Source organism: Chiloscyllium punctatum, chromosome 6 (genome assembly GCF_047496795.1).
Source record: "Chiloscyllium punctatum isolate Juve2018m chromosome 6, sChiPun1.3, whole genome shotgun sequence".
Lineage (NCBI taxonomy): Eukaryota > Metazoa > Chordata > Chondrichthyes > Orectolobiformes > Hemiscylliidae > Chiloscyllium > Chiloscyllium punctatum.
This window is the reverse complement of record NC_092744.1, coordinates 85817061-85889149: the sequence shown is the minus strand read 5'-3', so window position 1 is coordinate 85889149 and position 72089 is coordinate 85817061. Positions and strand designations below refer to the sequence as shown.

At 43.3% G+C, this 72089-nt stretch overlaps 1 protein-coding gene across 4 annotated transcripts; it reads right to left on the bottom strand.

The window, feature by feature from the left end:
* Positions 1–35433: 35433 nt before the first annotated feature.
* LOC140479180 (lactosylceramide 4-alpha-galactosyltransferase-like) lies at positions 35434–70722 on the bottom strand. Of its 4 annotated transcripts, none has more exons than XM_072573191.1 (4): positions 70430–70722; positions 52084–52475; positions 48357–48865; positions 35434–42759 (listed from the first exon to the last, which is right to left on the bottom strand). In XM_072573191.1, exons 3-4 carry the CDS (start codon positions 48837–48839, stop codon positions 42169–42171), a joined length of 1074 nt encoding a protein of 357 aa, XP_072429292.1. In that variant the 5' UTR covers positions 48840–48865; positions 52084–52475; positions 70430–70722; the 3' UTR covers positions 35434–42168. The 4 variants fall into 4 exon arrangements, with proteins under 4 accessions (XP_072429292.1, XP_072429291.1, XP_072429294.1 ...); XM_072573190.1 differs by lacking the exon at positions 70430–70722 and adding an exon at positions 54924–54960; XM_072573193.1 differs by lacking the exon at positions 52084–52475.
* Between the last annotated feature and the right edge of the window lie 1367 nt (positions 70723–72089).

Below are 72089 nucleotides of genomic sequence, written 5' to 3'. Positions count from 1 at the left end.
TCACTTTGACGGGGCCAACACATCCATCCTAAGACAAGCCGAACAGAGACACGCACGAGAACTCCTAGAAGCATGGCATTCCAACCGGAACTCTATCAACAAACACATTGAGTTAGACCCCATTTACCACCCCTTGAGAAAAAGAACAGGAGATGACATCACCAACCCAAGGAAACCCAAACATATAAATAGAAAGCAAGAATCTTGAACAATACTTCATCCGGAGCCCCACTGTAGATATTATCTGGTAGGGTGACAAGATGTCTGGAATTGAACCTTCCAGCTCAGTGAATAAACCTACATCCTGACTAATGTCTCTCGCCTACACATCCCTGAATAGTATGGGTAATTTAGCATGCCCAATTCACCCAACTTGCATGCCTTTGGATTGTGGAAGGAAACCTGAGCACCCGGAGGAAACCCACACAGACACGGGGAGAATGTACAAACTTCACATAGTCAGTCGCCCAAGTTGGGAATCGAACCCGGGTCCCTGGTGGTGTGAGGTAGGGCCACCCTAGGTTACTGTAACAATTGTAAAAGCGGGAAATATTGAGCAAGCAGGACCGGCAAAATTTGTGAAGGGAGAAACCAAGATCCCTGGACAGGAAGATACTCCTTCTGTGAATTGGGACCATGAAGAAGTCCGTGATAAATCATCTGGGAGATTGAAACTTATGATGACCAATTACCTGGCTTCTGGAATCCTCCACAAAACTTCCCAACAGATTTGGAGATTTCACAGTTCTGGCATAGTTCTGGCTCAATTAGCTAGGTAGTTATCCAGGAAATATTAAAGGGGGTTAATACCTGCTCTAAATCCTAGTTAATTATAAGACTGAGCCTTGCCCTTTTTCTTGCCTTACTGTTGACTACACACTCAATCATTCATGGCATTAAAACCCCCCACTACCAACTGACCCACAACTGCCAGGAGCACCTGAGATAGCATTCTACCCCCAAACCCCTCAGACTCCTGTGGGCTGGAACGCATCCCCTCTAACTACACTCTTACCTCTCTCCATTTCCCAACCCAGACTCCCACACTGGAAATCCCCAAAACCAGCACATATCAGTGACCCAACTTCCCACAATATCAACCACTGTCCCTGCATCTACCCCAACTATCATCTGGCAACATAACTGCCTGCACGCTCCTATCCTCACAGTCACTACGACCTGACCCAACTGCAGCAAACCATCCTCAGGCCCTCGTCATTTGCCCAATTGTCACAATGTGCAGGTCATCGGAAAATTTGGAGCATGGTGAACTGTGAGGAGGACAGTGTAAAATGATAAAGAAACATTGACAGAGTAGGTGAACAGGTGGCTAATGACGTTCAGTGTGGAGATCTGAGAGATGAAACAATTTGGGAGGACAAAAATGGAGAGACAGGGTAAAATAAAGAGTACCATGGAATCCCTACAGTGGTGAAGCAGGCTATTCGGCATATCAAATCCACACCAACTGTCCCACCCAGACCCAAACCCCTCCCACCATAAATTTCCCATGGCTAACCCACCAACCCGTATACCATGGATAATTCAACATGGCCACTCCACCTAACCTGCATATCTTTGGACTGTGGGAGGAAACTGGAGCACTGGAGGGAAACCCACACAGACATGAGGAGTCATTCCACACAGACAATCTCCCAACGGTGGAATCAAACCCAGGTCCCTGGCACTGTGAAGCAGGAGTGCTAACCACTGAGCCACATGCAATCTAAATAAGGGTGCAGATTGGGTGTATATGTGCATAATTCATTGAAATTGGCAAGACAGATTGGAAGTGCAGTTAATAAGGCATGTAATGTCCTGGACCTAATTAACAGGGGCATAAGGTGCCAGAACAAAGAGGTTTTGTTAAACTTGTACAAAGCATGTGTTTGGCCTTGACTGGAGTATTGCATTCTTTTCTGAAAACCACATTTCAGGAAGTATCTGAGAATACTGGAGAGAGTGCAGAAGAGATTTGCTTCTAGAGATGAGGAAGTTTGGGTATAAAGATAAATTGGGAAGTTGAGAGTATTTTCTTTGGAGGCCATTTAGAAATGTGATCAAGGTATTCAAAATCATGAGAGATCAAATTAGATAATGAATTACATAATAGCACCAAGAACCAGAGAATTCAACTTTTAATTAATTGACAAAGGAAGTGAAGGGTTTAAGAAAAAACAACATCTCATGTAGTGAGTGCTTCAGGTTCTGGGATGCACTGCCTGAGAGTGTAGTAAAGTTTAGTTTAATCTAAAAAGGGAGTCATACTGTTATTTGAAATGGAGCAGTGTGCAGGGTTATGAGGAGAAGTCAAGAGACTGGCACCAAATGCATTGCTCACTTGGAGAACTAGCAGAGACACAATGGGCAGAATAGATCTCTTCTGTGCTGCTACGATAATGATCTGTAATATATCACGTTCATGAATTTAATTCTATTGTAAAGGAAAATAGATTTTAATTGTCAGTCCTGTGGAGGTGATTATTTTAAACAAGGCCAGAAAGTCATTTTGAACTTTGAGTTCAAACAATTTCCACAAAAGTATGTGAATTAAGTTAAATGACTCAGATATTCCAGAACAGCTATTTGCTGGATGTCTGCAAAGCTAGACCATTGGTCTGAAATAACTATGCTAAACTTCAATAAGGGTAATTACAAAGGAAAGAGGACATAGCTGGCTGGGGTGGACTGGGAATGGAGTTCAGCAGCAAAGATCATTGAGGGACAATTACAAACATTCAAGACATTAGTTCTTGACTCACAGTCAACATATGTCCCAATGAGGAAGAAGGATTCTAAAAAGGTTCTAAAAATCATGGTTAACCAAGGAAATTAAGGATAACCTCAAATTGAAAGAAAAACCATTCAATGTGACAATAATTAAAGGTAAGATAGTGGATTGGGAAAGTTTTATAAAACCAACAAAAGAAAGACAGAGAAGATAAACTTTGAGGATAAACTTGCTAGTAATATCAAGATAAGCATTTGTATAAATATAAACTAAATATATACAAAGAAAGAGAGAAGCCAAAGTGAATAGAGACCCCATAGAGAATAAGACTGGGGAAGTAATAATGGGGAAACAGGAAGTGGCAAAGGAGTTAAACAAATGTGCAAGATGATGAGAGGCATAGATAGAGTGGTTAGCCAGAGACTATCATGAGAGATATAATTTATGGTGATTGGAGGACGGTTTAGGGGAGATGTCAGAGGTAGATTCTTTACTCAGAGAGTAGGGGTGCATGGAATGCACTGCTGGCAGTGGTAGTAGAGTCAGATGCATTAGAGACATTTAACTGACTCTTGGATAGGCACATAGAAGATAGTACTATGGAGGATATGTAGGTTAGTCTGATCTTAGAGTAGAATAAAAGGTCAGCACAACATCAAGGGCCAAAGGGGTGTATTGTGCTGCAATGTTCTACATTCTATGTGCTACGTTAAATACTTTATATTAGCCTTCTGAAGACACTAAAGGCATTCTGAAATATTAAATATTCAGAGGATAAAAGGAGGGGATGAAATAAATACAATAACCATCAGTGGAGAAAAAGTACAAAGGAAATTAATGGGGATAAAGTGCGATAAATCCACTGGACCTACTGGCATGCATCTTAGGATATTAAAGGCAGTAACTGTAGAGATAGTGGATACACCCATTTCAATCTTCCAAGAATCTTCGGGTTCTAGAAAAGTCGCAGAGGATTGGAAAACTGCCAATGTTACACCATTATTTAAAAAAGGATGGAGACAAATACAAGTAGTTTATAGACCAGTCAGATTTCTGTTATTGGAAAATTGTCGGCGTCTACTCTAAAGGATGTAATAGCCGAGTGTTTAGAAATCAAAGTCAGCATGGCTTACCTTTGAAGAAGTAAGAATCAGGAAAGACAAAGTAGAAGCAACGGATGCATTATATTTGGATTTTAAGAAGGCATTTGAAAAGGTACCACATTTTAGGCAACTTAATAAGACAAGAGCCCTTTGTGTTGAAGACAGCACGTTAACATGGATAGAGGATTGGCTAACTAAAAGAAGTTGGGATGAAGAGGAATTTTCAGGATAGCAACCTGTCATTAATGGCGTTGCACAGGGATCATTGCAGGGGTCACAATTACTTACAATATATATTAATAAGGAAAGTGAGTAGAGGCAGATTCATAGATGACAGAAATATGTGTGAAGGCAAGTAGTGAGGATGGCATGAAGAGGTTGCAGAGCGGGTTAAACAGGTTAAGTGAGTGGGTGAAAACTTGGCAGATGGAGTACAAATTTGGAAAATAAAATATTATATACTTTGCAGACCAGACTGAACCCTCTTCAAATATACCAAGGAGATAGCTGAGACCCTAACTTTTATCATGTTTAAAGGCCAGTCCATGTTTCAGATGTAATTTGATTGGTCAATCTACTTGGCTTTAAGCAAAACACACATTATTCTTACCCCCAGTTAAAATACAAACCGAAGAAAGAAGAATTGGTGTAAATCTGTTGGAAAACTTAACAGAATAATAGATTATTTGACTACTAAATGACCAATATCGTAACATCCCATAAATAAACTTTGGCAAAGGCAAAGTCAGTAAAACAGATTGTCTCAAATGCAATTCTGGCAGACAAAGAGAAGCTAAGGTTTTAGTTGTAACAGAGGGAGAGAGAGAGAGACAGATATGTTCTAGAGCCACCTTTAAAACTCAACAACTGGAGAAACCTAAACTAAAACATTGGTTCTGTGCAAGCCTGACTCCACCCATTCAGGCTGCTTCTATTGTTCCAACATAGAAAAAAATGCTTGAAGCGCTGTTTACATTATTGGCTTGCAATAGACTACTTGGCATCTCTGTCTCACCTCTCTACACAAAAATAACAGAATACACCTCTTGAAGCCGAGGTATTATCACACCGGCAGAATAGAAAAGCTTTATATTGATTATTGGAGAAAAACTGCAGAAACCTTCACAATTTGGAAGTCCTTGTCCGTGAATCAAGGTTAATGGGTAAGAGGGGAAGCAAATGAAATGATGGCCTTTAGTTCAAAGGAAAAAAGCATAAAAGAAGGGAGGTGTTGCTTAAACTGTTTAGGGTACTAGTCAAGCGACAGTTGGAATACTGGAAACAGTTTTAAGGCCATAAGACATAGGAGCAGAAATTAGGTCATTCAGCCATCTCATCTGCTCATGGTTGATAAGTTCCTCAACCCCATTCTCCCACTTTCTCCCTGTAACCATTGATCCCCCTGATACTCACAAACCTACCTATCTCAGTCTTAAACTTACTCAATGACCTGGCCTTCACAGCCTTCTATAGCAATTAATTCCATCGATTCACCACTCTCTGTCTGAAGAGATTTCTCCTTATCGCCATTCTAAAAGGTCTTCCCTTTACTCTAAGACTATTCCCTTGGATCCTAGTCTCTCCTACCATTGGAAACATCTTCCCAACATCTACTCTGTTCAGTATTCTGTATATTTCAATTAGATCCCACACCCCCACCCCCCATCCTTCTAAACTCCATCAATTATAAACACAGAGTCTTCAAAAGTTCTCCGTATGTTCAACTTCTCACTCCTGTGAACCTCCTCTGAAGCTGCTCCAGGGCCAGTACATCCTTCCTGAAATATGAGGCCCAAAACCGCACACAACACTCCAAATGTAGCCTGACCAGAGCCTTAGAGGTACATTCCCGATTTTATATTCAAAGCCTATCAAAATAAATGCCATTATTGCATTTGTCTTCCTAACTACTAACCCCCCCTACAAGTTTACCTTGAGAGAATCCTGGACTAGGACTCCCAGAAGCACTTCAGGCTTCTGAATTTTCTCCCCATTTAGAAAATAGTCCATTCCTCTAATCTTCCTACCAAAGTGCAAGACCTCACACTTTCCCACAATGTACTCCATCTGCCTCTTTTTTGCCCACTCTCCTAACCTGTCCAAATCCTTCTGCAGCCTCCCCACCACCTCCCCACTTCCTATGCCTCTACCTATCTTTGTATCATCTGCAAAAAAGTTGATTAGGGATAGTCAATACAGTTTTTTGAAGGAAAGGTTGTGCTTCACAAACTTCATTGAGTTCTTTGAGAAGATGACCAAACAGGTGGATGAGGGTAAAGTGACTGATGTGGTGTATATGGATTTCAATAAGGTTCCCCACGGTAGGCTATTGCACAAAATATGGAGGCATGGGACTCAGAGTGATTTAGCGGTTTGGATCAGAAATTGGCTAGCTGAAAGAAGACAGAGGGTGGTGGTTGATGGGAAATGTTCATCCTGGAGTTCTGTTGCTAGTGGTGTATCACAAGGATCTGTTTTGGGTCCACTGCTATTTGTCATATTGATAAATGACCTGGATGAGGGTGTAGAAGGAAGGGCAAGTAAATTTGTGAATGACACTAAGGTCGGTAGAGTTGTGGATAAGTGCCAAAGGATGTTGTGCGTTACAGAGGGACATACGTAAGCTGCAGAGCTGGGCTCAGAGGTGGCAAATGGAGTTTAATGTGGAAAAGTGTGAGGTGAAACACTTTGGAAAGAACAACAGGAATAAAGAGTACTGGGCTAATGGTAAGATTCTTGGTAGTGTAGATGAACAGACAGACCTTGGTGTCCATATACATAGATCCCTGAAAGTTGCCACCCAGGTTGGTAGGGCTGTTAAGAAGGCATATGGTGTGTTAGCTTTTATTAGAGGGATTGAGTTTTGGAGCCATGAGGTCATGCTGCAGCTGTACAAAACTCTGGTGTGGCCGCACTTGGAGTATTGTGTACAGTTCTGGTCACTGCATTATAGGAAGAATGTGGAAGCTTTGGAAAAGGTTTAAAGGAGATTTACTAGGATAGAACATAGAACATAGAATAATACAGCGCAGAATAGGCCCTTTAGCCCTTGATGTTGCGCCAACCTATGAACTATTCTCAGCTCATCCCCCTATACTATCCCAAAATCATCCATGTGCTTATCTAAGGGTTGTTTAAACCTCCCTAACATGGCTGAGTTGACTACATTAGCAGGTAGAGTATTCCACACCCTTACCACTCTGCGTAAAGAACCTACTTCTGACCTCTGTCTTAAATCTATCACCCCTCAATTTGTAGTTATGCCCCCTTGTACAAGCTGACGTCATCATCCTAGGAAAAAGACTTGCACTACCTACCCTATCTAATCCTCTGATCCTCTTGTATGTCTCTATCAAATCCCCTCTTACCCTTCTTCTTTCCAATGAGAACAGACCCAAGTCTCTCAGCCTTTCCTCATAAGACCTTCTCTCCAAACCAGGCAACATCCTGGTAAATCTCCTCTGTACCTTTTCCAATGCTTCCACATCCTTCCCGAAATATGCGGACCAGACCTGTACTTAATATTCCAAGTGTGGCCGCACCACCATTTTGTATAGTTGCAGCATGATATTGGGGCTCTGGAACTCAATCCCTCTACGAATGAAACCTAACATACCGTGTGCCTTCTTAACAGTACTATCCACCTGGGTGACAACTTTCAGGAATCTATGTACATGGACTCCATGATCCCTCTACACTACCAAGAATCTGTCCATTGACCTAGTACTCTGCCTTCCTGTTATTCTTCCCAAAGTGCATCACCTCACAGTTAGCTGCATTGAACTCCATTTTCCACCTCTCAGCCCAATTCTGCATTTTGTCCAAGTCCCCCTGCAACCTGTAACATTCTTCCAAACTGTCCACTACTCCACCAACTTTAGTGTCGTCTGCAAATTTACTAATCCATTCACCTATGCCTGCATCTAAGTCATTTATAAAAATGACAAACAGCAGTCCATACAGATCCTTGTGGCACACCACTAATAACCGGACTCCAGGCTGAATATATTCCATCAACCACCACTCACTGCTTTCTTTCAGAAAGCCAGTCTCTAATCCAATGTTGCTTGGTGTGGAGGGAAGGTCTATGAGGAAAGGCTGAGGGACTTGAGGTTGTTTTCATTAGAGAGAAGAAGGTTGAGAGGTGACTTAATTGAGACATAGAAGATAATTGGAGGGTTAGATAGGGCGGACAGTGAGAGCCTTTTTCCTTGGATGGTGATGGCTAGCATGAGGGGACATAGCTTTAAGTTGAGGGGTGATAGATATAGGATAGATTTCAGAAGTAGTTTCTTTACTCAGGGTGTCGTAGGGGCCTGGAACGGCCAGCCTGCAACAGTAGTAGACTCGCCAACTTTAAGGGCATTTAAATGGTCATTGGATAGACATATGGATGAGAATGGAATAGTGTGGGTTAGATGGGCTTCAAATTGGTCGGCACGACATCAAGGGCCAAAAGGCCTGTACTGCGTCGTAATATTGCATGTTCTATTTTCTAACCTTAGCCAGAATACCCTCAGTTCCTTCATCTTGATTATTAATGTATAAAATGAGAAGTTGTGGTCCCAACACTGAGCCTTATAGAACACCACTTGTCACTGGCTGTCATCAGAGTGAGGACCATTTATCCCCACTCTCTGCTTTCTCTGCTGTTCCTTAATCTAAGGAAAGATGTACAGACATTGGAGGTAGTCGACAGAAGGTTCACTCAGCTGGTACTGACCCTGGAGGGATTGGCATTTGAGGAGAGGTTGATTAAGTTGGATTTGTATTAATTGGAATTTGAAAGAACTTGAGGCACCTTTGTATGAATACATAAGATCCTTGAGGTCTTGACAGGTTAGATTCAGAAAGGTGTTTCCTCTCATGGGAGAATCTATGACTAGAGGGCGTAATATCAGTATTAGATATTGCACATTACCACAGGGAGCTGTAAAAATGTTTAATCAGCCAGGGAATCAAAGGTTATGAGGAATAGGCAGGAGAGTGCTGTTGAGCATGGTCAGATCAGCAATGATCTCATTGAGTAAAAGAGCAGTGTCGATGGGTTGAATGGCCTACTTCATCTCTTATGGTCTTCCCATCTTTCTTGACATTACTCCCACCACATCAGAGAGGAGGAAAATCAATACTTTAAGTGAATAGACTTCATCAAATTTGACCCATGTGCTGAACATTATGATTTATTGGATCAGTGAGCTTTTCTTGTCAAGAAGCAGGCTTAACTAATAAATAAAGCATTGGCAGGGCTGCTCTAAGCTCGAGTGTGCAATGTGAGAACTCCAGGACATTACTCTCCATAACAAGAGGTTGAGAAGGAGGATCTTATCTAGCAACCTCAGGTAGTCCAGGAATTGCACTCACACTGTTGGTATCGCTTTACAAACTCACTGTCCTGCCAATTAGGCTAGCTGACCCTCATTGTCAATGATAATCATCGGATGTTGATAGATGGGGATTCCATGATGGTATAGTCATTGAATATTATGGAGTAAAAGTTAGACTCTGTCAGTTAGTTGTTCATTGCCAGACACACATGTTGCAACTGTTACTTGCTGCTTGTCAACCTGATCCTGAGTATTGTCCAGATCTTGTTGCATTTGAACATGAACTGTTGCAGTATCTGAGAAGTTGCAAATACTGATGAACATTGTGCAATTATCAGCAAACATCCCCACTTCTGACCTTATGATGGGGGGAAGGATGTTGATGATGCAGCTGAAGATGGATGGGCCTAGGACACTACCCTGAGAAAATCATGCACAACTATCCTGGACCTGAGTTGACTGACCTCAAACAACCACAACCACCTTCCTGTGTGCCAGATATGATTCCAATCATTGGAGAGTTTGAGCCTGATACCTACTCATTCCAGTTTTGCTCAGGCTCCTTGATGCCACACTTAGTCGAATGTGGCCTTGATGTCAAGGTCTGTCACTCTCACCTCACCTCAAGAGTTGACTCATTACGTTTGTTTTCTCAGATTCCTATCGACTCAGAGTTTCTCACTGCAGGTTTCGAAGTCTTTGACTTGCTGTTCCAGCCACTGTATTTATATGCCGAGTCCAATTCAGTTGTTGGTCTATGATAATTGCCCAGATGTTCATACTGGAGATTTAATTATGGTAATGACATTGAATTATCAAAGTTATTCTATGACTCTGTGACTATATGAAGAACATGAAGGACTTTATTTTCTTTACCCTGACATTTTATTCTAATTATAGAGTCACAGAGTCATAGAGATGTACAGCAAGGAAATAGACCCTTCGGTCCGACCCGTCCATGCCAACCAGATATCCCAACCCAATCTAGTCCCACCTGCCAGCACCTGGCCCATATCCCTCCAAACCCTTCCTATTCATATACCCATCCAAATGCCTCTTAAATGTTGCAATTGTACCAGCCTCCACCACATCCTCTGGCAGCTCATTCCATACACAGACCAGCCTCTGCATGAAACAGTTGCCTCTTAGGACCCTTTTATATCTTTCCCCCCTCATCCTAAACCTATGCCCTCTAGTTCTGGACTCCATGACCCCAGGGAAAAGACTTTGTCTATTTATCCTATCTAAGCCCATCATAATTTTGTAAACCTCTATAAGGTCACCCCTCAGCCTCCGAGGCTCTAGTGAAAACAGCCCCAGCCTGTTCAGCCTCTCCCTGTAGCTCAGATTCTACAACCCTGGCAACATCCTTGTAAATCTTAATCTGAACCCTTTCAGGTTTCACAACATCTTTCCAATAGGAAGGAGACCAGAATTGCACGCAATATTCCAACAGTGGCCTAACCAATGTCCTGTACAGCCACTTTGTCTTCTATCTTTTAACACCCTGTACCTCCTGGGTGTCGTAGTTAAATTGTTGAATGTTGACAGTTGACTCATTTTAGCTACTTTATAATGTTGTCCAGGACAAACATATTCCCCAACTGTCCTGTCCTTCTCTCTTTAAATTTACACAATAGAATTTTTTGTGTGGATCATTAATTCCATTCAAAATTTCCAGCTATTTGTCCACTGCTTGTATTTTGCAATGCTTATGTCCTTGCTGCATTCCTTTCAAATGCAAAAATCACACAACACCAAGTTATAGTCCAACAGGTTTATTTGGAAGCATTAGCTTTTGGAACGCTGCTCCTTCATCATGTGGTTGTCACACAAGGAGCAGCGCTCCGAAAGCTAGTGCTTCCAAATAAACCTGTTGGACTAGAACCTGGTGTTGTGTGAATGTTGTACACCCCAGTCCAACACCGGCATCTCCAAATCAAACATTTTCTGAACCTTCCACAATTACAGCGTGCAGCTCCCTCTACTGGCCAATCTTGATACTTGGGCAGTCTGTTCCCACCGCATCGCTGACATTTTAAGCTGATGTACTTTTCACATTTCTGGCAGGCTCTCTGCTTGTCAAATTCAGGTTTTTGGATCTCACCAACTACATTGTCAAATCCTCTCTCTCTTTGCAATGATTCTGATCTTACCACTCCAGTAGCTCTGTGATCTCTAATCAGTTCTTCCTCTAATGAGCTATGTGTGCAGTTTTCTGCCATTCTGTAGAGGTCAATAAAAAATAAATGAAGGAATAGATTCCAGGACACTGCCTGTATTTATTAAATCCAGCCCTTTCAGGTTCTGGCACACACTGAGATTGGAGTCATAAGCTGGTCAGACTCCATTAGGGAAGTGGATTCTCACCAACTTCTTACTTATTTAAGATGTGGTCCTATCATGTGCAGCAAACTACTGACCTAATCCTTCTTCTGTCCACATGAAGCTGAACTTTCTGCTGAATCACTTCTTCCAGTTGTCTCTGTAGATCGCAGCATAATCTTGAAAGGTCCCTCCATCGCTCTATGACACTGTGGAAGATTTTCTCCTTGTGACTCTATTGCTCCAGTTCATTTTCCCTTCTCAGACCCATGATCTTGTCCTGGCTGTTACTGTTTTATCATCGGTTCTAGTAAATCAGGGCGGGACTTATACAATTAATGGTAAGGTCCGAGGGAGTGTTGCAGAACAAAGAGACCTTGGAGTGCAGGTTCATAGCTCCTTGAAAGTGGAGTTGGATGTAGACAGGATAGTGAAGAAGGTGTTGGTATTCTTTCCTTTATTGGTCAGAACATTGAGTAGAGGAGTTGGGAGGTCATGTTGCAGCTGGACATTGGTCAGCCCACTTCTGAAATATTGTTTGCAATTCTGGTCTCCCTCCTATAGGAAAGATGTTGTGAAACTTGAAAGGGTTCAGAAAAGATTTACAAGGATGTTGCCAGAGTTAGAGGATTTGAGCTATAGGGAGAGGCTGAATAGGCTGGGACTATTTTCTCTGGAGCGTCGAAGGCTGAGGGCTGACCTTATAGAGGTTTATAAAATCATGAAGGGTGTGGATAGGATAAATAGACAAGGTCTTTTCCCTAGGTGGGGGAATCCAGAGCTAGAGGGCATAGGTTTAGGATGAGAGGGGAAAGATACAAAGAGGACCTAAGAGACAACTTTTTCACACAGAGCGTGTATGGAATGAGCTGCCAGAGGAAGTGGTGGAGGCTAGTACAATTACAGCATTTGAAAGATGTGTACATGAATAGGAAAGGTGTAGGGGGAATATAGGCCAAATGCTGGCAAATGGGACTAGATTAGGTTAGGATTTCTGGTGTCATGGACAATTAGATTGCTTACAGTGTGGAAATAGGCCCTTCAGCCCAACAAGTCCACACCGACCTGCCGAAGCACAACTCACCCAGACCCATTCCCCTACATTTACCCCTTCACCTAACACTACGGGCAATTTAACATGGCCAATTCAGCTAACCTGCAGACTTTTGGATTGTGGGAGGAAACCGAAGCACCTGGAGGAAACCCACGCAAACACGGGGAGAATGTGCAAATTCCACACAGAGACTCACCTGAGGCGGGAATTGAACCCGGATCTCTGGCGCTGCGAGGCAGCAGTGCTAACCACTGTGCCACCGTGCTGCCCTAGTTGTACCTCAGGGTCCATTTCCATGCTGAACATCTCTATGACCCTAAGTCCTGTGTTGAGTTCAATATTGGTGTGTCCATGTGCTGCTGGTCTGTGTGTCATTGTATTTCAGCTTTTTAGGATCTGGGAGGACTTGCTTAATGTTAAAAAGGTTCTTACCTCAGTTTGTGCTACTTTTTAAAATATCTCTTCAGTCATGATGGTACTATTTTGAACATAGTTACTGACATGATGCTAAAGTCTATCATTTTCAGGGATTTGTTCCTAAAACACTTTCTCATGTGGTCTTACAGAACTGATACAATTGCCGTCATTGATTCCTGCCCTGCTGACAAAGCCATCATCCCAAAGCTTGCACCCCATTTGATATTACCGCTGGTCTGGGTCTGACATAGTTCTCAAGGATATTACCGCTAGTCTGGGTCTGACATAGTTCTCAAGGATATTACCGCTAGTCTGGGTCTGACATAGTTTATGAGGGAGAGACAAAACAAAACTGCAGATGCTTGAATCCAAAGTTTTCCAGCCTCCTGTCTGTCTACTGTCATTTATGAGGGAACCAACAAGAATGAAAACTAGTTGAACTCATTTTCACCAGTCTATCTATTACAGATGTATCTGTCTGTGAAAATGTTGGTTGAACTTTCCACTGCACAGTCCTTGTGGAGATGAAGTCCACCTTCACATTGAGAATACCTTCCATCATACTGCACAGCACTATCACTGGGCTAAATTGGACTGATTTCAAACAGATCTAGCAACTCAAGACCAGGCATCCATGCGACATTGTGATCTTTCAACAGCAGCAGAACTCTACTCCAGCACAATTAGCAGTGTCATGGCCAGGCATATTCCCCCACTCAACCATTACCATCAAGCCAGGGGATCAACTCTGGTTCAATGGAGAGTGCAGGAGGACATGTCAGGAGCAGCACCAGACATATCAGAAAATTAGGTGTCAACCTGGTGAAGCTACCAAACAGGAATATTCGTGTACCAAACAATAACACAGAATTGTTATGATGGAGAAGGAGGCCATTTGGCCCGTCATGCTTGCAAGAGCATTGAGCATTTTGAAATACAAGTAGCAAGTGCTGGAGAACCTCAGTAAGTTTGGCAGCATCTGTGGACAGAGAAACAAAATTAACCTCAAGCTCAATGATTCTGTTGGAACTACTTTACATTTTGGCTTAATGCTATCCTGACTCTTCTTCCCTGTAACCATGTAGATTATTTAAATACACATAATCATCCAATTCTCTCTTGAATGCCTCAATTAAACTTACCTCCACCATATTTTCAGGCAGTGCATTCCCAACTCTAACTACTCATTGTGTGAAAAGGTTTTCACAACTCCCACTTCCTTCATTATATAAAACAATCTATGTTTTCTAGTTCTCAATCCTCTTTTGAATAGGAAAAAGTTCTCCAAATCAAAATCTCTCATGATATTAGAGACATGGAGGTCTACAGCATGGAAACAGGCCTTTGGCCTAACCTAGTCTTGCTACCCAGTTCTCACCATTAATGGTGTTTGCTCCACATCCCTCCATATCTCTGCCATCCATGTATCTGTCCAAATGTTTCTTAGTTGACAACGTTGTACTTGCCTCCACCACTACCCCTGGCAGCCTGTTCCAGACACTCAACATTCTCTGTGTGAAAAATTGTCCCTCTGGCCCTTATTTTATCCCTCCCCTCTCACCTTAAATATATGCCCTCTAGTTATAGAGTCCCTTACCATGTGGGCTATCCACTTTATCTGTGCATCTCATGATTTAATAGACTTCTATAAGGTTACCCTTCAGTCTTCTACATTCCAGGGAAAAAGTCCCAGACTATCCAGCCTCTCCCCAAAACTCAAACCCTCCAGTCCAGGTAGCGTCCAGTAAATCTTTTCTGCACTCTTTCTAGTGTTAAATATTGAAAATGTCTACCAGATTACCTCTTAGCCTTCTGTCTCTGAGGAAAACAGTCCTAATTACTCCAATGCTCACAACTGGAAACAGGCTCGTAAGCCTCCCCTCTCTGATGTGTTCACACATTTCGGATAATGTGGCACCCAGAACTGTTCAGCTGAGATCCAATTAGTTTCTTAAATAGGTTATCATAACCTCACATCTCTTGTTCTCTCTGCACCAATTGGTGAAGCCTAGAATATGAGATGCTTCATGAACTACTCTCTATCTTCCTTGTCACCTTCAACGATTCATACACATATAAACCAAGGTCTCTGCTGCAGAACCTTCATAACGGTACCCTTTAGTTTATAATGTCTCTTATTGTCGTTTGTATCAAAATGTATCACATTACATATCATGTCACTGACCTTCATTTGCTAGCTATCGACCTGCTCATTGACTGGGCCATGCCCTTACATAGTTCCACACTATTCTCCTCACAGTTTCCAATGCTCCCAAGTTTTGTAAATAGCAGAGGCCACTGCTGGTGAATTAGATCTAACCTCTGTACTGCTGCCATAGCCAGTCATGAATGATGAATAAACAATTAACAAACAAAACAGGAGGAAAAGACTTCACAAATATTTCCAACCTCAATGATGGGGGACCACAGCACGATGCAAAAGGCAAAGTGAAGTGTTTGTGACCATCTTCAACTTGACATGCTGAGTGAATGATCTATCTCGGCCCCCTCCAGAGGTCCCACATGACACAGATGTCAGTCTTCATACACTGGACATGTCAACAGCCATGGCCTCAACAACACTCCGGCCTTGTGCTACAGAGATGGTCATGCAGACATTTTCCCCAGACCGTAGTTCTACAGGCACAGAGTCATAGAGTTGTACAGCACAGAAACAGATCCATTGGTCCAACTCATCCATGCCAGTCAGAAATTCTAAATTAATTTAGTCCTATTTGCTAGCATTTGGCTCATATCCCTCTAAACCCTTCCTATTCATGTGCCCATCCAGCTGCACTTTGCATGTTGTAATTGTACCAGCCTGCACCATCTCCTCTGATAGTATTTGCCAACTTGAGCCCAATCCTGGATACTGACCAGGTCTTGCAGCATTTAGATATTGACTGCTTCTGTATTGGAGTCATTGTGCAATGTTCAGCACCATTTGCAATCAGCAAGCATCCCCAATTCTGACCTAATGATGGAGGGAAGGTCATTGATGAAACAGCTGAAGATGGTTGGGTCCAGGTCATTACCCTGAGGAGCTCCTGTAGAGATGTCTTGGACTTCCAAATTTCCTAACTATCTTTCTTTATACTAGGTATGGCTCCAACCAGCAGTGAGGCTCCTTCTGATTTTCCTTGACCCCAGTTTGCTCTGTACCTCAGACACATTTCAACAAATAGGTGGTCATGCCAGCTCACCACTCTGTATAAATTGCTGGGAATGATGATGGTTCTGTCACCACCTTCTTTAAATGTAGGAAACAGTAAAGTTCTGTTTGCCAAATGTGGGAGCGGGAAATTCACTTGCTGGTCTGCCTGGGCAGGTCTTTTTGTAAAGATGTAGTTTATTGCATGTTGTCAAACAGTACAGGTTATATTGATATGGTTGGTACTCTTGCTGAGATTTTGAGGAGGATTAGATGCGAAGTCTCACTCCTTTGAGATTCTAAGCTGCTCTGTGCTTTATATCAGTGTATGTTCATATTCAGGAAGCTTTGGGTCTATTATTATGGGAGAAAAGGTTACAAGATGTGCCTTTACCTGCTAAATCTAAGTCAAAGTGAATAACAGGTATGGTGTTATGGGAAGTTATTTGCCAGTTTTGACACATTTGAGCAAGGTTTCACACAACTGATTGCAGAAGTTATAACACCCACATAATAAAACAGATGCTAATATGGAAGACAATGCGGCAGACTTTCAATGCAAGTGAGATATTTACATTGCAATAACAATCATCATGTTTCTGTACCTCTTTCCCACTGAGGTGAAAACCATATTAAAAAAAAGTTACGAATACTCTGTGGGTTTCAACTGACATGATGGTCTCAGAGACCATCACTACAATTCTGCCAGTGACAAGCCTCATGAAGCGTGTTGAATCCATCACAGCCAACCATTATTGAAGACCTTGGGTACAGGCTGTGCTTGGAGTCTACCAGAATGGAATTCTAATGGGAATGGACTTCACCAAGGCTCCTTCGACTCCGTCTTCCAATCCCACGACCACCACCATCTCGAGGGACAAGGGCAGCAGATACATGGAAACATCACCATCTACAAGTTCCCATCTAAGCCATCGGTCATCCCGACTTGGAAATATGTCACCATTCCTTCAGTATTGCTGGGTCAAAGTTCTGGAATTCCTTCCACAAAGGTCTACCTGCATCTGATGGACTCCAGGTGGTTCAAGAAGGCAGCTCCCCACTACCTTCTCCATGGCAACTAAAAGTGGGCATCATCATAGGCCAGGGCAGCAAAATGTCCACAAGAGCAAAAAATGGGCGCACGTGATCGATTCTAGAAAAAGCCTGCGGAATTACCCATTGGATGGGACCTGATTGCAGTTGAGTGGCTTTACTGGAAGAATGTAAACAGGGTTAAAACAAAACAGGAGAGTACTGTCCATAGATTCTTAAAGAGTGAGTAGCCATGAGCACCAAAGTAAGTGTGAACATTTTAGAGATTGATAAACAGTCAGGTTGAGCCAGACTATGATAAACCTGTTGTTATATTGAACCCTGCAATAAGCTTCTGCCCAGTTGCCCAGACATCACCAAACTGTTGGTTAGTAGATCAGTCAAACATATATGCCAATTTAAAAATTCATTTAACATTTTTGGATTACTCCCAGGCAGCCCACTGCTATCATGTTATGACCTCTGGTTTTCTTAAGTTAGACATAATCACAATCTAGATTCAAAATGTTGGAGCTTTGTCCAAATGTGTTTAATAGTTCTCACCATGTGATGTGGACCGGTACTCTGTTGTTGAGCAATCAACTCTTGCAGTCGTGAATTAGGTGGTGTGCTACATATACATGTCCAAAACAATATGGTGCCCAAATACTCATGAATAATATAACAATATAACAAAGGCAGAGAGTCATAGAGACATAGAGATGTACAGCATGGAAACAGACCCTTCGGTCCAACCTGTCCATGCCGACCAGATATCCCAACCCAATCTAGTCCCACCTGCCAGCACCTGGCCCATATCCCTCCAAACCCTTCCTATTCATATACCCATCCAAATGCCTCTTAAATGTTGCAATTGTACCAGCCTCCACCACATCCTCTGGCAGCTCATTCCATACACATACCACCCTCTGCATGAAAAGGTTGCCCCTTAGGTCTCTTTTATATCTTTCCCCTCTCACCCTAAACCTATGCCCTCTAGTTCTGGACTCCCCCACCCCAGGGAAAAGACTTTGTCTTTTATCCTATCCATGCCCCTCATAATTTTGAAAGCCTCTATAAGGTTACCCCTCAGCCTCTGACACTCCAGGGAAAACAGCCCCAGCCTGTTCAGCCTCTCCCTATAGCTCAAGTCCTCCAACTCTGGCAACATTCTTATAAATCTTTTCTGAACTCTTTTCGATAGGAAGGAGACCAGAATTGCATGCAATCTTCCAAGAGTGGCCTAACCAATGTCCTGTACAGCTGCAACATGACCTTCCAACTGCTGTACTCAATACTCTGACCAATAAAGGAAAGCATACCAAATGCCTTCTTCACTATCCGATCAACATGTGACTCTACTTTCAAGGAGCTACGAACCTGCACTCCAAGGTCTCTTTGCTCAGCAACACTCCCTAGGACCTTACCATTAAGTGTATAAGTCCTGCTAAGATTTGCTTTCCCAAAATGCATTTATCTGAATTAAGCTCCATCTGCCACTTCTCAGCCCATTGGCACATCTGGTCCAGATCCTGTTGTAATCTGAGGTAACCCTCTTCGCTGTCCACTACACCTCCAATTTTGGTGTCATCTGCAAACTTACTAACTGTACCTCTTATGCTCGCATCCAAATCATTTATGTAAATGACAAAAAGTAGAGGGCCCAGCACCAATCCTTGTGGCACTCCACTGGTCACAGGCCTCCAGTCTGAAAAGCAACCCTCCACCACCACCCTCTGTCTTCTACCTTTGAGCCAGTTCTGTATACAAATGGCTAGTTCTCCCTGTATTCCATGCTAATCAGTCTCCCATGGGGAACCTTGTCGAACGCCTTACTGAAGTCCATATAGATCACATCTACTGCTCTGCCCTCATCAATCTTCTTTATTACTTCTTCAAAAACCTTTATCAAGTTTGTGAGACATGATTTCCCATGCACAAAGCCATGTTGACTATCCCTAATCAGTCCTTGCCTTTCCAAATACATGTACATCCTGTCCCTCAGGATTCCCTCCAACAACTTGCCCACCACTGAGGTCAGGCTGACTGGTCTATAGTTCCCTGGCTCATCTTTACCACCCTTCTTAAACAGTGGCACCACGTTTACCAGGGAATGTGTCATGATCTTTTTCAGAATTCACAGTACTAACAACTCGTCCACTGGCCTTGAAATTTTGACCAGCCCATCCAACGTCCACAATCGGATTGTCAGGAATGTCATTCATTGAAATGCATTCAAATCCTCATTATCTGGTTTATGCAAGGATTGGGATTGGATGGTTAATCAAACATTAGTAGTCAGCAGAGAGTTACAAATATTTATGGCATGAATTTTTAAAGAATAAACTACACAATACAGTCATAGAGATGTGCAGCATATAAAATGGCACTTCAGCCCATTGTATCCATTGCCAGTCAGAAAAAACAACCCTTCTCTATTCTAATCCCATTTTCCAGTTTTGGCATCCCAAGTGTACACCTAGGTACTTCTTCAATGCTATGAGGGTTTCTGCCTCTATCGCCCTTACAAGCGGTGAGTTCCAGATTCCCACCATTCTCTGGGTGAAAATGCCTCACTTCCCCTCTAAACTTCTTCCCCTTCCCTCTATCTATGCCCCTGGTCATTGATCCATCATCGAGGGGAAATATTTCTTCCTGTCAACTCTGTCTATGCTCCTCATTATTTTATACATCTCAGTCATGTCCCTTATCAATCTCCGCTGTTCTAAGGAAAACAACCCCAGTCTGTCTGGGCTCTCTTCATAACTGAAACTCTCCCGCCCAGGCAACATCCTGGTAAATCTCTTCTGCACCCTGTCCAGTGTGGTCATATACATCCTATAATGTTGCTTCCAGAACTGCACACAATGCTGCAGCTGTGGCCTAACCAATGTTATATACAGTTCCAGTATCATCTCCCTACATTTAAACTCAATGCCTCAGCTAATAAAGGCAAATATCCTGTAGGCCTTCTTAACCACTTTATCCGCCTGTCCTGAGACCTTAAAGGACCACTTATCCTCAGTGTTTCCCAGGGTCTTACTGCTCAGCATGTATTCCCTTGCCTTATTTGCCCTTCCCAAGCACATCATTTACAATTATCTGGATTCAGTTGCATTTGCCACTGATCAGCCCATCTGGTGAGCCTGTCTGTATCCTGTTGTAGTGTAAGGCTATCCTCCTCACTGTTTACCACCCTGCCAATTTTTGTATCATATGGGAACTTATGAAATAACCCTGTTATATTCATATTTAAGTCATGTATGTAAACCACAAACATCAAGGGCCCCAACACAGACTCCTGTGGGATCACACTGAACACAGTCTTCCGGCCTAAAAACCTACCCTCAGCCATCCCCTCTGCTTCCTGTCACCTCAACAAATTTTGTATCCAATTTACCAAATTTCCTTAGATCCCTTGGCCTATCTTTGCTGTTAGCCTCCTGTGTGGGACACTAACAAAAGCCTTGCTGAAGCCCAAGTTGACTACGTCAAAAGCATTCACAAACCTTGTTGCCTGTTTAAAACATGCAGTCAGGTTTGCCAGTCATGACCTCCCTTTAACAAAAATTATGATGACCACCTTTAATTAATCCTTTCCTCTCTAAACGTAGATTAATTCCGTCCTTCAGAATTGCTTCCAATAGTTTCTGCACCACTAAGGTTAGACTGATTGGACTGTAGTTTCCTGGTTTGTCCCTTGCTCCCTTCTTATATAAAGTTACCACATTGGCTGTCTTCCAGTCCTCTGGAACTTTCTGTGGCCAGAGGGGAATTGAAAATCATTGCAAGCACACCTGCTATTTCCTCCCTTGCCTCATTCAATAGCCTGGATGCATTTCATCCAGCCCTGGAGATTCATCTACTTTTAAGTCTTACCAGACCACTCTCTATGGTAATGTATGTAAGTGTTTCATAGACCTTCTCCCTGACGTTATACCCACCTCTCACAAGAGCACACTTCTACTCAAAGTATTCTTTTAGGACCCTACCTATATCCTGTTCCTCCAAGCACAAATTAATACTGTGGCCCTTAATGGGCCCTACTCTTTTCCTTGTTATCCTATTACCCTTAATGTATCTGCAAAATAACCTTGGAGTTCTGAACAAGGGTCACTAATTCTGCTTTCTCTCCACAGATGCTGCCCAGGCCTGTTGAGTTTTTCCAGCAATTTATTCTTGAATTTAGTATTTTCCTTTATTTTACCTGTCAGGTGTACAAAGCTGAGAACAGTATACAATTTAATTCTAATCTTCAAGAGTGTCTTGAACATACATGAAACATAAAAGTATATTTTAGAGAGTACCTCAAGAGGAAGTGACCCTCAACGTTTCGAACATCTATCCCTCTAGATGTAGACTGTTTCAAACAAAATAAAAGAAACAATAACAAATTGCATTTACAGATATTTTCTAATCTACTAGTTCAGACATGTTACAACACACTCTGGAACAGGTGAGAGTTGAACTCAAAGCTTCCGGTCAGAGATAGAGACACTACCACTGTATCACAAGATTCTTCTGTAGACGTAGAAGTCACAGGGATGTTGGTCCTATATTCATTCCTGGACATTTTGTTGAATAATTCCCTGATGTCCACAATTCAATGCACCTTCCGACATTTTCTTCATGAACATTGTCTGCAGAATGTCCAAATGCACAGCCTCTCGCGCAGAATAACAAGTCAGCCTTTCACCAAATTCAGTTAGAGACAAGAAAATCTGCAGGTACAAGGTAGACAGACAAGAGGCTGGAGGAACACAGCAAGCCAGGCAGCATCAGAAGATGGAGAAGTCAACGTTTCGGGCATAATGCTTCTTCAGGATTTCTTTCACCAAATTCAATCAACGTATCAAAAGGTCAGCAGCTTAAGACCAAATTATTTTTTTTTCCTCTCCATTATCTTTTGGTGAATTTCGCTACCTTGTCCTTCTCTCTTTAAGTGCATGCAATAGAATTTATTGCCTGGGTCATTAATTCTATTTACAGTATTCAGCTATTCATCTATTGCCTGTAGTATACTACTCTCATGTCATTGCAGCATTCCTTTAGAATACAAAAACTTCTTAACAACTTTCCACAAGTATAGCAGCACTACAGCACAGAAACAGACCCTTTGGCCCAACCCCTCCATGCTGATCAGATCTTGTTTCTCAACAGTGATGCCTCCTCAAGGTTAAAGTTCACCAGGGAAGAGAGTGAAATTGCTGCAGAATGGAGACTTGATTTTGGGATGAATTCCTGGCATTATTCTGAACACTGGGCAAGCTGAAAGTTTAGTGTTAGATTACGACAGGTTGACACTAGACATCACTGTTTGGTCACTCCAAGGGAGATCCCACACTCACACACGGAACAGGTCAAGACAGCAATGGAAATCCAGCACAAACAAGAACTTATCACAGCAGTTCCCACATTGAGGTGCTAAGACATGATCACAGTCCCTGAAGCTAACAACCAGTTTGGAGATCTGTGAAGTGTCAGCACATTACAAGTATAGGTTTCCAATTATAATTGCCGTTGATGCATCTACAACAGGACAAGGAGAAGTCTTATTGCAGGTCCAGGAAGAGGGCAAGGGATGGCCAGTGCATTATGCTTCAATAACTCTAACTAAAACAGAGAAGTGGTGTTCCACGATTGAAAAGGAGGCTTTGGCTCTCACATGAATACGTGAGAAATTCTTAGATTGTTTCTCTTCTCAGTATGGGAAGGAGTTGCGATGAGTCCATCTCAAATTCAACATTTTTAAATAAAAATTATGCGGTATGATTAAGTCAGAATCTGGAAGATGAAACAAAGTTACAAGACACTTGATCCAAATGACAGGCTGAAGAGCTGAAAGCAGAATATATGCAATAACCCAGTGCTGAGAATGTTCTTCCAGCAGTAAAAGCATCTAACCATGACCAGATATTTATTGTATCAAGCATTGTTAACTTACCATTATTTATTGCTAAGTCATACCAAAAGGCCTGATGGAAGATTTTGTTTTTTTAATTGCTCCAAAGTTGTCTGGGTATAGCAAATTGTCAAGCAAGATCCTAAAAGACTTTCTGGTAGTCAAAAAATTGCCAATTCCATGGTGTTATGATCCCAAATGATCATAATACTTGACAAACCAGGTGCCAAAGTCATACCTGGCTTGATGATCTTGCGGTTTTGTATTCACTGGTGGGCATGTGAACATTGCTGGCTAGGCCAGTATTTATTGCCTGTCCTAGATTCCCTTGAGAAGGTCATGAGAAGCTGTCGTCTTGAACCGGTGCAGTTTATTGCATCTTTGTATTTGGTTAAAGTAATGATTAGTCACTGAAATATATTCACATGAGGCTGGAGGTGTTCTTTAACAATGGAACATATGTTCATTACACAAAAAAGGAACAATGAAAGATAGTTAAAATGATCTTAACCATGACCATCAAACCTGGGGATCAACCCTGGTTCAATGGAGAGTGCAGGAGGACATGCCAGGAGCTGCACCAGGCAAACCTAAAAATGAGGTGCCAACTGGTGAAGCTACCAAACAGTAGCTACTTGCGTGTGAAATAGCACAAGTAGCAAGTGATAGACAGAGCTAAGTGGTCCCTCAACCAGCAGATCAGATCTAAGCTTTGCAGTGCTGCCACATTCAGTCACGAATCATGGTGGACAATTAAACAACTCACTGGTGGAGGAATCTCCACAAGTATCCCTAGTCTCAATGATGGAAAAGCCCAACACATCAGTGTAAAAAATAAGGCTGAAGCATTCACTGCAATCTTCAGCTTGAAGTGCTGAGTGGATGATCCATCTCGGCCTCCTTCGATGGTCCCCAGCCGTGAGACAGTTCGATTCACTCCACGTGATATCAAAAAACAGTTGAAGGAAGTGCAAACACTTTGGGTTCTGACAGCATTCTGGCAACAGAGAACTCAAGAACTTGCTGCTCCTTAGCCAAGCTGTTCCAGTGCAATTACAATGCTGCCATGTACATGACAATGTGAAAAATTTCCCATGTAGTTCCAAACATAAAAAGCAGGACAAGTCCAATCCAGCCTATTACCACCCTTTCAGTCTACTCTCGATCATCAAGTGATGGAAGGTGTCATCAACAGTGCTATCAAGCAGACCTGCTCAGCAATAACCTGCTCGGTGATGCCTAATTTGGGTTCCACCAGGGCCACTCAGCTCCTGACCTCATTACCCTCATTACTCTGTAACCCTTAATCCCCTTACCAATTAAGAAGCCATCAATCTCTGTCTGAAATACACTCAATGACTTGGCCTCCATAGCCACCTGTGACAATGAGTTCCATCGATTTACTACCCCCTTGACTGAAGAAATCCATCCTCATATCATTCTGAAGGGTTGTCCTCTCTCTCTGAAGCTGTGCCCTCAGGTCCTGGAATCACCTGCGAGTGAAAACATCTTCCCCATGTCCAATTATCCAGATTTCTCCGTGTCCTGTATATTTCAATCACATCCCACTTCATCCTTCTAAACTCTATTGAGTGCAGACCCAGAGTCCCAAACTGCTCCTCATATGATAAGCCCTTCATCCCCAGATCATTCTGGTAAGCCTCCTCTTGATGTTCTCCAACAACAACACATCATTCCTTAAATATGGGGCCGAAAACTGCTCACAATATTACCAATGCAGTGTGACCAAAGCCTTATACAAGCTTATACATCCTGAGCAGTACATCTCTGATCTTGCATTCTCACCTTCTTGAAATGGATGCCAACATTGCATTTGCCTTCCTAACAGTCAACTGTACCTGTACATTAACCTTAAAAGAATCCTGAGCTAGGATTCCCAAGACCATTTGTGCTTCAAATTGGAGAAGCCTTTCTCCATTTAGAAAATAGTCTATGTCTCTTTTCTTCGTACAAAAGTGTATAACCTCACACTTTCTCAGATTGTATTGCATCTGCCAATTCTTTGCCCATTCTCTTAGCCTGTCCAAAGCCTTCTGCAGCCTCCCTGCTTCCTCAACACTACCTGTCCCTCCACTTATCTTTGTATTGTCTAAAAACTTTGCAACAATGCTCTCAGTTTGTTTATATAGATTGTTAATGTATAACGTGAATCGTTGTGGTCCCAACATCAAACTCTGTGGAACTCCACTAGTCACCAGCTACATCCTGAAAAGGATCCTTTTATCCCCGCTCTTTGTCTTCTGTCAGTCAGCCAATCCTCTATCCATGCCAGTCCCTCGCACCTAACATCATGGGATCTTATCTTAATTAGCAGCCTCCTGTGCAGCACCTTGACAAAAGCTTTTTCAAAATCCAAACACAACATGTCCACTGGCTGTCTGCTGTCTAACTTGCTTGTTACCTCCTCAAAGATTTATAAGGGATTTGTCAAATATGACCTCTCCTTGTCAAAGCACAACAGCAGTTTAAAAGGAAGAAGAGCAGACAAAGGAAGCACATGGTGAGGACAGTGCAGGAGAGAGAGAGAAAGAGAGAGAGAGAGAGAGAACCTTTGCTGTTTTTGAATTCATGTCTCGCTGGACATCGGAGTGCATCTGGGAAAATTAACAAACAGTGAAATTCACAACTAATCTTGGAGAAACCGGTTTGGGCGAAGTTCACAGCACAGAATCAGATAAGTTAATTGTTGTTTTAAGTCTGTCCAAGAGAAAGGCTGTAGTAGTGAGTACAGTGGGTTCTTTCTTGATTATATGTTTTTGGAGATAAGTCTCTTGATTAAATTTAAATATAAGCCATAACTATTAATTTAACCTGGGGCAGTGTTTGTAGAGGAATAAGATGATGTTATTTTCTGGGTCTGTAGATTGTGAAGGAGCAAAAATGGACTTTGCAGTGATATGTACTTCTTGTCAGATGTGGGAGTTTAAAGAGAGTTTAAGGGTTACTGCGGATTATATCTGCCATAAATGCTGTTCGATGCGAATGTTATCAGATCGAGTGGATCGTTTGGAGAGACAGATAAAAGTGATGAGGAATTTGCAACAGCAACAGTATGTGATGGATGGTAGTTATAGGAAGGGGGGAAAGTCTCAGATACAGTCACATAGATGGGTTAACTCCAGGAAGGGTAAGAGAGGTAGGCAGCTAGTGCAGGAGTCTTTTGTGGATATACCCATTTCAAACAGGTATGTTGTTTAGGAAAATGTGGGGATGATGCATTCTCAGGGGAACGTAGCACGAACAGCCAAGTTTCTGGTATTGAGACTGGCTCTAATGCAACGAAGGGTACGTCGGCTTCCAAGAGATCAATTGTGTTAGGGGATTCTGTAGTCAGAGGTACAGACAGACGTTTCTGTGGCCAGCAGTGAAAAAGCAGAATGGTGTGTTATTTCACTGGTGCCAAGATCAAGGATGTCTCAGAGAGGGTGCAGAATGTTCTCACGGGGGAGAGGGGCCAGCAGGAGGTCATTGTCCACATTGGAACCAACGACATAGGAAGGGAAAAGATTGAGACTCTGAAGGGAGATTACAGAGAGTTAGGCAGAAATTTAAAAAGGAGGCCCTCAAAGGAAGTAATATCTGGATTACTCCCAGTGCTATGAGCTAGTGAGGGCAGGAATAGGAGGTTAGAGCAGATGAATGCATGGCTGAGGAGCTGGTGTATGGGAGAAGGATTCACATTGTTGGATCATTGGAATCTCTTTTGGGGTAGAAGTGAACTGTGAAAGGGGACTAATATACTGGCAGGGAAATTTGCTAGCACTGCTTGGGAGGATTTAAACTAGTAAGGTGGGGGGGGTGGGGGGGGGCAGTGTTGGGGGTGGGGGGTGGTGGGACCCAGGGAGATAGTGAGGAAAGAGATCGATTTGAGACGGGTACAGCTGAGAACAGAAGTGAGTCAAACAGTCAGGGCAGGCAGGAACAAGGTAGGACTAATAAATTAAACTGCATTTATTTCAATGCAAGGGGCCTAACAGGGAAGGCAGATGAACTCAGGGCATGGTTAGGAACATGGGACTGGGATATCATAGCAATTACAGAAACATGACTCAGGGATGGGCAGGACTGGCAGATTAATGTTCCAGGATACAAATGCTACAGGAAGGATAGAAAGGGAGGCAAGAGAGGAGGGGAGTGGCATTTTTGATAAGGGATAGCATTACAGCTGTGCTGAGGGAGGATATTCCTGGAAATACATCCAGGGAAGTTATTTGGGTGGAACTGAGAAATAAGAAAGGGATGATCACCTTATTGGGATTGCATTATAGACCCCCCCAATAGTCAGAGGAAAATTGAGAAAATAAATTGTAGGGAGATCTCAGCTATCTGTAAGAATAATAGGGTAGTTATGGTAGGGGATTTTAACTTTCCAAACATCGACTGGGACTGCCATAATGTTAAAAGTTTAGGTGGAGAGGAATTTCTTAAGCATGTATAAGACAATTTTCTGATTCAGTATGTGGATGTACCTACTAGAGAAGGTGCAAAACTTGACCAATTCTTGGGAAATAAGGCAGGGCGGGTGACTGAGGTGTCAGTGGGGGAGCACTTTGGGGCCAGCGACCATAATTCTATTCGTTTTAAAATAGTGATGGAAAAGGATAGACCAGATCTAAAAGTTGAAGTCATAACTTGGAGAAAGGCCAATTTTGATGGTATTAGGCAAGAACTAATGTGGGCGGCACGGTGACACAGTGGTTAGCACTGCTGCCTCACAGCGCCAGAGATCCGGGTTCAGTTCCTGCCTCAGGCGACTCTCTGTGTGGAGTTTGCACATTCTCCCCGTGTCTGCGTGGGTTTCCTCCGGGTACTCCGGTTTCCTCCCACACTCCAAAGATGTGCAGGTTAGGTGAATTGGCCATGTTAAATTGCCCGTAGTGTTAGGTAAGGGGTAGATGTAGGGGTATGGGTGGGTTGCGCTTCGGCGGGTGCGGTGTGGACTTGTTGGGCCGAAGGGCCTGTTTCCACACTGTAAAGTAATCTAAAAAAAAACTTTCGAAAGCTAATTGGAAGCAGATGTTCGCAGGTAAAGGGACGGCTGGAAAATGGGAAGCCTTCAGAAATGAGATAACGAGAATCCAGAGAAAGTCTATTCCTGTCAGGGTGAAAGGGAAGGCTGGTAGGTATAGGGAATGCTGGATGACTAAAGAAATTGAGGGTTTGGTTAAGAAAAAGAAGGAAGCATATGTCAGGTACAGACAGGATAGATCGAGTGTATCCTTAGAAGAGTATAAAGGAAGTAGGAGTATATTTAAGAGGGAAATCAGGAGGGCAAAAAGGGGACATGAGATAGCTTCGGCAAATAGAATTAAGGAGAATCCAAAGGGTTTTTACAAATATATTAAGGACAAAAGGGTAACTAGGGAGAGAATAGGGCCCCTCAAAGATCAGCAAGGCGGCCTTTGTGTGGAGCCACAGAAAATGGGGGAGATACTAAATGAATATTTTGCATCAGTATTTACTGTGGAAAAGGATGTGTAAGATATAGACTGTAGGGAAATAGATGGTGACATCTTGCAAAATGTCCAGATTACAGAGGAGGAAGTGCTGGATGTCTTGAAACGGTTAAAGGTGGATAAATCCCCATGACCTGATCAGGTGTACCCGAGGACTCTATGGGAAGCTAGAGAAGTAATTGCTGGGCCTCTTGCTGAGATATTTGTATCATTGATAGTCGCAGGTGAGGTGCTCGAAGACTGGAGGTTGGCAAATTGGTGCCACTGTTTAAGAAGGGCGATAAAGACAAGCCAGGGAACTATAGACTGGTGAGCCTGACCTCGGTGGTGGGCAAGTTGTTGGAGGGAATCCTGAGGGACAGGATGTACGTGTATTTGGAAAGGCAAGGAATGATTAGGGATAGTCAACATGGCTTTGTGCGTGGGAAATCATGTCTCACAAACTTGATTAAGTTTTTTGAAGAAGTAACAAAGAGGATTGATGAGGGCAAAGCAGTAGATGTGATCTATATGGACTTCAGTAAGGCGTTCGACAAAGTTCCCCATGGGAGACTGATTACCAAGGTTAGATCTCATGGAATACAGGGAGAACTAGCCATTTTGATACAGAACTGGCTCAAAGGTAGAAGACAGAGGGTATTGGTGGTGGAGGGTTGTTTTTCAGACTGGAGGCCTGTGACCAGTGGTGTGCCACAAGGATCGGTGCTGGGCCCTCTATATTTTGTTATTTGCATAAATGATTTGGATGGGAGCATAAGAGGTACAGTTAGTAAGTTTGCAGATGACACCAAAATTGGAGGTGTAGTGGACAGCGAAGAGGGTTACCTCAGATTACAACAGGATCTGGACCAGATGTGCCAATGGGCTGAGAAGTGGCAGATGGAGTTTAATTCAGATAAATGCGAGGTGCTGCATTTTGGGAAAGCAAATCTTAGCAGGACTTATACACTTAATGGTAAGATCCTAGGAAGTGTTGCTGAACAAAGATACCTTGGAGTGCAGGTTCATAGCTCCTTGAAAGTAGAGTCGCAGGTATATAGGATAGTGAAGAAGGTATTAGTATGCTTCCCTTTATTGGTCAGAGTACTGAGTACAGGAGTTGTGAGGTCATGTTGCGGCTGTACAGGACATTGGTTAGGCCACTGTTGGAATGTTGCGTGCAATTCTGTTCTCCTTCCTATCAGAATGATGTTGTGAAACTTGAAAGGGTTCAGAAAAGATTTACAAGGATGTTGCCAGGGTTGGAGGATCTGAGTTACAGGGAGAGGCTGAACAGGTTGGAGCGTCAGAGGCTGAGGGGTGACCTTATAGAGGTTCATAAAATTATGAGGTGCATGGATAGGATAAATAGACAAAGTTTTTTCCCTGGGGTCGGGAAGTCCAGAACTATAGGACATAGGTTTAGGGTGAGAGGGGAAAGACATAAAAGAGACCTAAGGGGCAACGTTTTCACACAGAGGGTGGTACATGTATGGAATGAACTGCCAAAGGATGTGGTGGAGGCTGGTACAATTGCAACATTTAAGAGGCACTTGGATGGGTGTATGAATAGGAAGGGTTTGGAGGGATATGGGCCAGGTGCTGGCAGGTGGGACTAGATAGGGTTGGGATATCTGGTCGGCATAGACGGGTTGGACCGAAGGGTCTGTTTCCATGCTGTACATCTCTCTGACTCTCTGACTCTATGACTGTGCTGACTTAGCCCTATTTTCGCGTGCACTTCCAAGCATTCCAATATCTCATCCTTAAAAATGGACTCTGAAGCTAACCTGCCTATAGTTTCCTATCTTCTGCCTCCCTCCCTTCCAATGCAGAGGTATAACATTAGCCATATTCCAATCCTCTGGCACCATGCCTGACTCCAGAGATTGCTGAAAGATCACCACCAATGCGTCTACAATCGCCCCCAGCTATCTTCTGCAAAACTCTGGGATGTAGTCCATCTGTTTCAGTGATTTATCTACTTTCAGCTTCCCCAGCACATTCTTCTTAGTGATGGTCATTCTTTTTATCTCTGCCCATGACTCATTTGAAGTTCTGGTATAGTACTGGTGTATTTCACAGTGGAAACTGATGCAAAGAACTTATTGAGATCCCGCACCATTTTGTTGTTCCCCATTACCACTTCTTTAGCCTCATTGTCCCACGGTCCAACGTCCACACTTGCCTCTCTGTTTTAGATAGCTAAAAAAAATCCTTGCAATCTTCTTTTATTTTACTAGCTAGTATACTCTCATACTTCATCTTCTCCGCCCTCAGTGCTTCTGCAGTTGTGGTCTGCTGATTTGTAAAGGCTTCCCAAACCCATGAATTCCCACCAATCTTCACTACATTGGATGCTTTCTGCCTTTGATTCTATGCTGTCCCTGACTTTCCTTGTAAGCCATGGTTGCCCTCCCCTTCATATATTTCTTCTCCCTTGGGGTGAATTTCTGCTGTGCCTCCTGAATTACCCTCAGGGACCCCTGCCATTGCTACTCCACCATCCTCCCTGCTGGGCTCCCCCTCCAATTAACTCTGATCAGCTCCATCCTCATGTCACTGTAGTTACCTTTACTCAATTGAAACACCGTTACAAATGATACCAGCCTCTCCTTCTCACACAGGGTGAATGCCCTCGTATTATTGTCAGTGCCCCTTCACCTTCAGCTCCATAATCAAATCTGCCTCAGTATGTGTCACCAAATCTAGGATTTCCTGTTGCCTAGTGAACTCTACCACAAGTTGCTCTAAATAAAATCTCATGGACATTCCTTTTCTTGAAATTCAAAACTAACCTGATGTTCCAGATCACCTGCATATTGTGGTTCCCCACAATATTGTAATCGTGCCTTGCTTACATACCTTTTCTATCTCTTGATTTATTTTCTTCACCACATCCTGATTACTGCTTGGAGGCCTGCACCTAATTCCTATCAGGGAGGTTATTTCTTTTGCCTTGCTCAACACTACCCACACAGATTTGATGCCGTCTGAGCATAGATCACTTCTTGCTCTTGAGTTAATTTGATTTCTTACAAATAAGGCAGTCCCACCCCCATCTGCCTATCTGCCCGTCCTTTCACTAGGCTGTGTCCCCTTAGACATTTAGGCTCCAGCCCTGATCCCCTTTCAGTCATGTCTCTGTGATACCATCGTACCCACCCATTTAAATGTGTGCTGCAAGCCCATTTACCTTGCTTTGTATACTGTGTGCATTTCAGTACAACTCCCTCAGTCCTGTGTTGACAACCTCACCCCCATGATTGTCCCATAGTCTGCTGTGCCAGAATTTGGATTCTCTACTCTCTTTCCTATTACTTTCAGAGCTGCTCCTTTTTTTGAGGTATTTTGGGTGTTGGAGGTGATTTCCTCAAATTCCAGGAGCAGCAATTACTGTTTTATATGCTGTTGCATTGTTTTGGAACTTTGGAAAAAAAAGTGAAAGCAACAGCAGTTTAAAAGGGAGAAGAGCAGACAAAGGAAGGACATGGTGAGGACAGTGCAGGAGAGAGACAGAGAGACAGAGAGAGAGAGAGAACGTGTACAGTTACCACCTTTGCTGTTTGAATTCGTGTATCGTTGGACATCGGAGTGCACCTGGGAAAATTAACAAACAATGAAATTCACAACTAATCTTGGAGGAACCTGTGTGGGCGAAGTTCACAACACAGAATCAGATAAGTTAATTATTGTTTTAAGTCTGTCCAAGAGAAAGGCTGCAGTAGTGAGTATAGTGGATTCTGTCTTGATTATATGTTTTTGGAGATAAGTGCAGAGATAGGATAAATCGACAAAGTTTTTTTTCCTGGGGTCAGGATATGGGCTGGGTGCTGGCAGGTGGGACTAGATTGGGTTGGGATATCTGGTCGGCATGGGCGGGTTGGACTGAAGGGTCTGTTTCCATGCTGTACATCTCTATGACTCTACTTATTCTAGAAATTCTAGACTCTGCTGAGCCCTCCCCACATTTAACTTTTTTCCATAATTTTTCATGCCACTCATAACACCACTGCCCTTCGCTGACTATTTAGCTTAAAGCCCTATCCACTGCCCTACTTTATGCGATTCACCAGGACTGTGGTCCCAGCATGATTCAGGTAGAGACCATCCCATTGGAACAGCTCCGTCCTACACCAGCACTGGTGTCAATGTCCCACAAATTCAAATCTGTTTCTCCCACACCAATCTTTGAGCCATGCATTTGGGTCAGGTTGTTAGATGGAGGTTACTACCTCTTGGCCCTGCTTTCTAATTTAGCCTCTAGCTGCTCATATTCCCTCAGCGGAACCTCTTTCCTCTTTCTATCTATAACGTTGATACCTACATGGACCACAACAACTGGATCTTTCCCCTCCCACCTCAAGTCCTTCTACAGACCAGATGAGATATCCTGAGCCCGGGCACCAGGCAGGCAACACAGCCTTCAGCTTTCTTGATCCTGGCCACCAAGAACAGTCCCCCTTGTCTATCCTATCCCCAATTACAATGGCATTTCTCTTTTCTCCCTTCTCCTGATTGCCTCCCTGTACCACGGCGCTATGGTCAGTTTGCACGACCTCCCTAAAGCTCCGACACTTACCCACATAGGGAGTGAGAATCTTCAACCTGGTCGATAAACCCAAGGGCTACGGCTCCTTCAGCACTACCTTCTGGATCTCTGCACCTGCCTTGCTCACAGTCACACCCTCCTGTCCTGAGCATTGAGTGAACTCAAAGTGGTTAATCTAAGGGATGGGACTGCCTCCTTAAACAGTGTCCAGGTAACTCTCCTCTGCCTTGATGTATCACAGTGTTTGAAACTCAGGCTCCAGCTTATCAACTCTAAGCCAGAGTTCCTCAAGTAACCAACACTTGCTGCAGGTAGTCACTCAGAACCACAATAGGGTCCACCTGCTCCCACATTGCGCAGGGACAACATATCCCCTGGCCAGGCATCTCCAGTTTAAATTCTTTAATTTAATTTTTAGAAATTTGTACTGGTCCTTTTGCTTGTAGCCTATACATTTTCCCCCTATTTACCTTGTTTTGGACCAGGCCAGATCCCCTCAAAATGTTTTAAGAAGGTAGCCCACACTCTACATTTTCTTATATTAAAAGCAGATGTGAAGTGGAGTGATGCAGCTGCTCAAACCACTCAGCTTTAAACAAAACAGAAATTATTTAAACACTATGGTTGAAACATGAACAAAAGGAAGTAGAATTTAGAATAACTTAACTATTTGAAAACCCAACTGTTCTATCGCAACTTACCGAAGGAGCTGTTCCAATCCCCGCAACATCCCAGAAACACACCCCAAGGGGAGTCAGAAAAACTGCCGGGAAGCTAGAGGAGCAGCTACAGTGAAAAGAGGTCCCACGCTGACTCCTTGCGAAAACCAAACTAGAAAAAAACCCTGAAGTGGGAGAACTGGCCACTCCCCTTTCATTGTGCCAATGTTTTTGAAAAATAATGAAAAGGCCTCCTCTGATTGTTGACTTAGGCAGTTTTGGTCAGCCATTTTGGCACCACTGCCTTTACAACCCCACTTGAAAATAAATCAAGGACAATGAAACCTTGTTAAAGGGGCAGCATTGTCACAACTTTCATCCTTAAAGTATCCTATAATAGTCAAATTCATATTTATCACTAACCAATGATCTTCCAGTTTACCTTTAAAGTTACAGTTTGTGATGAGCCCATGATCCTGGGCTTCAATGTGTCCTGTTTTTAAAAAAATACAATCTATGAACCAAAAAAAAACAAGCAAAAAGCATCTCTTCCCATCTGCACTGAATTCCCAAGATGCCCCTAAATTCCCTGAACAATATACTCGCCTGGGCTGTGTCTCACTCCGGATTTGATCTCTGAGTGATCTCTGAGTGTATGAAGCTGAATAGAGGAAAGTTCATTGATGAAGCAGCTGAAGACAGTAGGGCCAAGGACGTTACCCTGACAAACATCTGCAGAGATGTCTTGGAGTTGTGGTGACTGACCTCCAAGAACCACAATGAGTTTCCATTGTCAGAAATCACACAACACCAGGTTATAGTCCAACAGGTTTATTTGAAATCTCAAGCTTTTAGAGCACTGCTCCTTCATCAGGGGAAGACATGTTCCAAAAGCTTGAGATTTCAGATAAACCTGTTGGACTATAACCTGGTGTTGTGCGATTTCCAATAGAATGTCCACCCCAGTCCAACACCAGCACCTCCACATCATAGACTAATAGAGTCATAGAGATGTTTCTCCAATTGGAGAAAGGTGACAATGGTGTTCCACAGAGATCAGTGCTGGGGCCACTGTTAGTTGTAATATACATAGATGATCTGGAAGAAGGCATTGGTGGTCTGATCAGTAAGTTTTCAGATGACACTAAGATTGGTGGAGTAGCAGAAAGCATAGGGGGCTGTCAAAGAATACAGATAGACTGAAGAGTTGGACGGAGAAGTGGCAGATAGTTTTCAATCCAGGCAAATGTGAGGTGATGCATTTTGGGAAGTCTAATTCTAGAGTGAACTATACTGTAAATGGAAAAGTCTTGGGAAAAGCTGATGAGCAGAGAGATCTGGGAGTTCAGGTCTATTGTACCCTGAAGGTGGCTGCACAGGTGGATAGAATGGTCAATAAGGCATATGGTATGCTTGCCTTCATCGGACAGGTATTGAGTATAAGAGCTGGTAGGTCATGTTAAAATTGTACAAGACTTTGGTTCGGCCGCATTTAGAATACCGTGTACAGTTTGAGCTCACAAGAACAACCCTTTAAAAGCCATGATGGGAATGTTAAGTCCTACCTTTTAAACTGTTGACTCAATTTAATATTCGTGATGTCCCTACACAAATGGGCTGCAGGAGTTCAAGACGACAACTCGGGATGTTCACTAAATATTGACACAACACGTTACACCCAGATATTGTGAATCAATATAAGAAAAATGGGGACGAATAAAATCTATCCTTGATAATCCAATTTATTGTCTCAAAATTATCAACAGACATTTACATATACACACATAAACCCTATAGCCATTTAAAAAGATTCATTTACCACCTGGTAACAAATTAATCCAAATATACAACGTAGGAATCTAAACTTTTACAACAGTTGAAAAGATAGCACCTTATTCTCCACCAGGATAAGATATAAGCTCAGAATATTTTAAACAAAAATAAACATATAGAAATATAATTGTTCTTCAAATGTGCTTTCATAAATGCATCTTACAAAGAATCTTGCAGATCAAAGTGACATTCAGATCCCATTTTCAGTGTCAGGTATAACATTATTGTCCGTATAGGCAGCATTGCTAACATAAACCCCCGATTCCATCAATCCCTGACATAGTCACTAACCAGAGATGGTGGAACACAGTGCTTGTGGGATTCCACCAAGAGAGAGGTCCATGAAAATCCCTGAGGTCGTGAAGCAGAACGATAGAGAATCAAACATTAATTGTCCCTGATCAGATCTCAGTATTTACTGAGCAGAAAGTAACACCAGGTATTGTTCAAGAGAAGATTAAGTCCTGGGTGAAAAAAAAACAGAAGGTTGGATTCCCATTTCCTTTTCCCCATGACACCTGCTGGAAAACGGTGGGCAGGAATTCTGACAGAGAAACTGAGGTAGAGCTGTAAACTCATCAAATTGCTCAGGAGTCCTTGTAAAATATTCAAATGCTGCAGAACAACATTCCTGCAGCAAGAATGGATGACCTCCTGACATCCCATCATCTTAGCTCAGGCACTCTCAAAGTCAGTCATTGCCCTCCCCTCCCCCACTGTAAACTGTAACCTCACTGTGCTCCATGACCAACCATACAGAAAATTACCTTCTATCCTCCTGCATTTTTTTGTTGAATCAGTTTGAATCCTTAGTGCTCATGGCAGGATGGGGATTATTCAGGCCATTATGTTACTGATTGTTGTTCAATATAATTCTCCTGATGCTGATGTCCCACAGTGTCGAGATACATCTGAAATGACGCTATCGTGCCCACCTCAACATCTCTGCTGGCAACATGTTCCAGGCTCCCACCACCCTCTGTGTAAAGAAAGTTTCACATATATCTCCCCTAAACCTTTCCACTTTGACTTTGAACTCATGACCCCAAGTAATTGAGACACCTACTTTGGGAAAAAGCATCTTGCTATCCACCCTGTTTATAACTCTCATTATTTTGTAGACCTCAGTCAGTTCCCGCCTCAAACTTCATCTTTCTAATGAAAATAATCCTAATCTACTAAACCTCTCTTCATAGCTCGTGCCCTCCATAGCAGACAACATCCTGGTGAACCTCCTCTGCACCCGCTCCAGATACTGAGAAGGTACTGAGGGATAGGATCTATTCCCATTTGGAAGAAATTGGTCTTATCAGTGACAGGCAACATGGTTTTGTGCAGGGAAGGTCATGTCTTGCCAACTTAACAGAATTCTTTGAGGAAGTGACAAAATTGATTGATGAGGGAAGGGTTGTAGATGTCAAATACATTGACTTCAGTAAGGCATTTAACAAGATTTCCCATGGCCAAGCTGATGGAGAAGTTGCATGGGGTCCAGGGTGTACTAACTAAATGGATAGAGAACTGGCTGGGCAACAGGAAACAGAGTAGTAGTAGTGGAAGGAAGTTTCTCAAAATGGAGAACTGTGACCAGTAGTGTTTCACAGGGACCCATACTGAGACCACTGTTGTTTGTGATATACATCAATGATTTGGAGGCAGGTATAGGGGATCTGATTAGCAAGTTTGCAGATGACACTAAGATTGGTGGAGTAGCAGATGGTGAAGGAGACTGTCAGAAAATACAGCAGAATATAGATAGTTTGGAGAGTTGGGCAGAGAAATGGCAGATACAGTTCAATCCGGGCAAATGAGAGGTGATGCATTTTGGAAGATCCAATTCAAGAGCGAACTATACAGTAAATGGAAAAGCCGTGGGAAAAATTAATATTTAGAGAGATCTGGGTGTTCAGGTCCATTGTACACTTAAGGAGGCAACACAGGTCAATAGAGTGGTCAAGAAGGCATTCGGCATGCTTTCGTTCATTGGATGGGGTATTGAGTATCAAAGTTGTCAGGTCCTGTTACAGATGTATAAGACTTAGGTTTAGCCACATTTGGAAAACTGCGCACAGTTCTAGTCACCACATTACCAAAAGGATGTGGATGTTTTGGAGAGGGTGCAGAGGAGGTTCACCAGGATATTACCTAGTATGGAGGGCACTAGCGATGATGTCAGGGTCACTGGTCTATAATTAACTGGTTTATTCCAGTTACCCTTCTAAACAAGGAGAAAACTAATCCAGCAGGGGGATGGGAACCAAAATTGTAGTTCGAGTATAGAAAAGGTTGAGAGTAGGGAGGTCCAAAATCAAGTTTCAGGGACGCAAGATGGCACCAGAAAGCAAGACGTTGGTTTGAAGTGTGTCTACTTCAACGCCAGGAGCATCCGGAATAAGGTGGGTGAACTTGCAGCATGGGTTGGTACCTGGGGCTTCGATGTTGTGGCCATTTCAGAGAAATGGGACAGGAATGGTTGTTGCAGGTTCCAGGATTTAGATGTTTCAGTAAGAACAGAGAAGATGGTAAAAGAGGGGGAGGTGTGGCATTGTTTGGTCAAGGACAGTATTACAGTTGCAGAAAGGATGTTTGGGGACTCGTCAACTGAGGTAGTATGGGCTGAGGTTAGAAATAGGAAAGGAGAGGTCACCCTGTTGGGAGTTTTCTATAGGCCTCCGAATAGTTCCAGAGATGTAGAGGAAAGGATAGCAAAGGTGATTCTCGATAGGAGTGAGAGAGACAGGGTAGTTGTCATGGGGGACTTCAACTTTCCAAATATTGACTGGGAACACTATAGTACGAGTACTATAGATGGGTCAGTTTTTGTCCAGTGTGTGCAGGAGACCTTCCTGACACAGTATGTAGACAGACCAACAAGGGGCGAAGCCACAGTAGATTTGGTACTGGGTAATGAGCCCGGCCAGGTGTTAGATTGGAAGTAGGTGAGCACTTTGGTAATAGCGATCACAATTCTGTTATGTTTACTTTAGTGATAGAAAGGGATAGGTGTATACCACTGGGCAAGAGTTACAGCTGGGGGAAAGGCAATTACGATGCGATTGGGCAAGATGGGAAGGAAACTGCAGGGGATAGGCACATTAGAAATGTGGAGCTTATTCAAGAAAATGCTACTGTGTGTCCTAGATAAGTATGTACCTGTCAGGAAGGGAGGAAGCTGTAGAGCGCGGGAGCCATGGTTTACAAAGGAAGTGAAATCTCTGGTCAAGAGGAACAAGAAAGCTATGTTAGGATGAGATTTGAAGACTCAGTTAGGGCACTTGAAGGTTACAAGGTAGCCAGGAAAGACTTAAAGAGAGAGCTCAGAAGAGCCAGGAGGAGACATGAGAAGTTGTTGGCTGATAGGATCAGGGTAAACCCTAAGGCTTTCTATAGGTATTTAAGGAATAAAAGAATGACGAGAGTAAGATTAGGGCCGGTCAAGGATAGTAGTGGGAAGTTGTGTATGGAGTCAAAGGAAATAGGGGAAGCACTAAATGAATATTTTTCAACAGTATTCACTCTAGAAAATGATAATGTTGTCGAGGAGATTACTGAGATACAGGCTACTAGACTAGGTGTGATTGAGGTTCACAGGAAGAGGTATTAGAAATCCTGCAGAGTGTGAAAATAGATAAGTCCCCTGGGCCAGATGGGATTTATCCTCGGATCCTCTGGCAAGCCAGGGAGGAGATTGTCGAGCTTTTGGCATTGATCTTTAAATCATTATTGTCTACAGGAATAGTGCCAGAAGACTGGAGGATAGCAAATGTGGTTCCCCTGTTCAAAAACGGGAGTAGAGACAACCCAGGTAATTATAGACCAGTGAGCCTTACTTCAGTTGTTGGTAAAGTATTGGGAAAGGTTATAAGAGATAAGATTTATAATCATCCAGAAAAGAATAATTTGATTAGGGCTAGTCAGCACGGTTTTGTGAAGGGTAGGTCGTGCCTCACAAACCTTATTGAGTTCTTTGAGAAGGTGACCAAACAGGTGGATGAGAGTAAACCGGTTGATATGGTGTATATGGATTTCAGCAAGGCGTTCAATAAGATTCCCCACTGTAGGCTATTGTACAAAATACAGAGGAATGTGAATGTGGGAGATATAGCAGTTTGGATCAGTAATTGGCTTGCTGAAAGAAGACAGAGGGTGGTGGTTGATGGGAAATGTTCATCCTGGAGTCCAGTTACCAGTGGTGTATCGCAAGGTCAGTGTTGGGTCCACTGCTGTTCGTCATTTTTATAAACGACCTGGATGAGGGCGTAGAAGGGTGGGTTAGTAAATTTGCAGACGACACTAAAGTCGGTGGAGTTGTGGATAGTGACGAAGGATGTTGTAGGTTACAGAGAGACATAGATAAGCTGCAGTGCTGGGCTGAGAGGTGGCAAATGGAGTTTAATGCGGACAAGTGTGAGGTGATTCACTTTGGTCGGAGTAACTGGAATGCAAAGTACTGGGTTAATGGTAAGATTCTTGGTAGTGTAGATGAGCAGAGAGATCTCGGTGTCAAAGTACACAGATCCTTGAAAGTTGCCACCCAGATTGCCACACCAGGGATCGAGTTCTGGAACCATGAGGTTAAGCTACTGCTGTACAAAACTCTAGTGTGGCCGCACTTGGAGTATTGTGTACAGTTCTGGTCACCGCATGATAAGAAGGATGTGGAAGCTTTGGAAAAGGTGCAGAGGAGATTTACTAGATGTTGCCTGGTATGGAGGGAAGGTCTTACAAGGAAAGGCTGAGGGACCAGAGGCTGTTTCCGTTAGACAGAAGAATGTTGAGAGGTGACTTAATAGAGACATGTAAGATAATCAGAGGGTTAGATAGGGTGGACAGGGAGAGCCTTTTTCCAAGAATGGCGACGGCGAGCACAAGGGGGAATAGCTTTAAATTGAGGGGAGATAGATATTGGACAGATGTTTCTTTACTCAGAGAGTAGTAAGGGTATGGAACGCTTTACCTGCAATGGTAGTAGATTCACCAACTTTAAGTACATTTAAGTCGTCATTGGACAAGCATATGGACATACATAGAACAGTGTAGGTTAGATGAGCTTCAGATTGGTATGACAGGTCAGCGCAACATCGAGGGCCGAAGGGCCTGTACTGCACTTTAATGTTCCATGAGCAATTCTCCAATCTCTGGGACATCACCTGTGTTCAAGAATGCTGTAAAGATATTTGTTAAAGCCTCAGCTATTTCTTCTCTTGCTTCCCTCAGTAAACTCAGGTAGATGCCATCTAGATCTGGGGATTTATCCACCTTAATGCCTTTTAGAATACCAAACACCTCCTCCCCCTTTATGCTGACTTTTGACCTAGAGTAATCAAACATCTATCTCTAATCTCAACATCAGTCATGTCCCTCTCCTTGGTGAATACCGATGCAAAGTACTCGTTAAGAACCTCACCCATTTTCTCTGACTCCACACATAACTTTCCTCCTTTGTCCTTGAGTGGACCAACCCTTTCACTAGCTACCCTCTTGTTCCTTATATGTGAATAAAAGGCTTTGGTACTTGCCTTAATCCTGATTACTAAAGATATCTCATGACCTCTTTTAGCCCTCTTAACTCCGAATTTCAGATTGGTCCAACATTCCCATTATTCTTCTAAAGCTTCATTTGTCTTCAGTCGCCTAGATTTTAAGAATGCTTCCTTTTTCCTCTTAGCTAATCTCACAATTTCACCTGTCATCCATGTCATACAATTGTCAGCGCATTGCTCTCTAGGTCAGTGAGACAGTCTCCCACTTTGCACAAATCCACAGATGTTAGTAAGAAGGAGTTTATAGTCTGGATAGAGCTAGCACTATAGTTCTGGATGTTAACACCGGCTGGGGCAATGTCTGGTCGTCCGTCTGATTTCATTCCTTTTTCTAGGCTTTGTAGTGGTTTAATATGATGGAGTAAGTAGCTCACTAGGCCATATCAGAGAAATGGCTATGGAGTCACACCTAGGCCAGACTAAGTAAGGTTGGCAGATTTCTCTCCCTGAAGACATTCTTAGACCAAATGGATTTTTACAGCAATCGTCAAATCCAAGTTAATTAACTGAACTTAAGTTCCATGGTGGGAGTTGACCCTGTGTCCACATGCTATTCACCCGTACCTTTAAGTTATTAGCCCAGTGACATAACCTCAGGGCCAGAGTATCTTGGTAATGTTAACTGCACAATTTCCCAGGATGTTGCATTTAGCTTTACAAAAAATAAAAGCAGACAGAGAATGTGGGAGGAGCTCAGCATATTTCTCAGCATCCGTGGAGGAAGAGAAACAGCGTTGGGTCCAGAACTCCTTTGCTCAGTTTCTCCCGTGCTCTTGGTGTTTGTTTCACATTTCCTGCATCTGCAGTCTTTTACTTTTTATTAAAATGGGAGATGGTTTCCAGGATTATTTGGGGGAAGGAGGGAGCAGGTGATGGGGTAAGATGGGAGAAAGTTAGAGAGGAAAACTCGAGGCAGGATCCCACTTGTCCCCTTCCATTCTATGCCTGAAAGACAGTGGAAAGATCCAGATGAAGATAGAGTAAGATGAGGTTGAGAGCCACCCATCATGATTGGTTTGTTACAGGTAGTTATTTAGTAGGAAAAATTCAAAGCAATATGTAAACTGACACTCACAGCACACACTATTTTGGGAGAGTTTCATATGTGCTTGGACAGTATGTACTGAAGAAGTATTCTACTAAAGAGTGACTTCCTCTGATTTGAATTTTTTGGCGAGAGGATGCAAAACTCCAAACATGAACCCCCTTCGTCTTTGAGAATTCCTTTTCAATATCATCATTGTTTTTGTTCCATCGATTTGTTTCAAAATACTTTTTCCAGTGACTGAATGGAATTGGGTAAAACCAGTTGTCAGACAAGAACATAATCCCTTTGCATCCTTTGTTGAAGAGGCTTGCAAGATTGTCAGTTCCACACCATTTCTTTACCATCCGGGTCATCAGTCTAGGACCCTGATGACCCCAAGCTGCTCCATTGAATTTCTCAACAAAATCCCTCAAGCAACTCTCGACATAAGAATGAGAGCGGTTAAATCCCAAAGCTGCATTATTTGCGAAACGTACTGATTCTGCACCGATAAAGTTTTGGAATTCCAAGGGTTTGAGTGAAATGATATCCGTGTCCAGATAGATGCCTCCATACTTCCACAGTAAGGCTAGCCGACAGCCATCGGCGAGCACATGGAACCAGTACCTTTCCTTGTTGGGATCTACCTGTAAAATAATAGAAGAGGTTCATCAATTACGAGTTTTGATGTTTTAAATCACCCCTCCCTCCAAATATTGTCCGCTCTGTCCGCACAATGCTCATTGGTTGTGCACCAATTCCTGAGAGCACTTTGTAACAGGCTGCAAGGTGGGCCTTGAGGAGATGGGAACCTGGGCTGGTTCAGTCTTAAACCTGCACACTCTTTCAATGGAGAAAAGCTGCAGCCTCTTTCCCCATTGCTCCCAGCACAGTCTCCAACTTCAACCACAAGTGCCAGTGTCCTGGGGACCACACCACAGCCAAACGTCTAATAAAACTTTAGTTCAAACAGATACAAAACTACCCACTCAGGCTCGAGATTGAGTGGGAATCCAGTGTGGATTTCTGACCACATTCCTGCCATATCATGCAGCTCATGCTGAAATAACGCTGTGTAATTGACAAATATGAATCTGTTTGAAATCTAAATGTGAGATGACACAAGATGGAGTCACTGGATGAATGTGTATCACATGCTTACTTGTTCATCCGGCTCTTACACATTGAATCCTTCAGCAATGTACATTAAAGAGACAGGAGAGAGTGGGCATGCTCAAACGTAATCATGTGATTACAGTTGCAGTTTGCACACTTGTTAGAATTCCCACAGGGATTGAGAACTTCCCAAAAATGATCCAGTTTCCAGTTAATAACTGAAAAACTGACACGTCCCCCTCATAATGGTACATATTTCAATCATGAGTGTAGTGCTGGAAAAGCACAGCAGGGCAGGCAGCATCTGAGGAGCAGGAGAATCAAGGCTTCGGGCAGAAGCCCTTCATCAGGAATGAGGCTTGTGAGCCGAAGTGGCTGATAGATAAATGGAAGTGGGGTGGAGCTGGGGGGATAGGAGCTGGGAATGCGATATGTAGATGAAGGTGGGGGAGAAGGTGATAGGTCGGAGAGGAGGGTGGAGCAGATAGATGGGAAAGACATTGGACAGGTCAAGAGGGCGATGCTGAGTTGGAGGCTTGGGACTGGGATAAGGTGGGGGGGGCGGGAAATGAGGAAACCGGTGAAATCCATATTAATCTCATGTGGTTGCAGGGTCCCAAGACCGAACATGAGGCGTTCTTAATCCAGGCGTCAGGTGGTTAGGGTTTGGCAATGGAGGAGGCCCAGGACCTGGAGGAGGATGATATAATCCACGAGGGAGGGGAAATTGTGGTCTTTGAAGAAGGAGGCCATCTGGGATTTTCTATAAAGGAATTGTTGTCATCCTGGGAACAGGTGTGGCTGAGGCAGAGGAATTGGGAATAAGAGATGGTGTTTTTACAGGAGGCAGGGTGGAAAGAGGTGTAATCCAGTCAGCTGTGTGAGTCTAGTGAGCTGTTTGTAGTAGATGTCCATGATTAGTCAGTCACCTGAGATGGAGATGGAGGGGTCCAGGAAGGGGAGGGAGGTGTCTGAGACGGTCCAGGTGAACTTGAGTTCAGGGTGAAACCTGTTAGTGAAGTTGATGAACTGTTTAACCTCCTTGCGGGAGCATGAGGTAGCACCAATATAGACATCGATGTAGCGGAGGAAAAGGTGGGAGGTGGTCGCATCATTGCATCATCCTCCACCACTTCCATCACCTACAAACACACCCCACCACCAGGGATATATTTCCCTCCCCACCCCTATCAGCATTTCGGAGATACCATTCCCTTCATAACTCCCTTGTCAGATCCACGCCCCCCCCCCCCCCCCCACCAGCCCTCACCCCACTCCCAGCACCTTTCCTTGCCACCACAGGAAGTGCAAAGCCTGCGCCCACACCTCCCCCTCACCTCTGTCCAAGACCCCAAAGGGTCCTTCCACATCCAACAGAAATTTACCTGTAATGTCATCTACTCTCTTCAATGCACCTAATGTGGTCTCCAACTTGTGGATTGTTTCAGAGAACATCTCTGGGACACCAGAACCAAGCAAGCCCACCATCTCATGGCTGAATACTTCAAATCCCCTCCCACTCAGTCAAGGACATGCAGATTCTGGGTCTCCTCCATCGCCAAACCCTAACCACCTGACGCCTGGAGGAAGAATGCCTCATCTTCTACCTTGGGACCCTGCAAACCACATGGGACTGATGTGGATTTCACCAGTTTCTTCATTTCCCTCTCCGCACCTTATCCCAGTCCTAAGCCTCCAACTTGGCACCGTCCTCCTGACCTGTCCATTGTCTTTCCCATCCAACCACTCCACCCTCCTCTCTGACCTATCACCTTCTCCTCCACATTCATTGACCTATCGCATTCCCAGCCAACTTCCCCCAGCATCACCCCACTCCATTCTATCTCTCAACCTCGACAGACCGGCCCACAAGCCTCATTCCTGATAAAGGGCTTATGCCCGTAACGTCAATTCTCCTGCTCCTCGGATGCTGCCGGACCTGTTGTGCTTTTCCACATTCTCTACTCTAATCTCCAGCACCCGCGGTCCTTACTTTCTCCTCCATCTCAATCATGTCCCCCTTCAATCTCCTTGCTCCAGCAAAACAACAGCAGTCTGTCCAATCTCTCTTCATCACTGAAACTCTCCAGACCAGGCAACATCCTGGTCAATCTCCTTTGCACTCTATCCAGTGCAATCACATCAATGTCCTTTCCTGCTCCTATTTCTGATTTTCTGACATCATTTCAAGCTTTCTTGAGAAAACAGACTTCATATTTGGGTCTTTATACTCATGTCTGTCTAAGTGTAAATATCTTGTACCTACTTCCCAGTGAAAAACATTCAGTTTTCCTTTGATCTCTGACAAACAATCCCCCACTGCTCACTGTCAGACTGACTTCAGATTAATCTGTTCGTTTTGCCCGAGGTTTAAATTCACAGCCCCAGAACACAAGGCTCATATGTCTACATCAACCCTCACCCCGGACAGTGAACTTGAAGGGGAACAGCATGACTCTGAATTCAGCCCTGAAAACTCTACAAATACAGTTCTAGTGAAGAGAAAACTGCCGATCTCCACTTTAGAAACTAGACAGATTGTTAGATTATTGACTAGAAACAATGACTGAATCTTAACACTCAAATATTCATCCCAACACTCAAGTATTTAAGGAGCTGGGATTTTCCAATTTGTATCGTTTGAATGTCAGGGTGACTGCTCATTTCAAACACTAAAAGATTACTCTTTTCACCAGGAATGTCACCAGGAAAGTCCATGTCTTCATCAAAATCCAGTTCTGGAAAAGGTTTACAAATAATAGAAGACAGTGGAGGATTTTTGGAGAAACACTGGCCTGCAGCCGATAGAATAATTAAAACTGCACAACTCTAAAACTCAATGATTCTTCTCCAGGGTTTATTGGGAACCAATGCTACTTTACAAATAATAAAAATCAAACTGCAACAGTTGTTAACATGTTAACATTGGCATGCTGTCATTAACTTGAATGTGAGCAGCAGGGTAATAATTCCAATGAATCAAGTGAGATTGGCTTGAACTAGAATGTGTGCTAAATGTGAAATTCTAAATGATGACTGATCTGGATTGACTGATAAGCTGGGACAGTGAAAGGAGCTGAGAAAATACTAGAGGCTGACAGTAATTTCTTCCTCCACACCTTGAAAATGCTGCCGGTGTTTGAACAGCTGCCTGTTGACAGTGACTGCGCTGGTTTGTCTGATTTTAACTTGATTACGTTGGCCGGGAGCCAATGAACTGCAGTTGGTTTGAAATTGCTCTTGGCTGTATTTCCAAATCTCTCATCTCTTCTGGCAGGAAATTGGCCAGCGTTGTCCTACATTTACAGAACCTGGGGGAATCTGGAATTAATGGTGTGTTCCCAGAATCACCAGCAATGGAGGAAGCAATAACTTTCTTCGCTCAGGATAGGAGCTAGCATCTACTCTCCAATACCTCGCACTCACTCTTTCTCTGCTCGTGTGACCACCTCCAGACAGGACTTAGACATTCTCACCATTGGCTGCACTCACTCAGTTTCACCCACCCTAACCCCCTGACACCACTAATCCTGTATATCCTCTTTGCTACCCACCCACTCACTCAATCAGGGCACCTCCCCACCTGCACCAATAGTAATAGCTGTGCCACCCACTTTCATCTTCCATGGTACCTGCCTGTGTCTCATTAAGGAAAATGGTCCACAGTAGGGCAGAAAGGGTCCAGTTGGACGGTGGGTTGTCCAACATTTAGCTCCTCACTCCACTATGTGGATAGATCCCAGTCTCTGACTGTCCCGAGTACTGACTGACCATATCCAAGACCCTGGACTGATATTAGAGGCTGTCCCTGACTTAATGTGTGAAGACCCCTGAGCAAAGGCCATTCCCCCTTCACTGAAAGACTGCTGACAAGCTTTCTAGCTCTGTGCCTCTGTGTCTGTGTGGAATTTGTACATTCTCCCCATGTCTGCATGGGTTTCCTCCAGGTGCTCCGGTTTCCTCCCACAGTCCAAAGACGTGCAGGTTAGGTGAATTAGCTATGCTAAATTGCCCATAATGTTCAGGGATATGTAGGTGAGGTGCATTAGTCAGGGGAAATGTAGAGTATGAGGGAAGGGCAATGGCTCTCGGTGGGATGTTCTTCAGAGTGTCAGTGTGGACTTGTTGTACCAAATGGCCTGTTTCCACACTGAAGGGATTCTATGATTCTGTGAAAAAGGCAAGGCAGGGATACTGTGAGCATTCAGGTTGGCTCAGAGTGAGGGAGCTCTGTGAGAGTGAGGGACGATGCCAGAGATACAGCTGAGTATCTTCTGTATTCAGGAGCTGAGTGTGTGTCCCTGAGCACATAGTGTCCTTGATGCAGCATTACAATGAGAGTTAGCGGGGCTGCCCAAGGGATAACACTGAAGTGCAGAAACATCCTGTAAGTGGATTGGAAATGTACCACAAGGGGTCATAAAGGCTGGAGCATCTTGAAAGCTAATATCGGTAGACATGGTGTGTGTGTGTGTGTGTGTGTGTGTCTGTATCTGTGTCTGTGTGTGTGGGTTTGTGTGTGTAGTCGATACCCATGGATCGTGCCCTGAGACTTTGGAACCTAGGCTCCAACCTGGAGGTCACAAGCTCACTTTATCTCTCAATGACTGCACAAAACATGGAGTGAGGTGCCACCAGCATTGAATTTGGCCTCACTGGACTTCTCACACGATTGCCTGAAATCTTTCCTTTGCCCACAGCATTCAAACCACGAAACAAATCTGTTCCGAACTTGATTGCAAAACATATCAAAAAACAAAGCAAAATAGTGCAGATGCTGGAGATTTGAAGTAGAAATAAAAGTTGATGGAAAAACTCAGCAAGTCTGGCAGCAAATGTAGAGAAAGAAACCGAGCTCATATTTGAGTCTGGAATTGGGTTTTCTTCTGATGAAGTTAAATTGGACTCAAAGTAATCCCATTTTTCTCTCTACACAGATGCTACTTCCTGTTTATATTTTAATTTAAAGCCCACAGGACATCCAATTCAGCATTATCCATCATCGTCCACATAGAAACAGGGACTGAGCTTGTCAGTGTAAAGTTTACTATTGATTTTTCAGATTGATGGACATTAGTAGCTTTTACCATTAACAAAATCAAGCAGCCAGTTCTATAAAACTCCTTACCTTCTCATACCATCCAGCTAAGGGTGTGTTGTTGAACAATTCTTTAGGATTCAAGGGCAAGATGATTACGTTCTTGAATGAAGAAAGCAGACGGATGCCTTTGTACTCAGGTTCTTGATACCCAGATATGTTCCCATTGAATGCTTTCATGAAGTAATAAACTGGTTTGTTTGGGTTTAGTCTAGCTGCTGATTCGATGCCACACATGGCCAGTGAGGAAGGGTTCAGTTGACTGGACGTCTGTAGAAACATGATTCCCAGGTCTGTGGATGGGTGTGGGTATTTCACACTCACTGTGGAGCTTGATGTTGGTAATTTAATTCGGTCAGTGCCAACTGGATTGCCCATGTAGCTTGCCAGTGTATTTGGCAACTCACTTAATTTTAAAATCTTCTTATTCAAAGAGGGAATTAAAAGCAAATAGGCAGCAAGAGCAAATACCAGCATGAGGAAAAATACTGCAAATCTTGCAATACCCTTCATCACTGAAGATAGTTCTGTAATGATCACTGTGAGAAGAAAGAATTGTCAATTATAAACAGTTCAGTTCATACACTCATACTTGGGAACACTTACAAGCTCAAAAGCAAAGCATTTCAGTAAGTAGCAAATGGAACATAAGAGCACAGGTAATACAGCCAGAAGGAGACATCTGACCAACCCAGCCTGCTCCATCTTGTAATACAATTATGGCTGATCTTGGGTTTCAATTCCAGTTTCCTTCCCAGTCCACATTCCCCCCTAATTCCCTGAAAGATGATAAGTCTGACTATTTCAGCATTAGAAATTTCAATCATGGAGCACCCTCTGGGATATAAAAACAAAAATGTTCATGATCCATTGAGTGAAGTCCTTATCCTGAGGCTGTTCACCAAAGGCCTTGATTTCCCAAATAGTGGAAATGATTTCTCAGAGTCCATCCCCTTGAATCCTTCAGAATCTTATGTTTCAATGAAATTGCTTTTTATTCTTCTGAACACAGTGAATATAACTCGGATACAGAGAGCTCTGGAGAAACTCAGCAGGTCTGGCATCATTGAGGCAACATGATGGCTCAGTGGTTACCACTGCTGCCTCACGGCACCAGGGACCCGGGTCCGTGTCCCAACTCGGGTGGCTGTCTGTGTTGAGTTTGCACATTCTCCCCGTGTCTGTGTGGGTTTCCTCGGGGTGATCTGGTTCCTTCCCACAATCCAAAGATGTGCAGGTTGGGTGAATTAGCCATGCTAAATTGCCCATAGTGATAGGTGTGTTAGTCAGAGGTAAAAGTAGGGGAATGAGTCTGGTGTGTGTCGGTGTGGGCTAGTTGGGCCAAAGGGCCTGTCTCCATACTGTAAGGAATCTAATCTAAAATTGAAGGAGAAAGAAATGGAAGTTTGTGTTTTGTAGAAGAAAACTCTGGAGAAGAGTCATACTGGACTCAAAACATTAACTATTTTCCTCTCCACAGATGTTGCCAGACGTGCTGAGTTTTTCCAGTACTCTCTTTGTGTACATTCCACATGTCCAACATCCAGAGTACTTTGCCTTAACTCAGACAGCTGAGCAAATCTTTGCTATACCAACAACAATGCAGTTATGTCCTTCCCTAATAGGGGAGACCAAAGATGGACAAAGTATCCCTGATGTAGTCTCATAAATGTCCTACACAATTTTGGGAAAACTTCCTTACTTTTATATTCCTTTCCACTTGCAATAAACGGCTTAATTTCATTTATCTTCAATGGCTGACTAGCATGCCATCTTTTTGTGACTCATCTACCAAGACAATTAGATCCTTCTGCACTTCAGAGTTTTTGCAAACTCAGTCCATCAAAATAGTATACTGCTTTTGTATTTCTTATGAGAGGGATTATGTTCTCACTTTCCCATATTCTGTTCCCTTTGCTCCATCCACTGTGAACTAACTGATCTTCTATCTGTGCCATTATGATGCACTGTGTGCTCTTCATATTTACTGAAATCATTGAGATAAATGCCTTCCTGGAAATCTAGATACATCACATTCATCTTTATACATGCTGTTTGTTAATTCCTTTAAGGACTCTGTAAACATAATTTCCCTTTCACAAAATCATGTTGACTAGGTTTCCTGTTATAACCTTGCTAATTGTGGAATCCATTTTCACTATAATATGTAAAAGGAACTGACATGTAGTTTCCTGAGATAAATGGGAGGGTGGGGGTGGGGTAACTGGGAAGGCAACAGGTAGATGCAGTTGGGGTGTCATGGTGATAGGTCAGAGTGGTGACTGGGTCTGATAGGTAGGGAGGAAGATGGATAGGTAGGACAGTTGAAGATGGCGGGGTCGAGTTGGAGGGTTGGATCTGGGATGAGGTGTGGGGAGGGGAAATAATGAAAATTGTGAGGTTGACATTGATTCCGCCTTGTTGGAGGGTCCCAAGGCAAGAGACGATGCGATCTTCCTTCAGTCGTGAGGTGGCTTGGATTTGGCGCTGGAGGTGGCCCAGGACTTACATGTCCTTGGCAGAGTGGGAGGGGGAGTTGAACTGTTCGGCCTTTGGAAGGTGGGGTTGTTGGGTGCGTATGTCCCAGAGATATTCTCTGAAATGTTCTGTGAGTTGGCGTCCTGTCTCCCCATTGTAGAGGAGACCACATTGCGAGCAATGGACACAGTAGATGAGTTGTTTGGATGTGCAGGAAAATCTCTGCTGGATGTGGAAGGATCCATTGGGGCTTTGGATGAAGGTAAGGGGGGAGTGTGGGTGCAGGCTTTGCATCTCTTGCAGAAGTGAGGGAAGATGCCGGGTGTGGAGGGTAGGTTGGTGGGAGGCTTGGACTTAACGGCACAGTGGCTCAGTGGTTAGCATTGCTGCCTCACAGCATCAGGGACCCCTTCAGTGATCACTCAATAGTACGGGAATGCTTTTCCCAGAATACTTGCCTTTTTGATAAATGTCTTTATTTCTTTGAGCATGTTATAGTCTGCAATACAGATTTAGATCCTATAATATCCTATGATTCCTAAATTACAACTTCTTAAAAATTGATAAACTTAAAAAAATGTTTTTTCTATTAAAGTATATAATACTATTCTGTAAATATATTCTATCCTAAGATAATTTAGCTGGTTTGAAAACTCCCAGGAGGCAGAATATTTCATTTGAACTCCGTCTGGAGTGGGTAAAATTGACAATGTTCGTTTAATGATTCAAAATTTCTCTAAATTGAGTGTTAGATATACCTCACCTGGAGGTCAGTGGATAGTTAAGAGAATAGAATCATGAATAATAAGTCAAAAACTATATATTTAAAGGCAATTCAAACAAACCAACAGTTTGAGTCCCATGGCAGGGGATTCAAGTTGGGTCACATTCATTAATGACATTGCTTTGCGAGGTCCTGCTCCAAACCTATTGTGTGCTGTGAGCGATAATTGAGAAGTTCAGACTATGCTGAGACATATTGCCGTCACACCTCTCGCAAACTCCTCAATCATCTTGTGCACCAACTCTACATCAGGCGCCATAATCTTCAAATCAAGGTAGAGTCCACACTCTCACCTTGCATTCAAGAACTAACATTACAGTTATGAGACACTGCCAAGCAGAAAGGTGACAGAACTACACCATATACATGCACTCCAAAAATAAGAAACTGGAGAAACTTGGCATCACCACTCACAGGAGCCAAACCTCCCCTGGCACCACAACTGAAAACGTTAACACACGGGGAAATTGATCATCAACTTATCAGATCACACACCTCAACTGGAAGAGATTGAAGTTTTCAGCCATGGGCTCAATTTCTGCCCCACCACCGAATGGACCCCATTGGTCGTGCAGCAGACATGGAGGAGTTTATCAAACAAATGAGACTCCGGGAATTCTTCCAAGATGTCAGCAGTGATTCTAACGAGACAATTAACAAACCAGAACAGTCATCAGAGAGATCTGTAGTGGAGCGACCAAAGAAGGAGTCGATTTGGAGCCCTCTGGAGGGCCGCTGCCCTGGGCTTGACGTGTATGCTCAAACCGTCAGGAAATGTGTCAAGGCCAGATTCATCAGCGACACTCACAAGGTAGAGCAAAATATCACCTGATCACAATGCAATGCTGTCCATGCTCTCAAACCCAATCGCAATATTGTCATCACATCTGCAGATAAAGGAGGAGCCATCATCATTTAGAATAGAACGGACTACTGCAAGGAAGTGTACCAACAACTGAACAGCCAGGAACACTACAGGCAACTACTGGCTGATCCGACCGAAGGACACACCCATGAACTAAACAGACTGATCAAGACTTTTGATCCAATTCTTCACTCTTCCCTTTGCATTCTCATCCCACATGCTTCTTAGGTATAGGACTTCCACTGCCTTACCGAAGATACACAAATCCAACACACCAGGACAGCCCCATCATGTCAGGCAATGCAATCCTGTGTAAGCAACTCTCAGGCTGTATCGAGGGCATCTTGAAACCCATTGTACAGCAGAGCCCAACTTCTGTCATGACACTCCATTAGAAATGACATCATCATAGGAAATGACATCACCAACCCAAAGAAACCCACACATATAACTAGAAAGCAGGATTCATCAGCAGTGCTTTGTCCGGTGGCTCACTGAAGATGATACCTAGCATGGTGATGAAACATCTGAAAATGAACCCTCCAGTTCAGCGACCAAACCTATATCCACATCCATCAACATAATCCTTTAGGGAAGGAAAATGCTATCCTACCCTGGTCTGGCCGAAATGTGACTCCAGACCCACATCAATGTGGTTGAATCTTAACTGTTCTCTGGGCAACTAGAGATGGGGAATACATGCCAGCCTAGACAGTGACACCCTCAACATGTAAATTCATTTAATACTGACCCATGGCAGTGTGGTTGAATCTTAACTTCTCTCCAAAACAACCAGGAGAGCCAATCAATTCAAGGATAATGAGATATGAGCATCAGAAGTTGGCCTTGACAATGATGCTCACAATCCATACAAAAAACATTTGCCACCAAGCATTCCAGCAATACCCACATTCCAAAATTAAATTGAAAGATACAGAACCACATCATTGGCTGTCAGGCGATTCTAAACATCATGAAAACACCCACATTCCGGGTTAAAGAGAAACCTTTCTGACACTCTCTGCCTTTGTGGATTCAGTTGTGAGGGTGGAAAAAGCCTGGAGCAGACCTCTCAGTTTAACCATCCCCTGCAGTTTCTCAGTCAGTGCCACTTCCAGTTCTGTCTGACTCAGTGACTTAGCTGCCCACTGAAACTTCAACACAGTGATAAATTGTTTCGTTTTAAACTGAATAAGCTCACAAATGTCATTCTTTGTCATATCACATATATCTAGCACATTATTTCAACAGTCATTATTCGAATTCTTTTATGATTTGTTATGATCTGTTCAACAGCCTCAGAAATTATATTTTGTTGAACTGAAAGAGTATACTTGACAAACAGGATTAACACGTTACACCTGTCTGAACATGTTGATCTTTTCACATTTCAAATACTGCTCTTCATTCAGAGTGAAATTCAGAATATCCGGAGATCGAACTGTGAAAGATAAACTGCTCTCTGCTCATCTCCATTGCAGGTAATCAGTTTATGGGGTCACTCTGCTGGGATTGCCAGCAATCCAGTGGGATTCTCAATTGCCGTGACTGTAACTGTCTGCCAATTCTTTCAGTTCCCACTCCCTACACTCACACTGCCCTCTCCCCTCACCTGCCCCTCACAACAGATTCCCCCAACCCAGGATCAGTTCCCTAACCTCATGTCGGAGTTCCTGCCATCCCCTAGACCAATCCCCCTCATCCCCACAGCAGATCCTCCCCACCCTTCAGCAGTTCCTGTGAGTCTGCAGTCCCAGCATCTCATCCAAATGCACGAAACACATCACAGTTCCCCTTGTGATCTCGTCCTCTCCGGAGCAAATTGCTTAAATCAAACTCCAGGAAAGCTGAACTGTGTGGAAAAAAGTGAACTTTGACAAAACAAAATCTTTGTGAAACCATTGAGACACTGCTGATAAACGGGAGAAATCGTAGCAGAAATTCACAGAGATGGTTTTTTGTTCTGGGAAAATGAGCTGCAGTTAAAGGTTTGAAGAGTGAAGGAGAGTCAGACAAACAGACAGTGGAGATAACAGACAGTGAGGTGGAGAGGGAGAAAAAGAGAATGAGTAAAGGCATAGAGAACGAGAGAGAGAGATGGAGTGGAAAAGGTGGAGAGATATAGTGAGACAGTTGGAAAGGGGGAGGGTGTCATCGAGAGACTGGGGAATGGGTGTGGAAAAGGACTATAGTGCAAATACTGTTTCCAAGAAGTAGGAGTATCCCTGATGCTGTTCTCAATCCCAGTCCCAGACAGGTCAGTGCGTGCATGTTCCAATCCCCAGCCTGGATAATTTGAGAGGGCTTGCAGTCAGAAATGAATCTGTCTGGAAACAACTCACAAAACCCAAAGCTGGTAATGGATCAACCCACAATGTGATATCCAAACTGTGGTGGGAAAAGCTGGAAGAGGAATGAATGATCCGAACAATCTTCCAAAGGAAGGATGTTAGAAATAGCTTTAACTTACCGTGTTGAAAGGTGTTTGTGCCCCAATGATCATGTGTGTGCGTACGGATGTTTCAGCAATCAGGTTACACTGGGTGTGTCAGGATCGAAACTAAGGTCAATGTCACATGCGACTTTCCCTGTTGCTGATTTGCCCTTTACAAAACATTGTGGGATGTTTTATTGAGGCCAGCGACATTATGAACATGGTCAAACAGACAGACAGAATAATGTGAGCAACCCCAATGAAATGTGGAGAATGTGATGATATTTGAAATCAATACAAGGTATGTGGATTAATTTTTCTTGATGTGATATACCATGAGACTAATATATATAATATAAAGTAATCTCCAGGTAAAGTCTATGCCTTGAGTGGTACAATGCAGAAACCCTTTGGCCTGGGTACATTTCATATTTGCGCAATGATGTCTTAAAGAGACATCACCCCAAATATGAGAACACAACATCCCTCTTCTCTTTCAATGATGGGAGCAGTACACTGTCTTTCTCAATTCCTTTTACTGCAGGGTCATGACATAAAGTTCTTTGTAATATTCAGCGAAGGATATAGGATATAAGACAAAGAATATAGGACAAAGGATATAGGATATAGGATATGGCCTTTCACTACACTAGTATTAGGAGCAGAGATCCATCAACCGCCATTCTTGTCCAGGATCAAAATGATTAATTTATTATTATTAAAACTTATTTAATGCTGATGTCAAACTTTATAAGTTCAGAAATGCTGACCCCTCTAAATTGCCAAAAGCACACCAACAAAACACACTCATAGACCAGGTAAAGGGAAAAGTCAGATTTTGCTTTGCAAAATTCACTTTAAGGGTTAAAGAAAAACACTTTGGTGCAACATATCCTAGCTCATAAATGTTATAAGGTTAAAGATTGAATTGCTCAGGCAACTATGATTCCAGTGTTCTGGAATGTGAAGAGGGATGTCAATCACAAATGAGTAGATATTTTCTGAGGTCGTTGCTAACACAGCTTTCTCAGTTGAGAATGTGTATCGGGTATAAGCAGGCAGGGAAAGAGTTAAGTTCTGAGTTTTGTGAAACAAGAGGTTCAGCTGAGCATGACTCAGATCGTATAAGAACTTACAGTCAACAATGGGGGGCTGCAGGCAAAGGTAATGGGTTAACAAGCTGGAAAACAGTCATTATGTTGAGCTATTTAACAATATTGGAAGCAGTCAGTATGTGAGGTGAGTATAACAAGGTGAAAAGTATTCGTTATGTGAAGCCAGTTCTTCAGTGTGTAACAGTAGATGACTAATCTTTACTGTTGACTCTCACCAATTGTAACAGTCATCCAATCACTATGTATGTTGCCTTATCTGGATGCTCCTCCCTGTAAAATGACTATACAATTCATTGAGAAACTGCTGTGCACATGGCCCATCATTCTCTGTCCCTGCCAGGGCCCAGAATAAAGATGAAGGAAGCAAAACTATACTATGTCTTTGACGGTTTCTTTTGACTGAGAGAGGGGAAACAGGATGACAATATCGGCGTAGTCGGCAGGATCTAAACGGATAGTTACGATTGGACGGTGTCTGCGGCTGCTCGGAACATCGGTGTCATGAGATGGACAGATCTACAAGATAAAATTTTAAACTTTTGTCCCTCTCGACATTCCAGTGTGCCAGAGATGGTCCCCTCGTTCAATCACTCTCTATTCTACAGATTCCTCAAACAGCAATTAGATCAGTCAAGAGACACAGTTTCGCAAGCTCACTGGCAGACAGAGATTTGAGTCCTCTGCACTGTATTAGGAAGAGGGAGGGTGTCATTGAAGTTCGAGTCCTCTGTACGGTACTGGGGTTCAAGCCCCTTGGGGTGGGTTTGATTGAGGCTCGAGTCCTCTGCGTGGTACTGGGGCTTGAGTGCCCCAGGGTGGGTGTGATTGGGGTTTGAGTACGCTGCATAGTACTGGGGTTCCAGTACCCTGGGGTGGGTGTGATTAGGGTTTGAGTCCTCTGTGTGGTACTGGGGTTCCAGGACCCTGGGGTGGGTGTGATTGGGGTTTGAGGATGCTGCGTGGTACTGGGGTTCCAGTACCCTGGGGTGGGTGTGATTGGGGTTCAAGTCCTCTGCATGGTACTGGGGTTCCAGGACCCTGGGGTGGGTGTGATTGGGGTTTGAGTACGCTGCGATGTACTGGGGTTCCAGGACCCTGGGGTGGGTGTGATTGGGGTTTGAGTACGCTGCATGGTACTGGGGTTCCACAACCCTGGGGTGGGTGTGACTGGGGTTCGGGTCCTCTGCATGGTACTGGGGTTCCAGTACCCTGGGGTGGGTGTGATTGATGTTCAAGTCCTCTACGTGGTACTGGGATTTGAGTCTACACGATGTGTTGATTTGAGGTTCGGGTCCTCCACGCTGTGCTGAGGTTCGAGCTTTCTGTGTTTATTTGAGGTTTAAGTTTTCTGTGTTTAGGTGGGATTTGGATCCTCTGTGTTTAATTGAAATTTGGGTTCTCTATGTTTAAGTGGGACTTGAGTTCTCCAAGTTTAAGTGGGGTTCAAGCTGTCATGTGGAGTAAAGTGAGAAAGAGGTTAAGGACCCCTCGTGGTGAAATTTGAGACTCTGCGAGTCTTTGTTCTGGGGAAGAGAGTGGCTTGGATTGCAGCAACATGGGGTTGACTGTGAGAGCTTTTCCTTTTCACAGGTGTAATTTCAGGGAGAGGATGCAAAAAGAAATGAGAAAATGCTGAAATTAAGGTTATATTAATACTTGGGTTGAAAAGGGAAAGTTTCAATGTAAATTGTATCAATGTTTTAAAATTTTGGTTTGTTAAGATACTGGTTTGGAAAATCCTTTTTAGTAACTGTTTTGCCTTGTTTGAGTCAGGATCTCAATTCAGTGAGTTTTGTGGGCGATGTAATGGGGCAGATTTTGTTTTCACATTGAAATTGTACAACATTATGTCCTTTCTGAAAGTATCAAACTTGTAACCTTAAAACAAATTGATCGAGTGCCTTGAGCCCCTATTTGTTTAAAGTTCTACAATGCCTATTTCAAACCACAGTTCGGTCAGTGGTCAAGATGAAAGTATTGTACTAAAGTATCTTTGTTGCTGTGTTTTTAAAGCAGAGTGCATTTTTAGTTTGATGTTTTGTTAAGATTTTTAGAACTTAAGGCTGAGTTGTTTCAGTTTAAGATTAGATTACTTACTGTGTGGAAACAGGCCCTTCGGCCCAACAAGTCCACACCACTGAAGCGCACCCACCCATACCCCTACATCTACCCCTTACCTAATACTACGGGCAATTTAGCATGGCCAATTCACCTGACCTGCACATCTTTGGTGTGGGAAGAAACCGGAGCACCCGGAGGAAACCCACACAGACACGGGGAGAATGTGCAAACTCCACACAGGGAATCGCCTGAGGCGGGAATTGAACCCCGGACTCTGGCGCTGTGAGGCAGCAGTGCTAACCACTGTGCCACCGCTCTCTTTCCCATGAATAGTTGAAATTTAAATCTGAACTGAAACTGCCTCTTCGATTGCTAAAGTACAGGAAACATTTTGTTGTTTACTTGCTGTTCCAGACTTTTGAACTACTTTTCCTGATGACTTTCACATTAGCCAAGTTTCAGTTTGTTGAAAGAAAATACTTTTTGCATAACCCGAATGAGGTACCCAAGGGTTTGATTTTCGGACCACTTGTTTATAGATGACTGAATTGTTTAGGCAATACAATTTAGAAGTTTATGGACTGTATAAAATTTGATAATGTCATAAATAGTGAACAGACGAACAGACTTCAAGAATTCAAAGAATGTTGAAATAGGCAGACACACTTTAGTCACTGTGTGACTGTCATCATACTGATACCCACCTTGGCAAGGAAGGAACGAGAGAGGAAATGCAAAGATACTTTCAGCAGCTAACATCTTCTCTGGAGTTTCTCCATTCACAGGTAAAGCATGCCTTCGGACCACTACCTGCCCCTCCACAACCTGATCCAACAGATTCAATCAGTTCCCCAGTCATGAGCAGGAAATGTGAAGAAGTTCACAACAGTGAAGAAGAGGTCGGTACGCGTTTCGTCAGTGGCCTTCCCAAGAACATTAAACCACATGAGCTTTACCTTGTATTTCGATCATATGAAGGATCACTGATCAAGCTAACAGCAACACCGCCAGTTGGCTTTGTTACATTTAATAACAGAGTGGGAGCAGAAGCAGCAAAGAGTGCTGCATTCACCGAGATTGCAACTGCAGATGTGCTGGTATCCCCCATCTGAAGCATCTCCACAAGCATGGAAGTCTTGTCAGTTTTGTGAAGCATTTAACTGTCCTTATCCAATAATCAGATTTCACCGTGGAGTGATGCACAGGAGTGATGACAGACTGAATTTTGTTTTAAGGTTAGACATGACCTAAAGGACATTTTGGAGAATGGGCTCATTTCCACTCGAGTTGGAGGGGATGGAGTCGTCACTAAGGACTATACACTTAAGAACATTACTGATGATGTTTCTTTTCCACATGGGATGATTCTTCAAAATCTAATTACTGTAACAGACTAGTAATAATCATTGCATGCTGTGTTTCAATACCCTGCTTAAATACTAGCTATCAGAGTCTTATGAAAGCTGGTAATGACATTGTTTCTCATGAAATGGCAAAAGGAGGGAATGATAATATTTATAGGATATGAGCAGGCAGGGAAAGTGTTCAGTAATGAGTTTTGTGAAGACAGGGAAAGTGATAAATTCTGAGTTTTGTGAAACAAGTGGTTCAGCTGAGCATGACTCTGATCCGATAAGAACGTACAGTTAATAACGGGGTGGTGCAGGAAATGGTAATGGGTTAACAAGATGAAAAGCAGTCATTATCTAGAGCCATTTAACAATATTGGAAGCAGTCAGTATGTGAGATTGATTTAACAAGGTGAAAAGTATTCATAATGTGAAGCCAATTATTCATTGTGTAACAGAAGATGGCTTAATCTTTACTGTCGACACTCACTAAATGTAAAGGCCATCCAATCGATATGTATGTTGCCTTAGCTGGATGCCCCACCCTTTAAAATGACTTTGTAATTCATTGAGAAACTGCTGTCCCAGAGAAGACCGTGAATTCAAGTCTCTGTGGACATGGGCCATCATTCCCTCTCCCTGCCAGGGCCCAGAATAAAGATGAAGGAAGTAAAATTATACAGTGTCTCTGAACGTTTTGTTTCAACAGAGAGTGGGGGAGCAGGACAACTTAGTAAACACAGTATTGAGGATTCTTCTGGATGTTCTCCAAAAGCACAATCAAGCCTCAGACTGGACTGGTGTACTGCTACCATCCTGAGCCCACTAGAAGTGGACTTTCAGGATAAGGACAACTCAACTGTGAAGCTATTTTCCAGGCAGGTAACTGACAGAAAAATCAAAACAGTCTCCAAAGCAGAAGCTGCAACCTGACAGTGATCAGTTCTGGTGGGGATCTGCAGTAAACAAGCAATTATCACAAGACATGTGATTTCCAAGAGATTCCTTATTGAACAAAAACTCAATTCCAATTAGCCTCACCCTTTCAAACTGCAGTCCTCTAAAAGGATGCAATATAAAGGCAGCTTAACGCTAGAAAGAACCACCTTACATTTACCACTAATTGCCCACCCAAGTCTTGGACTTCCACTTTTTAATTGAACTGGCAGCTTGACAACTTTCAGAAAATGTTTGTTTTGAACTCAGTGATTGGAAAGTGGAAGGTTTGAAGATTTTTGACCATGATGCTGATTGTTATTCCGAGGAGTCTAACAACAATGACCATTCTGACAATCCAGATTGGGTTTGCCTTAATGAAGCATTATGAGGCAATGATCCTCTGCTCAACTCTCTCCACTGTACGGACAGTTTATGAGCATTTCAGACTCCGCTAACCTTTCTGCATCCAAGCTATTCCTTCAGAGGTCTCTTATTTTATACCCATTTCCCACGGTCCTGGTGAGGCACCGACTCTGGTAGAGGTGTAACACCTATTGCAGCATGTAGTCTATTGCTATTGCTAACACAGCTCGTTATTGGAAAGACTTGTTTAGTCCTTTGGAATCAGCTCCATTGATAGGATGGTGGTTTGAGTTTTCAATTCATGCCATACCAGTAATTTGAATTGTGAACAGCCACCAAGGGACTGGGATTGACCAGTTCACTACAAATTTATTGACAGATTTGTTACTGTGATGAAGGGGGGACAAAACATTAAATTACCATCTTTGAAAGTTTGACATTAAAACAGAAACTGTTTGGTCAGTTTGGTGAAGGTTTTGATGAAAAGGTCAGAAAGTTGTTTTGGAACAGTGACCTAAATACATCAGTGTTTAAAAAGCATGTGACTGCAATCAAGTGTTTGGGAGAACACCTGTAGATAAAATGCTTATTTTAGTGAGTTAATAACAGACAGTGCAAACAGAACAAAGCTATGTTTTGTTTTAACTTCAGGGCAGTCAAATCAACATGTTCAGTAATAACAGTCCAGCTCAATTCAGAGGGACAAGTCACCTCAGCAAAAATGTTTTCTACTGTACAGAGTTTCAAAGCCAGAAGAGCTTGTAAAGAAGTTTTCAAATCGTTCAAACTAATAGGCCATTGGAATTGTGAAATTTTCATGACTCCAAACTTGGAATACAATCATAAAATTAATTCTGTAATTCACAGGAAAAAGACTGGAAGAAGTCAATTAAATAGAAAATAGTGTTGAAATAGTACAATAGGTTCTCTGAACACAAGTCTTTGTAATGAAAAGTGTTGGAAAGCAGATTAAAGTGTTATTTTGCTGTTTATATTAAGAACTTTCTAAACTATGTTACGTATTATGTCATTTAGAAGCATCGAGTCATAGAGTTGTACAGCATGAAAACAGACCCTTCAATCCCATCCATCCATGCTAACGAGATATCCTAAGTTAGTTTAGTCCTATTTACCAGCATTTGGCCCATATCGCTCCAAACCTTTCTTATTCATATACCCATCCAGATGACTTTTAAATATAATAATTCTACCAGCCTCAACCACTTTCTCTGGTAGCTCTTTCCAAACATGTCCCACACTCTGCGTGAAAACATTGCCCCTTAGGTCTCTTTTAAATCTTTCCCCTCTCACCTTAAACCAATGCTCTCTATTTTTCGACACCCTCCACTGGAAAAAAATACTTTGTCTATTTACCTTATCTATGCCCCTCATGATTTCCTAACGCTCCATAAGGTTACCACACAGCATCCGATGCTCCAAGGAAAGTATTCCCACACCCAAACCCTCCAACCCTGCCAACATCTTTGTAAATCTTTTCTGAATCCTTTCAAGTTTCACAACATCCTTCCTACAGCAGGGAGACCAGAACTGAATGCAGTATTCCATTAATGGCCAAACCAATTATTACCAATGCTACCATTATCTCTGCAGCTATTTCCTTTATGTCCCTTTATTCTGAGGCTGTGTCTCGGACTCTAATCTCTCCTATTAGCGGACACATCTTCTCCACATCCACTCTATCCAAGCTTCTCAGTATTCTGTAGGTTTCAATCAGATCCCCACTCATCCATCTAAACTCTATTGAATGTAGACATAGAGTCCTCAACTGCTCCTCACAAGACAAGTCCTTCATCCCCAGGATCATTCTAGTAAAACCCCTTCCAAAATCAGAACATCCTTTCTTAGATACACGGACAAAAGCTGCTCACAATGTTCCAAATATGGTTTGACTAGAACCTTATACCTCCTCAGCTGTACATGTCAGCTCTTGTACTCTAGTACTCTTGAAATGAATGCTAACATTGCATTTGCTTTACTAAATTCCAACTGAACTTGTATGTTAATCTTAAGAGAATCCTGAACATGGACTCCTAAGTCTTTTTGCACTTCAGATTCCTGAATCCTTACCATTTAGAAAATAATCTATGTCTCTGTTCTTGCTACCAAAGTATATCACCCCATACTTTCCCATACCATATATTCCATCTGTCCCTTCTTTGCCCACTCTCTTAGTCTATCTAAATCCTTCTGCAGCCTCCCCGCAACACTACCTCAGCACTCACATATTTTTGTGTCATATGCTGACTTAACAACCATGCCCTCAGTTCCTTCGTTCAAACCATGAATAAATTATGTGAATGATTGTGGTCTCAACACTGCCCCCTGTGGAACTCCAGTCCTCACTGGTTGTTATCCTGAAAAAGACCACTTTACCTCAATTGTCAGCATTCCTCCAGTCAGCCAAACCTCTGTTCATACCGGTGCCTGACCCTCTAACACACTGGGCTCAGACCATATTTAGTAGCCTCCTGTGCAGTGCTTTTTCAAAGACCTTATGGAAATTCAAATAGTCATATCCACTGGCTGTCCTTTGACTAACTTGCTCATTACCTCCTCAAACTATTCTAACAGAACTATCAGCCATGACCTCTGGGCTCTCTGTTCATTGTGGTCTCACTCCTTTTTATGTATTTAATTATTCTCTTGTAGTCCATTTCTGAGTTTCTTGCAAGTTTGGTCATATAGTTATTTTCTCCCTCTTCATTTACATTTCGTGATATTTTGTTCCTTTTAAAACTCTCCCAATTTTCTGATTTACCATTAATTTTTGGCACATTATGTTTTTGTTTCTTTCAATTGGATTCTATCATTAGTTTCCCAGGTTACCCATGGTCACGTTATCTCCTTCACAGGACCTTTCTGCCTCATTGGGATATAACTTTGTGAGTCATGAACTATTTCCTTATTGTGATTATTACACAACTGTAATTCAATAGACAATAGACAATAGACAATAGATGCAGGAGTAGGCCATTCAGCCCTTCGAGCCTGCACCGCCATTCAATATGATCATGGCTGATCATTCCCAATCAGTATCCTGTTCCAGCCTTATCTCCATAACCCTTGACTCCACTATCTTTAAGAGCTCTATCCAATTCCTTCTTAAATGAATCCAGAGACTGGGCCTCCACTGCCCTCTGGGGCAGAGCATTCCACACAGCCACCACTCTCTGGGTGAAGTAGTTTCTCCTCATCTCTGTCCTAAATGGTCTACCCCATATTTTTAAGTTATGTCCTCTGGTTCGGCACTCCCCCATCAGCGGAAATATGTTTCCTCCTGCCAGAGTGTCCAATCCTTTCATAATCCTATACGTTTCAATCAGGTCCCTTCTCAGTCTTCTAAACTCAAGGGTATCCAAGCCCAGTCGCTTCAGTCTTTCCGTGTAAGGCAATCCTGCCATTCCAGGAATTGACCTCGTGAACCTACGCTGCACTCCCTCAATAGCCAGAATGTCTTTCCTCAAATTTGGAGACCAGAACTGTACACAGTACTCCAGGTGTGGTCTCACCAGGGCCCTGTACAGCTGCAGAAGCACCTCTTTGCTTCTATACTCAATTCCTCTTGTTATGAAGGCCAGCATGCTATTAGCCTTCTTCACGACCTGCTGTACCTGCATGCTTGCCTTCATTGACTGGTGGACAAGAACACCCAGATCTCTCTGAACAGCCCCTTTACCTAATTTGATACCATTGAGGTAGTAATCTGCCTTCCTGTTCTTGCCACCAAAGTGGATAACCAGACATTTATCCACATTAAACTGCATCTGCCATGCATCTGCCCACTCACCTAACTTGTCCAGGTCACCCTGTAATCTCCTAACATCCTCATCACATTTCACCCTACCACCCAGCTTTGTATCATCAGCAAATTTGCTAATGTTATTGCTGATACCATCTTCTATATCATTTACATATATTGTAAAAAGCTGCAGTCCCAGCACGGATCCCTGCGGTACCCCACTGGTCACTGCCTGCCATTCCGAAATAGAGCCGTTAATCACTACCCTTTGTTTCCTATTAGCCAACCAATTCTCTATCCAATCTAGTACTTTGCCCCCAATACCATGCGTCCTAATTTTACTCGCTAACCTCTTGTGTGGGACTTTATCAAAAGCTTTCTGAAAGTCCAGGTACACTACATCCACTGGATCTCCCTCGTCCATCTTCCGAGTTACATCCTCAAAAAATTCAAGAAGATTAGTCAAGCATGATTTCCCCTTCATAAATCCATGCTGACTCTGTCCTATCCTGTTAATATTATCCAGATGTGCCGTAATTTCATCCTTTATAATAGACTCCAGCATCTTTCCCACCACTGAGGTCAGACTAACTGGTCTATAATTTCCTGCTTTCTCCCACCCACCCTTCTTTAAAAGTGGCACAACATTAGCTGCCCTCCAATCCTCAGGAACCGACCCCAATTCTATTGAACTCTGGAAAATAATCACCAGCGCATCCACGATTTCCCGAGCCACCTCCTTCAGTACCCTGGGATGCAGGCCATCAGGTCCCGGAGACTTATCAACCTTCAGACCTAACAGTCTCTCCAACACCAAATCCTGGCAAATATAAATTCCCTTAAGTTCAGGTCCTTCAGCCACTGTTACCTCAGGGAGATTGCTTGTGTCTTCCCCAGTGAACACAGATCTGAAGTACCCATTTCATTCCTCTGCCATTTCTTTGTTCCCAGTAATATATTCCCCTGTTTCTGTCTTCAAGGGCCCAATTTTTGTCCTAACCATTTTATTGCCTTGGACATACCTAAAAAAGCTTTTACTATCCTCCTTTATATTCTTGGCCAGTTTACCTTCGTACCTCATTTTTTCTCTGCGTATTTCCTTCTTACTAATCCTCTGTTGTTCTTTAAAAGCTTCCCAGTCCTCAGTTTTCCCACTCATCTTCACTAAGTTACACTTTCTCTCTTTTAACTTTATATGTTTCTTTACTTCCCTCATCAGCCACGGCCGCCCATGTCTCCTCCTGGGATCTTTCTTCCTTTTAGGAATGAACTGATCCTGCAACTTCTGCATTATACACAGAAATATCCGCCATTGTTCCTCCACGGTCTTCCCTGTTAAGGTATTGCACCATTGAACTTTGGCCAGTTGCTCCCTCATAGCTCCATATTTCCCTTTATTCAACTGAAATATTGTCACTTCTGATTGTACCCACTCCCTCTCAAATTGCACATTGAAGCTTATTGTATTATGGTCACTACTTCCCAATGGCTCCTTCACTTCGAGGTCACTGACCAATTCTGGTTCGTTACACAATACCAGATCCAGAATCGCCTTATCCCTGGTCGGCTCCAGCACCAGCTGCTCTAAAAATCCATCTCTGAGGCACTCCACAAAGTCTCTTTCTTGAGGCCTGATACCATCCTGATTCTCCCAGTCTACCTGCATGTTAAAATCCCCCATAACAACTGTAGTAACATCTTTGCGACAAGCCAATTTCAGCTCCTGATTCAACTTACATCCGACATCCAGACTACTGTTTGGGGGCCTGTAGATGGCTCCCATGAGGGTCTTTTTACCCTTAGTGTTTCGAAGCTCTATCCACACTGTCTCTACATCCCCTGACTCTAGGTCCCCCCGCGCAAGGGACTGAATATCCTCCCTTACCAACAAGGCCACCCCACCCCCTCTGCCCATCAGTCTGTCCTTACGATAGCACGTGTAACCTTGAATATTCATTTCCCAGGCCCTGTCCCCATGAAGCCACGTCTCAGTTATCCCCACAATATCGTATCTGCCAATTTCCAAAAGAGCCTCAAGCTCATCCACCTTGTATTTAATTCCTGGTAATCTCCTTTCCCAGTCCACTCCAGTGAACTCAGTTCTGATTTCTCCCCACAGATGATGTCAGACCTGCTGAGCTTTTCCAGCAATTTCTGTTTTGGACCCTTGCCTTCCTGTCTGTCTTTGTGGAAGTCACATACTTAGTTCCTGGTTTGATCTCCTTGTAACCACATCTACATAATGGCTGTAAAATCAGACCTCTTATCCTCTATTTGTGTCACTAACTCATCTGTTACATTCTCAATGCGACATGATTTTGGTCAAGATGCACAAATTTTGCCTTTTGACCTCTTTTTGCCACTATTTGGTGTTTTTCTAATGCTTGAACACTCTGTAGCAGTAGCAGGAGAAAGCAGAATCGTATTCAAGTATAAAGGCAGCCTGTGATAAGACAATCTGCTGACTTCAGCAGGGAAAGGCACACCCTGAGTGAATCAAAAGCAATCTAAAGAAATACCATCAAGCCAGACAATCAACTGTGGTTAAATCAGGAACGAAGAGAGCATTTTTAAAATTGATTCACAGCATGTGGGCTGGGCCAGCATTTATTGCCCCTCCCTAAGTGGCCAGAGGGCAGTTTAATGTCAACCACATTGCAGTGGGTCTGCAGTCTCAGACTGGGTAAGGATGGAGTTGCCTTCTCTAAAGGACATTAGTGAACCTGATTTTATTTCTCTCTCAACAATCAATTCATGGCTATTGTTCTCTCCTTCATTTCAGTTATTTACTGAATTCCATTCCCTGATGTGATGGGATTTGAACCAGTGTCCCCAGAACAATATCTAGGTGTCGAGATTAACAGTCTCAAAGATTATCAAGCCATTAGTCCATCAGCTCCCCAATCGAGGTTTGGAGGTGTGTAATATGGGCAGCACGGTGGCACAGTGGTTAGCACTGTTGCCTCACAGCGCCAGAGACCCTGGTTCAATTCCTGCTTCAGGTGACTCTCTGTGTGGAGTTTGCACATTCTCCCCGTGTCTGTGTGGGTTTTCTCCGCGTGCTCTGGTTTCCTCCCACAATCCATAAATTTGGCAGGTTAGGTGAATTGACCACGCTAAATTGCCCGTAGTGTTAGGTGAAGGGGTAAATGTAGGGGAGTGGGTTGTGCTTCGGCGGGTCGGTGTGGACTTGTTGGGCCAAAGGGCCTGTTTCCACACTATAAGTAATCTAATCTAATGCCATTCATAACAAAAGGCTTTCTGTGAGTCATAGACCCATTCAAGATTCATGTCCCCACACAATAATGGACAAGATCAGCTGATTGGAAGGAGCATTAATTCTTCCAGAAGCAATATCTTGCACTGTTCTCACACTGGACAAAGCTTAAAAAACACTTCAGAGACTCTTTTTGAAAACATCAAAGTTATTGATTCAATGAAATATTTTCTGTCATTCTCTTTGTGGGTTCAGCTAAAGGAGTGCGAATGGGGTAGAGTTAAAAGTGTATGAAAATGCCAAAAACAGACCCTCCTGATTTCACAACCTCCTGCAGTTTCTCAGTCAGCGCCACTCCCTTCTGCTCTGTCTTACTCAACTGCTCTTTACACCTTCAAGAATTAACTCTCCTCAATTGTAAACTCAGCAAAGGTGAAAATCAGATTATAGTCCCATTGGAGGTTTATTCCGGAGCGCTGCTCCTTCGTCAGATAGCGTGTGGGGTTGGATCATAAGGACACAGAATTTATCGCAAAAGATTATAGTGCCATACACTGATGCATTAGATTGGCCTAACAGCAATCGGGATTTGTTCAATTTTATACATCAGTGATCTATTGCTATAAATTCTGTGTCCTATGTTCCTAGCCCACTTGCTACCTGACGAAGGGGCAACGCTTCCAAATAAACCTGTTGGACTTTAACCTGGTTTGGTGTGATTTGTAACTTTGTCCACCCCATTCCAAGGCATCTCCACATCATTAAACTCAACAGTGAGTCCCCTCACACACACTTCACCGTTAATAGCTTAGAAAACAGCGAAAACACACGCTTGAGAATTCGAAAGGTGAGGGTGGAACTGAGTAAATATCCTTTCCCCTTTGAGAAGAATATCCTAAACATGGTCCAGTCCCACCGCCCGAGCTACAGAGAGGGTCAGTGTTCCCCAGCCTGGAGAAATAGCTCAAAGTAGCTCGCTGGTTTACTTCCAGTTAAACCTGTTGGACTATAACCTGGTGTTACTGGATTAGTGGTGCTGGAAGAGCACAGCAGTTCAGGCAGCATCCAACGAGCAGCGAAATCGACGTTTTGGGCAAAAGCCCTTCATCAGGAATAAAGGCAGTGAGCCTGAAGCATGGAAAGATAAGCTAGAGGAGGGTGGGGGTGGGGAGAGAGTAGCATAGAGTACAATGGGTGAGAGGGGGAGGAGATGAAGGTGATAGGTCAAGGAGGAGAGGGTGGAGTGGATAGGTGGAACAGGAGATAGGCAGGTTCGTCAAGTCCGGACAAGTCAAGGAGAGTGTGCTGAGCTGGAAGTTTGAAACTAGGATGAGGTGGGGGAAGGGGAAATGAGGAAGCTGTTGAAGTCCACATTGATGCCCTGGGGTTGAAGTGTTCCGATGCGGAAGAGGAGGCGTTCTTCCTCCAGGCGTCTGGTGGTGAGGGATCGGCGGTGAAGGAGGCCCAGGATCTCCATGTCCTCGGCAGAGTGGGAGGGGGAGTTGAAATGTTGGGCCACGGGGCGGTTTGGTTGATTGGTGTGGGTGTCTCGGAGATGTTCCCTAAAGCGCTCTGCTAAGAGGTGCCCAGTCTCCCCAATGTAGAGGAGACCACATCGGGAGCAACGGATACAATAAATTATATTAGTGGATGTGCAGGTAAAACTTTGATGGATGTGGAAGGCTCCTTTAGGGCCTTGGATAGAGGTGAGGGAGGAGGTGTGGGCACAGGTTTTACAGTTCCTGCGGTGACACGGGAAAGTGCCAGAATGGGAGGGTGGGTCGTAGGGGGGTGTGGACCTGACCAGGTAGTCGCGGAGGGAACGGTCTTTGCGGAAGGCGGAAAGGGGTGGGGAGGGAAATATATCCCTGGTGGTGGGGTCTTTTTGGAGGTGGCGGAAATGTCGGCGGATGATTTGGTTTATGCGAAGGAGGAGGTTGAGCAATTCATCAACTTCACCAACACATTCCACCCTGACCTTAAATTTACCTGGACCATCTCTGACACCTCGCTCCCCTTTCTGGAACTCTCCATCTCCATTAGTGACGATCGACTTGACAATGACATTTTTTACAAACCCGCCGACTCCCACAGCTACCTGGATTGCACCTCTTCACACCCTATCTCTTGCAAAACTGCCATCCCGTATTCACAATTTCTCTGCCTCCGCCATATCTGCTCCCAGGAGGACCAGTTCCACAATAGAACACACCAGATGGCCTCCTTCTTTAGAGACCGCAATTTCCCTTCCCACGTGGTTAAAGATGCCCTCCAACGCATCTCGTCCACATCCCGCACCTCCGCCCTCAGACCCCACCCCTCCAACCGTAACAAGGACAGAACGCCCCTGGTGCTCACCTTCCACCCTACAAACCTTCGCATAAACCAAATCATCCGCCGACTCATCCAGCACCACTGATCCAGAATCTGGTTTCCAGCATCTACAGTCATTGTTTTTACCTCATTGATTCTAACCTGGTGTTGTGTGGTGTTTAACTTTGTACACCCCAGTCCAACACCGGCATCTTCAAATCATGGAGAAAAAGCGAGAGATTAATCCCGGAAGGACATTCACTGAAAAAAAACCCATTTCACTTTAATCCAAAACTGGTGGTCGTTATGAAGTTGACCGACACACATTGTGTTGTTCCTAAGCAACGTGAAAAAAGCTGAAAAGAGGAAGGAAGGATACGAACAAACTTCCAAAGGAAACATTTTGAACATCAGCGTGACCTTACCCTGCTGAAACGTGTCCGTGATCCAGGATGGTTGGAGCTAATCGTTTTCGTATCCAGGAAGTGCTGGGGATGGGAGAGCAAACATTCACGTTCAACACCTGATTGTCAGGAGAAAACAGAATTTCGACCCAAAACTGTGACGAGCTTTTAGGAAACTCTGTCTATGCAATGTTATTGACAATTTGCAAACGACGGAAATCGAGATTAATCAGTTTGGGAACAAAAACGTAGGGAATTATAAACAGAGCTGCTTCTCTCGGGAAAGGAGCGGGAGTGAGAAAGATATTTGAAAATCGTTCATGTCAGTGTGTGTTTTTCTCTCTGGCTGCATGTGTTGTGTATTGCAGTAATTTTGTCTGTTTTTGTCTTTGTGCGTTGCGCGTTTGTGTGATTGTGTCTGTCTTTGTATCTGTCTTTGTGTGTCTGTCTTTGTATCTGTCTTTGTGTCTGTGTGCCCGTACACCTGTCTTTCTCAGCATCCGCCTTTAATTATGATTTTTCCTTCTCCCATATAACTGCGAATGTATATTGGGAATAAGTAAGGAACAGTTACGACAGAATTTCCGAATTTCTAAAACAAATGTGCTGCTGAATGAGGAAATTAACGCCAGCTCCAAACGGTGGAGAATTTACTCAGGAACATGGGGCTGGTTGCGGGTGCAATGTCTTAACCACTTCTTTTAAATTGCATCTTGGCAGAAAATGGTGGAAATACTGAGGAGCAGGTTGGAGGGAGATGGGGAAGGTTAATACGTTAACTCTGAGAAGGAAGATGATTCAGGTTTGAATTATGTGGAATGGGGAAGACTGGACAAAGAACAAAAGAGGCCGAATGGTATTCAACCATTCCCAGCGACGACATTGCACCCACACCTTGGGAAGGGGACTGCTCGTGTTTGCTGGACAATGGTCAGTTCCATTGACAACTCCTCCGATAATGAGGCTGTCTTTGCTCTCAAACCGGGCAATGTTGGAGATTGGAGGTGACATTGTCACCATACAAGTGTCAGGTAATGATATATTCAAAACATCTCGAAGATTGACTGCTGATTTTGAATCCCTTCCTAATTCGATTGAACATTTATTTTCCTCCAACACATTGACTCTGGCCCCACATAAAGAAATTATCCATGTGCATCATAAAAGATTCCTGTAAGGTCTCTATTGTAGTATCAATGGAACAAGGTCAGGTCCACATACAATTGTGAACACTCCTCCTACACATAATTCATTCCCTAACCAGGCAGTTATTGTTCCACTTTTATCATCAGTGCTGCTCTTTCTTATCTGCCATTCAATCATTGTCTACATTTTCAATCTGGTATTTACAGTCACAGAGATGTACAGCATGGAAACAGACCCTTCAGTCCAACTGTCCATGTTGACCGGATATCTGAAATTAATGTAGTCCCATTTGCCAACATTTGGCCGATATCCCTCCAAACCCTTCCTGTTCACATACTCATCCAGATGCCTTTTAAATGTTGTAATTGTTCCTGCCTCCAACACTTCCTGTGGCACCTCATTCCATAAATGTATCACCCTGTGCGTGAACATGTTGCCCTCAGGTCCCTTTTAGTTCTTTCCCCTCCCACCAGAAGCCTCTGCCCTCTAGTTTTGGACTCCACTACCCTGGGAAAAAGACTTTGTATATTCATCC

Excerpts from the sequence above, each read along its gene's own strand:
- LOC140479180 (XM_072573191.1), bottom strand. The coding sequence starts at position 48,839 with ATGAAGGGTATTGCAAGATTTGCAGTATTTTTCCTCATGCTGGTATTT. Across the intron at positions 42,760-48,356 it reads TAGCTGGATGGTATGAGAAG|GTAGATCCCAACAAGGAAAG; the intron begins GTAAGGAGTTTT and ends ATTATTTTACAG.